General features: G+C 33.6%; 4 protein-coding genes across 6 annotated transcripts; 2 read left to right on the top strand and 2 right to left on the bottom strand.

Moving 5' to 3' along the window:
- Nucleotides 1-34396: 34396 nt before the first annotated feature.
- Nucleotides 34397-40797, top strand: LOC148285430 (phosphotriesterase-related protein). Its single transcript, XM_088225322.1, has 6 exons — nucleotides 34397-34537; nucleotides 35914-36165; nucleotides 36331-36588; nucleotides 37803-37967; nucleotides 38656-38873; nucleotides 39838-40797. The coding sequence occupies exons 1-6, from the start codon at nucleotides 34522-34524 to the stop codon at nucleotides 39967-39969; spliced, it is 1041 nt and encodes a 346-aa protein (XP_088081448.1). The 5' UTR covers nucleotides 34397-34521; the 3' UTR covers nucleotides 39970-40797.
- Nucleotides 40798-43164: 2367 nt separating this feature from the next.
- LOC148285429 (zinc finger CCCH domain-containing protein 15 homolog) lies at nucleotides 43165-50497 on the bottom strand. Its single transcript, XM_088225314.1, has 7 exons — nucleotides 50452-50497; nucleotides 50206-50323; nucleotides 49903-50110; nucleotides 48955-49199; nucleotides 47704-47970; nucleotides 45705-45932; nucleotides 43165-44393 (listed from the first exon to the last, which is right to left on the bottom strand). The coding sequence occupies exons 2-7, from the start codon at nucleotides 50275-50277 to the stop codon at nucleotides 44196-44198; spliced, it is 1218 nt and encodes a 405-aa protein (XP_088081440.1). The 5' UTR covers nucleotides 50278-50323; nucleotides 50452-50497; the 3' UTR covers nucleotides 43165-44195.
- Nucleotides 50498-54461: 3964 nt separating this feature from the next.
- On the bottom strand, nucleotides 54462-59269 carry LOC148285428 (E3 ubiquitin-protein ligase RFWD3-like). Of its 3 annotated transcripts, none has more exons than XM_088225282.1 (2): nucleotides 58977-59269; nucleotides 54462-56407 (listed from the first exon to the last, which is right to left on the bottom strand). In XM_088225282.1, exon 2 carries the CDS (start codon nucleotides 56357-56359, stop codon nucleotides 54581-54583), a length of 1779 nt encoding a protein of 592 aa, XP_088081408.1. In that variant the 5' UTR covers nucleotides 56360-56407; nucleotides 58977-59269; the 3' UTR covers nucleotides 54462-54580. The 3 variants fall into 3 exon arrangements, with proteins under 3 accessions (XP_088081408.1, XP_088081425.1, XP_088081415.1); XM_088225299.1 differs by having other exon boundaries at nucleotides 58886-59031; XM_088225289.1 differs by lacking the exon at nucleotides 58977-59269 and adding an exon at nucleotides 58809-58898.
- Nucleotides 59270-61216: 1947 nt separating this feature from the next.
- Nucleotides 61217-71239, top strand: LOC148285427 (putative 1-phosphatidylinositol 3-phosphate 5-kinase). Its single transcript, XM_088225262.1, has 5 exons — nucleotides 61217-61671; nucleotides 66616-66900; nucleotides 69056-69201; nucleotides 70475-70558; nucleotides 70886-71239. The coding sequence occupies exons 1-5, from the start codon at nucleotides 61399-61401 to the stop codon at nucleotides 71025-71027; spliced, it is 930 nt and encodes a 309-aa protein (XP_088081388.1). The 5' UTR covers nucleotides 61217-61398; the 3' UTR covers nucleotides 71028-71239.
- The last annotated feature ends 850 nt before the right edge of the window (nucleotides 71240-72089 follow it).

The raw sequence follows: 72089 nt of genomic DNA, 5'->3' as shown, positions 1-72089 counted from the left end.
GAATTTTGGAAAAAAAATTGATCGGAACCAGCATGAACACGATCACAATACTAGAGAAAAGAACAAAATTAGACCTCCATTTAGGAAAAAGGCAAAGTCACAAAATTCAATTTTATTTAAAGCAATTAAAAAGTATTACGAAATGGAAAAAAAATATTTATGAAGAAAAAAACATATCAAAATGTAAAATAATGGTCAAGACATATGTGATAAACAATTTATAAATTAAATATATTTGCAATGTTATTAACACACATAACAATATGTATGATATGTGTGCCCTACTTTAAGATTTAAATAAAATAATAAAAAAATGACATTTTGAATCTATGAATAATAAGTTTCATATTTTCGTTTAAAATTACCTTAAACCGCTTCAGTACTCATTAAAAAATGGGAAAAAAAGGGTTTTTTTTATGAACCAAATATATCAACTCAACATACTCGTAATACAAATTCTTCGTAAAAGCCATTTCGGGCCTAAAATGCGACTTAAAGTTGATACACTATGGTGCCATAGTGTGGGTCAAGAAATACATCGGGTATATTTAGGCATTTACAGGGCTTAAGACCTATCATTGGCAGTCTTACAAGTCATAAGTCATGTGATTTTAAATCGGCATGTTGGTTTTGTATGTTTGTGCAACAACAATGGTAAAGGTGTATAGGTAGTGGGTTTTGCGTATTAGTTTAATTGGTGTCCTGACGAAGAGACTGATACGTCTCGAAACCGGTAGACATAGAAAAGTCGGTTAGTAGTTATATACAAGTATTTCATAACATTTGGTATCTAAATATTAACTTGCTATACCATACAACTTAATTTAAATTTTATATCGTTCATGCAAAAGCCTTCTGGACGTTAATAGATAATAAATAAATAAATAAATATCCTTTAAAGATTATTGGGTGAGAACAGAGTTGGTTGGGATATTGGTAGGGAGTGGAATGTAATTATTGAAGAGGTCTAAAAGGAATTCAGGATAACAATCGTTTATTGGGCTTCGAAAAATGTGGTTTATATCATTCTCCTCAAATGATATTCACACATGGCAGAATCCTGGACATGGATTCTGACAATTCTGGACCATAGAAGTAAAAAAATATTAGAAATGTGCCTCTCGAGTTAAAAAAAAAGTTTTTTTATTATTTAATCAAGAAGTTAATTTTTTCAGCTAATATTTTTTTTTTTTTTTATTTTGAATGCAAACAGATGTACATGTCAAATGTTATGCTTAGAGACTAAATAAGGAAAATAATAATAATGTATGTCAGTTTATACCTTTTTATGAGTATTCTTTTCAGTGTACATTTTTTTTCAGTTTCATATACTTTGACAGTTTTGATTTTTTTAGTTCCATATTTTTTGGAAGATAATAAAAAAAAACACCGTTACGCCGTTTCCCCTAAGGGTAAGCAGAGAGGATAGAATGCCACATCACTCTATATTTGCATACAGATCTCGCTTCCTCTACATTCATACATCTTCTCATGCACGCGCACCGATTATTCCGACTTTTGACATGTCCATCTTCAAGTATTTGTTGGCTTTGGTCATGCCATGTCTTTCTCAGTCTTCCTCTATTTCTGCATCCATCTACATTCGCATTGTAAATATCCTTAGCCGTTCATTCGCAGTCCGTTCGCTCTACATGTCCAAACCGTAATAAGTTGCAAAACAGCAATTGAAGTTAAATTTACTAAAATAAAATTGCGTTATTGACAGAAAACAGATCAATATTGATTAATTGATACCATATTTAAATATAAGAATAACCACAAAGTGGTCCACAAAGCACTGCATAAGCATACCAAATGCAGCTTAGTTCGATCGTCTGTAATGGTGATCAGTCACTCTTCAAGTGCCAGTCCAGGAACATTGCAAACATGACGGCAATCGAACCCGGGACTTTAAGAATGGTAGGCGATAGCCTCAGCCGCTATTTACCTGAGAGCAGCCATCAACTCGAAAGCACTCGTCCAGGGTTCTAGTTCTAATTTACACACAGAACTGTATTCATCATCCACCAGATATAATAATACAGATTGAATAAAAAAATAAAGCCCTCAGTCTTGGGGGATGGTTTGTGGGCTACTGAAGAGATATTCCACAAACCACAACATATGACAGCAAAGCAATTATACGCTAAAACAATACTCAAATGAAATAATTCAATTAGATGAATCTCACCCGCATAAATAACGGTTTCAGCTCTTTAACTTCACAAACATCAACAGATGAAAGAATTGAAAAAATATTGATGTTCAAATATGGGCAGGATGGTGAATGTTACACAGTGTGTAAAGTGGTCACGTAAACCAGGTAATTACAGGTCATAAGCCCTGTAGATGCCTAGACTTCTAAATTACCTTCTATAAAATGTTATTCATCCGTGTTGTAATATGTTGATGTTAACAGATCCCCAGGGAGTTAAATCCAGTTCTTGTCTACAAAAATTTGGACAAACTCAAAATATTGTAAATAAATATGTGTCTGTTTTATTTAACATAATTAAATAAATAAATCCCATAGACATGCCTAAAAGAAAGCAATAAATAAAATTAATGGTACACATTTAACATCTCAAAAGAGGGTCGTCTCACTCGATTGCCCGTAACATGTGAATTCTGTGAAACATAAAAGATTTCTGTTTATCAAATTTCAATTTAGTCCGGACCAACAATGGCCAGGGGTCTGCGGGCGTGGCACCGCTTTACAGAACGGGCTGAGCCCGGATAATGGGAGCAAACTGTTCCCCGAAACGTTCCCTTGTGTCTCGCACGACAGTGGAATCCACCCAGACCCTTTTTTGCCGAATTCACGAGAAATTGGCCTCTCGTCCCGTTTAACTAATGATTAGCGCGTAAACAACGAAAGGGGGCGGCCATTCAATGATCATCAAAAGTTTTGCGTCCATCAATTCATGGTCAAAATACTGCTATTATGTAATAATAATAAAATGGTCAAACAAGCCAAAACCATTTTATTAACATTTATGTAATCGCGCATAATCATCGGATGGGGCCTTGATTATTTAGAAGATGTTCTAATTATATCGGCCATACGCTTTAGCGTACGTATTCTAATGGGAAGCTAAAATATATCTACAAAGTAAATTTTAGTTTTCTGTATAAAAAATAGAGTACGTTCAATTATTTTTTCTAAACATATTTAATTACCGGTTACCGACAAAGATACTTTGAATTTTCATTAAAATATACACGTTTTCGTACATAAACATCGATGTTAGTTTATACCATCTCGATATGTACCGATAAGGATAGCGTTCAGAATCGCGACCCAGTGCCTCGATTATGAACGCTATCTTCATCTGTATATATCGAGACGGTATACTTAACTTCTGTACTATCGGTATGTTCTACCTACTTGTCATATCGACATCATATGATCGAAACAAGCCAATGGAATGACCGCAAACAATTAGTCCGCGTTCCTTACGTCATTGACATTTCAAATAGTTCTCATTTATATTTTAAATAGGCTTCTGTAGTAAAAAGTGCTCACTTCAAAGCGATTATAAATTCCAATAAATCCCAATTCAAGCAAAAAATGCTCGCTTGAACATGAATTTTGCATGACTTTTGAAAATCACCTGGACGGTACGCTTAACGATCGTCTGTATGTATCTACCGATCGACTACAAAGCCGGCTCCTTTAACATCTCATTTCATACACTCGGAAAGATAGTAAAACAGATGGAAAAATATAATAACCAAATTTATTTTTTACACTGGTAACTCCCTTACGCCTAGATAATCTTATATGTTAATAGGACAGAACCTAGCGACATAATTTTCGCATCTATGCGTTCGTTTTTTTAAAGTGACAGTTATGTCGGAATTTAATTCGACTTCAAAATTTACTTATTTCTCTCTCGTATTTTTAATAGGCTTTTAAGAAAAAAAGTGCCAACCTCAAAACGATTTAAATTTTTAATAAATCATAATTAAAGGAAAAATCGACATTTTTAAAGCGTAGATAAACGTATCGAGGGGTTCTAGACCCGTCGGTATAAACCGATGTACTTACATCAAAACTGAGGTTATCGGTAGTGTACCTTTATAGTCGGTCGGGAGACTTTTATCTTCAACAATTATGTCATTTTAGAGCGTAGATACGTGTACCGTGACGTACGCTTCCCCGTAATTCATATCGATGTACCTACCCAAAACTTGAAGGTGGGGGGGTTGGTAGAATATCTTTATAATCGCTAGAGGGAATTTATCTTCCACTATACCGTCAAGGTGAAGGTAAGACGTCTTTATCTTCCCATCATAATCGAGGCCTGGGCCCCTGGGGGCCAGTCCAGAGCAGCGATCACAAACGCTATTTCAATCAGTACATGTCGAGACGGTATAAAATTAGTTCGAGATTTAAATGTATTTTATATAAATGTTTAATGTTATTAAATATTAGTATTTTACCACTTACTGACTTTTTATGTATACCGGCTTCGAGACGTACCCGTCTCTTCGTCAGGACACTAACTACTAAAGTGCGAATACTAAAATACACTTTCACCTTTAAGTATTTACCAAAAATACAAAAATTACATGCAGAGTTAAACGGGTTAACACCAACATGTCCAAACATGAACTAAAATTAGGTTAATATAATATAATTAAATGAAAAGGATGTTATTTTTACTAAAGCCGATAAAGGTTATTCAAATGTGATTCTAAATAAAAATGACTAAATATCAAAAGTAGAAAATTTCTTTAACGAAACTTTTACAATCCTTCCAAATAATCCTACTAACAAGGCGATATAAAAACGGCTATAAAATCAATTAAAATGTTTTTTGATTTTCTCTCGAATACGTCTCAAAAGTTAAAATATTTAACTAACATTTTTATTTTATATTAGTTGGAAAAAAATTCCATTTGGCAATAAGCACGACAATGCAAAATAATACGTTTACATAATATACTTGAAGAACTTGAATAAAAATAAATTTAAAAAATGTAAATTATAACATGGTTAACGTATTTATTCAACACACGTTGTATTGTACCAAGTTTTCATGTAATTTGAATTATTTAATTCCAAAAACACGTACGACGCATGCTCAGAGGAATTTCTCTTTTGTGGCCCCAAGAGTGTTCAATATTCTGGATGAACATATTAAGTTCTCCACAACGAAAGCCATTTTCAGGAGTGTATAAGTCTGGATTTTGTCTAAGGGAAGAGACCATTGCAGGAGACTGCTGCGAGATATTGCATATATTGATACACTGTTAAGCGTGTTATCCAGGTGCCTTTTGAAATATTTGTATGTCTATGTAATAATATATAATGTTTATTTTTGCTATTATTTAATTATGTACGTGATTCCACTTTCCATTATGTTGTATCCCAACTTAACACAGGGCCCTTGGCCTCATAGAGTTTGGGATGCGTTATTATTGTATTTATTTGTTTGTAATATGTCAGTATTTGTATGAATAAATAAAATAAATGAAACAAATGAAATAAATAAATCAAATAAGTCAATTGTATACTTTATATAAAAAAAAAAATTAAAAACTGTCATATTAAAGTTGGGTGAAAAATTCGGAAAAAAAAAACAATATTTAAGTAAACCAATCAAATTAAAAACATTTAAGTTTGTAAGTGAAAATTCTTGATGGAAGTTCATTGTAATTTATTATATAAATAAAACACGAGTGATACTTTAATCCACAAATTTGGAATATCCAGTGACCGGTTTCATCACTTTCGCGACATCTTCGAGACTAGTATCTTTATTAAAAAGTTAAATTTGTCGATAATGATCCTTAAGACAAACATAACTTTATTTAATTTACTTACATATAACTTTGAATTATGTATCCTCACCTCTGTTCTGTATAAATACATTTAACTTTTAAATGAAGATACCAGTCTCGAAGATGTCGCGAAAGCGATGAAACCGGTCACTGGATATTCCAAATTTGTGGATTAAAGTATCACTCGTGTTTTATTTATATAATAAACAATCAAATTAATAAATACTCTACAGACAGTAATATATTGCACCCCGCCAGAAATCGAACCCGGAGACTCCTTTTCCTTTTTTCCTTTTTCTGGATTATTTTCGAGAGTTATCGATTCGAATACACTCGTTCTATTTAGCACTCAGAACTGAGTTCTAAGAATAAACAAATATATAAACACATAATATAATCATTACAATCATCCTTAACCACAAGAGAGACCACACAAATTAAAACAGCGAACAGATATTATTTAAATTGTCAAAAGCCCACCCGGTAATAGCAGGCTCGCATGACGCGACATACGACACTGGTAATGCACATGACATGGTACGACAGTATGACACACGCTTTAATGTCACATTACAGTAACTTCCAAACTGCCACTTCTGTCTAATTAAAGTCATAATAATTATTATTTACAAATGAAATGTTACAATTGCCACGCGCAGACTCACTTTTACTAACTCACATATTATTATGTATGCAAAACATGGTAATTTTTTATTTGAAATAATTATTTTTAAGCTGTTAATTTGTGATTTTCCATCTTAAATTATCACACGGCCATCCTGTCCATAACTTCTGAACATAAGCCTCATACTCCTCCATTCGTTCCTGTCTCGCGTTTTCTGCATCATGTGGGGAGTCTCCCTCTACTTCTTTCGTCTTCACGGGGTCTCCACCCGACTACACTTTTAGTCCTTCTTTAGTCTTTTAATCCGGCAACGTGTCTCGCAAATAACCCTTTAAGCTTTGCCAATCTATGGACTACGTCCGTTACTCCCGACTCCCGACCTTTTCCGTATCCTAAAGAAAGCTTTTTATCAAGCATAGCTCTTTCATGTTTTCTGTGTGCTACCTGGAGCTTCCATATAGTCATGTGTAAAGTGGCCACTTGAACCAACCAATAGTGGAGCCAGGAGTGGAGCTGCAACCACCATACTTGATGTAAAAGGTAATTATTAGAGTTATATTCAAAAAGCCTTTCCGTTGTGAATCGGAACCATTATTTCGTAAAGCCAATATATTAATATATTTGGTCTCCATTCTACACGACTCGTGTCTGTCCAACACCGTTTTCTAAGAAAAGTGACATGGCTGCTCGGATTACAAAGGGGTAATTATTCCTGTTTTGAAATAGAGCAATCTCTAAATCTGTCTTCATTGGAGAAACGTAGAACTGAGATGGACCTTATATGCATTTCAAAATACTTAATGCTATAAGTGATGTCCCATCTCTGTTGCAATCAATTTCTTTTCATGTTCCCAACCATGTCATCAGAAGTCAAAATCTGCTATTTTTTAAATCTTCTAAGAGCAACTTTTGTTTTTATGCCCCGATGTCCAGAATGTGTAGATTAGTCATCCCACGACTTGGAATTCTTTGGGATAGATCTTCCAGCTTTTCGTAGATCTTTTTGCGACTAAAACAGTGTGGGATGAAGTTGGAATGGCATGGTTTAGATCAAAGTCTTATGTTTTTTGTTTTTATGAATATATTGTATAAAATTATTGTATTTCCCTTGTTTGTCTTTGCTACATACTTCTATGGAATTAAGAATAGTCCAGAAGGTACGTAGAATCATATTTGTATACATCGGATTGTGTCCAATAATTCCCCCACTGAGACACACCTTCGCCGCGCGCATACTTGAAGTCACCGAGTAATATTGCCAGATCGCGAAGAATATAACCATAACACAAATGTAAGGTAAAAAAAAACAATTTGTTAATTTTCCTAAAATTTTACTGTGCACTCGGAAACATTGATTGACACAACAGAGTAGATAAGTAAAGGGTCATTTAATAAGAGTAATTGAATTAATGAACTTTGAACATAAAATATAAAACAAATTTTAATTTACATAAACTGATATTTTTATATCATGTTAAATAATATTTTATGTTTTAAAGATAATGTCGGCCAAATGTCCACCACCGCGTTGTTTAATCCGAGGTTCAATTTTCATTATTTCTCTTATTATATGAGCAAAGTAGGGTAAAAAATGTTACTACTCTGGCAACACTAACGAAATTTCCATTTTGTTTCTTCGACAATCTGACAGATGGAAAAATAGTTCAATTTTAAGTAATGCATTTGTGACAAACACATTTATTTGATAATTACACATGGAATGTGATTGCATCCTGTTTCTTTAAGATCCTAGCAGTATTTCTACACTTTAAAAGGACACAACACGGCATGGTTAAATTCGAATAAGGAGTTGCGTACTGAGCGACGTCAACAAAGAAACTAATGGGTCAAAACGTAAACCTACTCATTTATGAGGAAAAATAATTAAATTTTTAAGTAATGCATTTGTGACAAGCACATTCATTTGATAATTAAACAGATTTTAATTATACTTTACGCCGCAAACTTTAGCATTCTCCATTGAGTTGGGGAAGCATAATTCGAGGGAAATCTCGCAATTCTTTTTTCAAAGTTTTTCTCAAATATCTCTGTAACTCCTTCAATGGAGATTTCTAAGTTTGCTTCCAATACTCTCAGATATCATTGATTTTCCTCTCGTAGCTTGTTAAAATGGGCGAGGAATGATTAGGTTATGTCGGTGGTCTGGTTAGGTTGGGTTAGGTTGGGTTAGGTTATTCAACTTTTCAGGGATTTTCGCGAATGTTCGAAAGTCGAAAGGCCAGCGAACGTGGACGGGTCGGGTCAGTGGAGCGTGAAGTAACGAGCTTTAGAATTATAGTAAGGAATATTCGCCTATTTGCTTAACTAAAGAGACGCAAACACGCTGGTGAAGAAAATTATTGCTATTTGAAAAACATCTAAAAAATAATTAGCATGCGATCATTTAAACGTCGCGTATGATATATGCTATTGCTTTTATAATTGACTCAAGAAACGAGTAAAGCCCTTTCAGATAAAGCCGACGATACCATCTAAAAGTTGCAGAAAACCGATTTTGAGAGCGAACACCTTTATCCACTCATGTCTTTAATTACCCTGAACATCAAATACATTTTAAGTTAGATGTAATACATTTTAGAGAAGGAAATATGCTAGCATGTCTAGACATTTACAGGGCTTATGAACTGTCATTGGCTGGTGTAAGTTACCACACACATTGTGTGACGTTTTCATTTTGCCTGTGTTTGAACATTCATTTTTTTTTATTCTTCCATCTGTTGGTTTTTGTGAAGTTAAAGAGCTGAAACCTTTATCAATATGCAGGGGGAAACGTTTATTTTTTAAAGAAATAACCGGCTAAGCATTTATTTAAGCGTGTCATCTGTTATCCAGGGGAAAGATAAGATATAGAAGAATGTTTTGATAAATGCACCTCATCTAGACCAACGAGGAAGATCAATTCTACGGGAAATTGGATACAAAAAATTTTCTTAAGTGCCGTAAAAATTATGCATTTTATTGTCGACGAAGTTTCTTGAAAATGTTTAAAAAAAAAAAAAAATTGATCTTAATAAAAACGAACTAATAATACTTTGAACGGCTTCACTAGTTCTTCCAAATCAACCAAGGATTTAGAGTCGCGAAAGATTTCTGGTTTACGGAAAGCCAACTGACCAATCAGCAGAACTCACCGAGAAGAAGACGAAGAGAATTTGAGACGTTACACGCGTAGTAATTTCATAAAAAAAAAAACTTTAAAACATCATAGCGCTGATAACTTCCTCATTGCGAGAAAGTATGTCATGTGTTTTTATATTGCAACTGGCGGAAATCGAACCCGCGATGCCAGTTTCACAGTTGACCATCTAACTAATGACCCGCGGCGCGGTGCCTCGCCGCCTGCAATCCTACAATGAGTGCGCTTTTACTGAATCAGGGCCCCGATTACAATGGAAAGTTAACATTTTTTTCCAATTATATCTACAAAGTAAAATTAAGTTTTCTGTATGAGAAGCAGAATATGCATACATGTTTTTCTTTTAAACGAGTTCGATTATAGGTTACCCATGAAGATACTTTAAATGTTCATGCAAATATACTCATTTTCGTACACAAATATCGATTTTTCTTCATAGACAGTCGAAGATAACTCTGTTAACTTCCCATTGTAATCGGGGTCCAGGTAATGAATACATAAAATCTAGTTACAAATTATAAAATCTTTATTCAATCACATTAAAATATGATACTGGCTAGAACATCCCAGTAGGAATCTAAGTGAAATAAATCACGAAAAAAGAGACTCTTTTAAATCTTTGTGATTGTCAGAATATTTCATGGTAGAATATAATATAAAGCTATATAATTTAATGATATCTAAAAAAATATTAAAATTAGCTTGTACTTACGGTTGCTATTGCCTATTAAATTAATTTTGAATTTGCGATTCTAATGCTAATTACGCCGTCACTAACAAACACACTCACAGCCCATCAGCTGGGCCTGTGGTCTCATCTTCTCTCTCACTCTCTCTCCCTCTATTTCCCTACTGAGCGCCGAACAGTACCAACGGCAGTGTCTCTCCCCGGCTCGCGGAGGTAAAACAACTCCTGCAAGAGCGCATGTGTGTTTACAGAGCCGCCTTCGGTTATTGTTATTTTTTAATAAAAACTTTTATCAATTTATGATAAGAATGAACAAATGTCTCAAAACGCTGTACGATCAATGACAATACTCAAATATGTAAAATATAAAAATAATTTCCCAAAAAAATTATGTTGAAAACTCATCGTAAATTCATCGTAGCTGCTCATTTAACTTACACTGTTCTCTATTAGATATTTTTAATACAAAATTTTATGACATAAAAAAACCTTTTTGAAACACTTGTGTTTATTTGTGTATAATTAATTTATGTGCTTTTTAGTGTGTTAATGTTTATCAATTATATGAACTACAAAAATCGAATATTTTATTCTCAGCGTGTAACATGTTCTATTTTTATATTTGTGAAAAATATTAACTGGATGTATGTACTATTTTTAATCGTCATCATCATTTTCTTTCCGCACCTAATGAACTAAACCTAGGAAACTGCGTTGGTACGCCAATCGGAGCTTACCTTGATCATTTTTTTCTTTGTTACGTGAAGATAGGATAGGATAGGATAGGATAGCTTCAGTTACCAGTCCAGGGACTTTGAAATATTCAGGTGTGAAACCACCCTTTTTAACAAATATTTCAAATCAAGCATGTCGGGAAACTATTTCTAGACTTCTTGTTTGGTAGGCAAACGCGCTGACTATTACACCACGATGTCGACTATTTTTAATAAGTACTTATTTATTTATAATTTTAGGTTTTTTTCATATAGAAAATAAAATAAAATACTACTTAAATATATTGAACCAAGTTGTAGTTCCGAGGTAGTGTCATGAACTCATAGATCAAAGGTCCAAAATTCAAACTCCGCTCTACCACAACTTGATGCTCATTTTTATCACCGTTATTTGCGACTTGGTGTGTAATAAGAACGGCTGGTTTATTTGAGAATAGGGAAATATCGTATTTTACAATTATAAATTAATAAGGGCCTATGAAATACGGTCGAGTAAAAAAAAAATTTTGTACTTAGTAGCGTAAAAAATATTTTTTTAATTCCCACAAAAACGGTTAATTGCATTGGCTACTTTAATTGGCTAACTATTACTTGCATTGGCTAATTATTAGTGGTATTTATCACGATTCGGTTAAATTTTAGTCGTTATTTGTGACCGATTGTATTTAAATAGAACGTCGCGTCGTCACGTATCTTGACGTCACAATTGTCAATGCCAATCAGTTTTGTTTTGAGTGCATATAAATCAGCCAAATATTATATTATTATTATTATAAAAAATTAAAAGTTTTATTTTTTATTAGATATCTCTCAATGAGGAAGTTCGTTTTTTTTAAATAGACTATCAGTGTGGCAATTTTGAAAATACTCCGCCCATGACGTCAATAGTTGCCGTCGGTGAGTTGTCCCGACTGGTGAATTGGGTTCCCGTAAACCGGAAATCTGTCACAACACATAACAACGCTACATGATTGGTTGATTCGGAAAAACTTATAAAGTAGTTTGAAGTAGTTCTTTTTTATTAAAATCGTTTACACTATTTTTTTAAATCATTTTATTGATACAATCAAATGCTCTAATTTTTACCGCGTATAAGAAAACATTTTTTAAATCCAATTTTTCATAGCACTAAACTTCCAAGTTACAAATACTAACAGAGTATTATTATTCCACAGAACATAACAATTTTACTTTTTGCTGAAAATTTTTACAACAAAAAAAATGCCCACAGTTTGCATATAATAGTGATCACAGGTGCAGATGAGGAAACTCCTATACACATTATATGTTAATGTGATGCTTTACATCATAAAAGAAGCCTCATCCTCGGGGGGCCACTGGTAAAACCTGAGGATGTTAAAGAGCTCGCCCCCTACCTAAAAGTCCGATACTTTACGGATCTGGGCTTGGGGGGGGGATACGAGATAGCTTTGAAATGTCTTTTCGGTGACGACGCTTTCAGCATTAAAAGTTCTAGCTCTATCATGGTTTTAGGTCTTGGCCACTACACTACAAGGGCACCAATCACTCCATAACATATATAAACCAATTTTTATTTATTTAAATTATCCAACAAGATTGATACAAATATTCATTTATTTAGATAGGTGCGTTGATTTTCACCGGCAGTGTTATCGATATGTATCTTTTTTGGATCCGTGTAAGTTGGACTTTTCGGCTACTATTGCAGCAGCCATCTACAGGGTAAACTGAGTATTTATTTATTTATTAAACACTTCATATAGATTTACATTTTATATACATATAAGGGCGAGCACATTGTCTTAAGGCAATTTCTTTCTACCTACCCAAACCGTTCAGTTTGAGAACATAAATAGTAGGACATATTCCAGGTATATTAACATAAATATACATTTTTTAAAAAACAAAAATTTACTAAAAATCTGCACTTTACTATGAAACGAGGAGGAGACTGGATAAGATAGGAGAGCGGAAAAACTAAAATATTCAGATATTAATATTTTAATCTTGATTTTAAAAAGTTTTTTTACAAAAGTTACAACGTTTACAAAAATTTACAAATATTTTATACCTCCCGGAGTGTCAGTGTTTTTTTATATTTATAAGTGTACTTTCACATCAATCACGGTTATAATTTATACCATTTTTATGAGAAATATAAAAACAAAATACGCATGAAAAGAAAAGAGAACAAAATGCAAAGGCCTTCAATAAATATAAATTATTCCTTGGCATATTCCTTAGCTTCCTTTTTAGTCCTTTTAGTTATTCATTTGAAAGGGTTGTTATTCATTTTTCTTGTCGGTATCTCCTGCCAGAGACATTTAACTTGAAGGTTTCAACTTCGGCGATATGATATTAATGCGATAATAATGATAAAAGTTAGTGTACGGCCAATCAAATCTTTTGAAAATTTCATAAAGTAGTTCAAACATCTAATGCGTTTACGGTAATAAATAAATTTTTTTATTTGCAAAAAATCACTTTGCAAAGAGTAATTTGGTGGGTTTTTAGAAAAAAACATATGTTTTTGCAACTTTAGGTTTTTATGTTTGAATTTATAAAAGTAAGTAAAAATTAAAGTGTTTTAGAATATATTGCGATGTTCATTCAATCCGAGGAAAAAAACATTTTCGGAGAATTATTGTTCCGCATTTCTATCCCAGTTTAGTGTTTATTTTCTTCATGTGCTTTTCTTTAATTTCAAATTTTCACGTTTTTTATTTTGGTGATTCCTTTTTTCTCATTTGAAAAAAAAAAACATTTTAAATTTTTATGTTTCACAACAAAAAGGATCATTAATATTTTGTTTTGTATGTCGAATGTAAAAATCAGAGTTTGAACGTGTCAATCACATATCACATCACAAGCGTAACTCGCATTCGGAATATTCCAAATTAAACTGTAAAATCTACAATGCCATATTTATTCTCCTTATTTAACTTTCGCAAGCAAAATTCTGTTCAATATTAGCACGGAGCCACGATTTATCCTTCGTCATACCATTTTTTTACTGAGGGACTATATTCCAAAAAATAATTTATTATACATATCCTTTTAAGGGGTTTATCTATCAAAGCAACTTAATCAATACGTGGTAGGTAGTAATATAATTATCTCTTCTTACAATTTTGTGTAGAAATCAGTTCAATAAATCGATCGAGCTATGATTAGTTCGTAAAATTTACCAATAATCAATTATTTAAACCGAAACACATAGCTTAGTTCGTCTACAAAACAGTAATAAACAAAACTAAAATTTTGTTAAATTGAAGCAATTAAGAAGATGTGAAACTATGAACCATATTATCAATTCGACAGGTTCTTGCAGGATGAAATTAGTTAGAAATATAACATTTATTTGAAGCCTTTCCATGACGAATGAATTTAGAAAAAAAACTTAACATTAAAAAAAGTATAAATGTTTTGAAACTAGTATATTACGAAGAATGCAAACAACTCGCATCATAATAATAATAATAATATAAGAAATTGGATAAAGTGACATTTTTAAACGAACAAATGATTGACGGGCATTCGTATCTTTAATCTAATTTTGGTATCTGCTAACTTTTTCAAGATATTCGTGGTTGTTTTAAGTGTATCCCACGCTTTATAATACTTAAAGAGGCTTTATATCAGCTCGCTTAAATACATACAGAACATATTTACATAAAAAAAATACTACAAAATGCCGTTGACCCTGACAGTTTATCGAGGTATCGCCATTGTTTAGACTATCATTCAATTAAACTTTTAAGTGTTTATAAAAACTTATCACGAAACGTTTATATTCATCAACCATATATTTCGCAACATTACCGTACCCATTTTATTTATTTTTAAATTAAAAGTTCATCGAAACAAAAGAAAACAGAAGACTCGTCGCATGAAAGTCATCAGCCCGTTGTTTTAGCATTTGAAATACCAGGAGCTCATGAAACGAAACGTTATGGGTTTTCAGATATTAGTTCGCTGCGATAATACGCCATCCGCCCCTGACCGCGCAACAAGTATTGTAAGATAAGGACAGAACACACAGCACGAGTGCGAACGAGACAACCGCAACCTAACATTTACGCTTAAAATAAGATAGAGCTATCGTAGTATAATACAACTTACTACGTAGTAAAAACTGGTCCATAAAAAACAAGGATGTAAGATGGTAAAATACTGCCGATAAATCAAAAGAGCGCATTATGTGCTCATTGTAAAGTGAAAACTGCTGAAGGCTTTTTATTTGTTTTACTATGTCTCTTTGGTGCGGTGTTTATCCGGTTGAATTTGTAACGCAATACCAGAAAGAAGGTAGTATCATATCGTTTTCTCAAAAGGGCGATTAAATTATATTAAAAAATAAACGACATCGTAATTTTAGTAAACCCTTTTGAAGTTGTTTTCCACTGAGGAAACTGTACGAGTAAGATCAGAAACATAACCTGTTCGTCTTTATGTCATCCTGGTAGATATTCTAACTCTCGGACCTGCTCGGTGTTTGTAACTTTGGCCCACAAATTGTGTTTACACATTCATTTCCGCGATTAATTTATTCTTCGACTCTGGTATTGAAAAATAAGAGTATTCGAACAATTTTAATTCAACAGTTTTTCTCTTCTGAAAAGTCTTCCTCGCCTCGAAATGCTTTTTTTCAATTTTTCTGTGTACTTAAAATTGATTCTTCCCAACCATGCGCTCATTTTAGACTTATTTCCAATCAGATTCCCGATTTTTATTCAAATATTTTTTTTCTTTTTTGTCGATTAAAAAAAAGTTGTTTTTCTTTTTATGCAACCTATTTTGTCCACTTTGACTAAAACACAAAAAATATTTTACTTTAAACTTTTTTTGCTTAAAACCGTCCATATGTGTCAATACTGAATGAGTTAAAGATTGAGGATCGACTGTCAATTATAAATATGTTTCAAGCGAATCCTACAACATTTTAGACACATCGCCAGGAGAGAACCAGACAGCTTCGAAAAGCTCGTTGTGTTGGACCTAGTGGACGATAGAAGATCCAGAGGTCGCTCACCTGCCCGATGGAACGACTTAAAGGTCTTCAGTGATTGATGCTCTTCGCTCGGCTCAGAACAAGACTACCAGGAGGCAGAACATAAGAAGGGTGATAGAGTCCAGCTGCCATCCTCAGTCATAAGGACTACGACGAGAGGAAAATAAAGAAACCAGCACTATTAGTAAAAAAAAAATGTGTAAAATGTGTAAATTAGTTAGGGCGGTATAATAAGATCAATGTTAAAATAAAAAGACCACCAAAAAAAATATATCTTGTGAAGGAACAAAAATGTGTTATTTTGATAGGTTTTAAGGTTTCTTTGTTTGATTGTGAATTTTGGGGACACTGTATAAATATAATAAAAAAATATTATGAATAACTTATATAGCACTGTTCTCATAACACTAATACGTTTCAAGTCCCTTAGACGCTTCTCAAATTGATCGTAGTATGCAGTATCGAATTCTAATTAAAAAATTTCATCATTTTTGTTTATCAAGTTGAGGTGATCATTTTATACTTCAGATGCAAAATGAGAAACAATTTGCACTGTAAAACCAAAATTTAAATCAATATTTTATGTCTACCTTCCCTAGATACGTGTTCTGATGGGAAGTAAAAAATTATCTTCAATTTTATCTACCAAGTAAAATTAAGTTTTCACTATGAAAAATATAATATGTTAACATTTTCTTTCTAAAAATGTTAAATTACCGGTTACCGACGAAGATACTTTGAATTTTCACACTTTCGTACATAAATATCAATATTAGTTTTCACTGTCTTAGAATACACCGATGAAGATAGCCGTTCATAATCGCGGCTCAGGGCTGGTGTTCTGAACGGAATTGCGCGCGAAGAGATCGCTCTGTTAGCGTGTATTTAGTACGTAAATAAGCGTTCAAAATGTATTTTCTACGCGCGCGTTTGCGTTCAGAATCTCGAACTACCCCGTGAATCAACCCGGGCCCTTAAACGTGGTAGGCAAATGCAAAAGCTGCTTCTCTAAAAGGGGGAATAATTGTCACCGCTCGATTTCCTTTTTCAGGATTTTTACCCGAGAAGTCGAAAACACTTGTTAAGAGTTCAAATTTTGGTCCTACACGCACAGATCTTTATCCGCCTGGAAACAACGAAAACACCCACCCCTTTCTTGAAACTGTTCATAAAGACTTGTGTCTTTCTTCAGTTTTGCATATTCACCATATTTTAAAAAAAACTATTTAATATTTCTTTACCGCGAAAAAAACAAAACAGAAACTTTAAAAGCTTTCGTTTTTCGTACCCCTCACTGCAGGGGTCAATTTGTGATCAATCAAATACACACGGTCAGTACAATCATCTTTTTCTAATTTTACAGCATGACAGTAAAAGAATACAGTGTTAGTTCCAAACTAAGACTGCGGCCAGATCCCGCTTCTGAAAGGAAAAAAAATGTAGTAATACAAACAAAACAAACAATGACACAAAACCCAAATACTTATAGGAAAATTTAGAAAAATTCGCCCGATAAAACATGTTCTCAAGCAACAGAAGAAAATCAATACGCGTTCCAAAGCACATAAGTTCGTCAAATTATGAAGACACTGACTGGCGAAGTCCTAACACAGATCCTGACATGATCCCTTTTGAACTTGGGCGAAATTACCTTTCGTCATAACACTGATCTCTCAGAAAAACCCTTATTGTCCTAAAACCAACAGTAATAACAAACCTGCGCACAGACCCTAACTATCCTAACAACCTCTCAGACCTTAGAGAAGACGAGACGGGTCCTAGAGCATAGTCAGCGCGCGGTTCTCTCGAGTTAGTCTACTATTTAGAAATGTAAATTACCACTTCCCTTCCATGGAGAAGAACGACACAGACGGACAAGAGTTCAGTTTAGACAACTGTCTAAAATCCACCTGGAAAGAATGTAAATACTTACCCAATGTTATATAATACATTTTCTCATTAAAAGTAAGGACGTATATATTTCATCAGCCAAACGACACGATTGTTTCGAGTAATTGACCATTTCTCGTTGTAAATAGCGCGCGGTGTACTACGTATGTACTTGTTCTAGGCTGGTCAGAGTTAGTCAACAGTCATCAGCCGTCAGTCATTAGTCAGTCTCATTACCGTGACCCGGTGTCAGTGAGTGATGCTCTAGTCATCCAGTCAATGACCCGATCCGAGACCGAACACGGAAACAAAGAAAATATACATACAACTACCGCAATACGCACATTGTATTATATTATACACTTGTCCGCGGCATACTGAAATGTTTCATAATTTGGGACTCTTCCGAGTCGAAGTGCATCCTTGAAAAAGAAGGTGCAAAAGCGATGTTGGTTATACTTATATCTTAAAGAATATACATAATAAATATCCATATTTATGATTATTTCTAACAGGGATGCTGGATTACAACACCATCGAATCTCGTCGTCATATTTGCGTGGGAAACATTTTTATAAGCTGATATCTACAAGTATACATTGTACCGGGTAAACCACGAGAGTCACGTTGAACGAAACGTTCAGGAAACAAGATTTTGAGAGTGTGCGATTTCCGAAAAATCATCGTATTTTAACCAAATGAGATAATTTCAATCTCTCCGGCGGATGTGTGGTAAAATCATGTACGATAGATGCACAAATGTAGAGATCCGTATATCCGAGATAAGCATTATCGACAAAATCAAGAATGGAGCTCTGCCCTGGTTTGGACATGTAGAGCGAATGGACAGCGAAAGAACGGTTAAGAATATTTATAATGCGAATGTTGATGGATGCAGAAATAGATAAAGACCAAGAAAGACACCAAACTGTAACGCGATTTAAAAAATCAAATAGTCACTTACGTTAGTTAGGTTAAATAATAATAATAGTAATAACCTGTTAGTAATACTTTACTGTAATAACTTTTATAACAATCATATAATTCAATTAAGCTAGCCAATTAAAAAAAAAAAAAAAACTTATTTTTCGTTCACATATAATTTATTTATTTATTTTGTTCATTAACGCCCAAAAGGCATTTACAAAAAATAAAAATGAAATACATTCTAACATACTAAATAATAAACAGAATATACAGAAAAAATGGAGAAATTCGTTAAAAAGGATATGATAAAAAGTTTTACAAAGTAAAAAAAAAAAACAATAACATCAAAGGTATGCAAGAAAAAACAGTGAGCATATAAACAAAAAATGCAAAGATTTAAGTTTATGAAATAAATTATGTAAAGCAAACAATAAATAAAGTGTTACGGTAAGCAAGAAAGACATTTTTAAGTTAAATTAATAAAAAAGCAAGCATATATTATCACGAAAAAATAAGAAATAAAAATATGTATCCATGAAATGCGTATTTGCCAATACTACAATGCAATTTGATATAATAGTAAAAAATAAAAAACAAGTATAAGGTAATAAAAATAAACAAGTAAGTATTTTTTTTAAATTTATGAAATTGAATTGTCAATAATGTTTGACAAGCAGCTACAAATAAACTATAAGATGGTAAAGAATTGGACAGAATGTCTGCAGCCGTGAATAATTGATGAACAATATTTAAAATAACAATCTGTGATTATTATACCAGTGCCATATGTATTTTTTGTGAACCATAATAATTAAAATAAAATAATGACGAATAGTTTTTTTTTAAACCGCTGAATTTCCTCATAATAATTTATAAATAATTTAAAACTATAAATATGTACGTCTCGTGCAAAATGTGCCCTCGGCTCTAAACAGCCCAGTGAGGAATAAAGTACTTATATGTATAAAGCATTAATGAAATGTGTAGTTTGAAACAATATTTATTTTGTGTGAAAAAAGTGATACTTATTAAAAATTATTATTATGTATTTTTAAAACACTGAACTTCATCATAATTTGAAATAAAAAGTAGTTATAATGATAATTTCTTGAAACGAAAATACATTTAAAGTTCTAACAACGTATCTAATAATGTATTAATTTGTTTTGCGACGTGTTGAGCTATTCTGTAATGTTTCTTTTATGTTTCCTCGGAGTAGCGTGGCACCGTGGCACCCGGGCTCGGGTCCCTCCACCGCGCATTGTGTGCGGACGCGGACGCGGCGACAATGGTCCCAAATGCCTATTTAATAAAGTGCGAGTCCATTCTCGGCATTGTCCGGCCCGGAGCGGGACCCGGTCCCCAGACACAAGTGCAAGTCAGCCGACACAAAGGGCGAGACGGATTTTTTCTGCGCCCGGGGACAAGGGCAAACCGCCCGCGCCCGCGCCCTGGGAAAATTTGCCTATTTCAATTTCGTGCATTTTTTATTTTGTTCTCACTATTTATTTTATTTATTTGGGAAAAAAACAACAGTTTTTACATATAATTCATAAGGAAGATAGTGGTACATTGGAGATTAAATTGTAAAAAACAGCCAATAATCATTTTCCACGCCTATTGATTTATTTATTTTATTTTATTTGGGAAACCAACAGTTCTACATACATATTTATAGTAAACAAACAGATATAGTGTATAAACTCGGAACCAATAACAGATTTCCACAAAGTATATAAAGTTAGTAAAGAAAATATGTTACATTAGATACAAATAAGTTTATACATATAAAAATGTTATTTTCATATACTCGTAAATATTTTTCAATAATCAAAGAATTCTTTTTTTATAGAACAGTAAGTTATTGTAAATTGGGTGGGATTAGGACAAGGACGCATAAAGAGAGGATAAGGAGGGGAAGGGAGATGTACACATTTATTATTATAATGTCTACTAAGTTACATAATGCATTTTTAGTGTAAATTTTAAATCTGACAGAGTGATGCTTGTGTAGTTTATGTCTTTAAATGTAACATTTTTAATATACGATGTTTTACTTATTGGTAGATGAAACAGGTGGTACCGTCTACAAATCCTGGCTGGCACATCTATTGTTATTAAACTAAGTAGTTCTGCACAGTCAACTATTCCTGTCATAATTTTGTGAAGCAGTAGTTGGTCCGCACACACTCTGCGGTATTGCGGAGAGGTGATTCCATGGTAGGTGGAGGCAGCGAGAGTTGATACATAAGAAATACCGGTTTTGTATTTTAGATACTTTATCAATTTGTTAATATTTTCTATTTTTGTTATATATATGGCATACTGGGGATTCCATATCTGAGATGCGTATTCCAGTGTTTACTCATTCGAATTATGAAACCTAACATGCTCAATGCTTGGGAGGTAATTTTATTGGTATGCGGTTCAAAAAGAATGTAAGTCAAATCAAGTATAGGTACACATTATTACAAAGTTAAGAAATGTTAGTAATTCATAAATCGCAAATAAAATATCTAAATATAATAAAGAATAATAATAAAGTAAATTTAAAAAAAATATCTATAATAATAAATAAGTACATTTATAAGTACAAACAAACAATCTCGTTGATTCCCTGTAAGGGTAATAATAATAATAATAAATTTCGACAATTTTTATAGGGCCGTTTTCGTGAGCAATCGCTTCAAGGGCGCTGTACATTACACTAATTAAAATAAATAAATAAGGTCTGTCTACAGGCTAACTCTTAATTAGTATTTACTTACAGGCAAATTTTACAAATCATGTAAAAGGCATTTTACAATCATGTAAGGGTAGGCAGAGGTAGGTTTCCGCTCACTCCATACTCCGATAACACCTTCCATAATGTTTCTCTGTCAACTCTATCAAATGCTTTTTTTCTGATCGACAAATGCATTTATAAATATATTTTTTGAATAAGAAAAGAACTCGTGTAATAATATGTATATTTAGAAGCTGTTTTTTTTCCCAAATTAATAAATAAATAAAAGTCAGGCCGCGTATCCTCTGAAGTAATATGCTGAAACCAGCTCAGTTCTAGTGATCAGCGGTGATCTTTTTCCTATCGGCAAGGTCTGTGTAGCTACCAAAGAGATTGAATCTTCTGTATATTATATTACAGTAGTTATATAATATAGTAGACACCAACTCCCGACCCGACGTCCCGACTACCGAGAACTCTCGCAGTTGGGTTTCATTTTGGGAATCTATTAAAATCTTTAATCGGATTTAACTGTACCGCGATTATAAGCTCTCAACTGACCGCAGAGATACACAACCATACATTTAAACCTAATCACATGCGAGAGAGATTTATTTAATGTTTGGGACTCCTGAAATCAGTAGTCTTACATGTAGTGTGGAGTCGGGCTGCCGATATTTCCGCAGTTTTTGTTTTGCAAAAGAGGGCAGGGGCCTTATGCTGGACTCGTTCGTCTTTAGAATCGTATGCGACTTTCGTAATTCGACGAGTGACAGCATTCTTGAACCACCCATACGAATGCAGTCGATTGAAAACCAATCGACTTTATCTCGAGTGTCCCGAAGCACTCGACACTGACAATCGAATGCGACATCGTAACTTTAGCTGTCAAACTTCTTTCTTGTAAAACGCTCGGCATTCATGTTTGAATGACGAGTAGGTACTTTTGTTGTATTTTAACTTAAAAATTACAACACTGATCAATGTTACGATGATGACATATCAATAAATATAACTGTACTTATTTTCAATCCATTATCAAATGAAGTTTCTCTAAAAACATAATTTTTAATTTATTTTATCGCTCGTTAATGTAAAAATAATTCGAGATACATATTATATAGTGTATTTTTGGAATCCATTAAATGAATATGAAATATTTCTAATAACATGCGGATGTGTGTTATGTCAAAGGCAAATAATAATTATCAATGTGTAGTGTCTCAATAAAACATTTTAAGTTATTTTTTTCATAATATTCCGTAAACAAAATATTCAACGGAAGAAGTGTGACAAGAAACAATAAAAGTTTACGTGTGGCAGGAAAGCCATAAATAAATACGGATTTGTTAGTGTTGCCACTTTCTCATTCGTCTTTGTAATTGAATTGTCGGAGGGTTTTCAAGAATAGCATTATGACAAAGCAATCGAGATGCCCAATCGACTATTGTCGAAATGTCGAGCGGGTGACAAAATGTCACATCTTTCCAGCATAAGACTCCAGTGAGAGGTATTTACAAATTACATTTTCGCGATTCTTTAAGAAATCTTTTTAAAGAAATAAACATTATGACAGTCAGTATATTTATGAGAATATTATGTATGTGCATAAAAATATATCTCTCTTTCAAAAAAATAACGACAAACATTATCACAATACTGGAAGTAAAGACAAATTGGTAATCCCGAAATCAAAGCAAGTAAGGTAAAAACATCGTTTGTGGGGCACTGCGTACGCTTCTACAATATAATACCCGACAATGTCCTAATTATGAAGGACAATATTTTTTTTAAATTGTAAAAGGCGTACTTCTTAAAAAGGCCTATTGTGGACTGAATGAGTACATGGAAGATAGCAGTATATGGAACTGAAAATATTATTTTATTTGCGTTAATTTATTTGATTATTTTTAGAATGTGTAGTTATCTGTTGAAACCTGACTATCTCTTTGTGTTGTTTTGTTTATTCATTTATATATTGACTTTCAATAAGCGTGTAAATTTTACCTACATTGAAGAAAAAAAAACATGTCATCTACGAGGCTTTGAAGCTCTAGGAAAATCCCAATTTATCCTCTTGGATAAAACAAAGATGGTGAGTCCAACAAGGAAAGACATTTTCATGAACAATTATAAATTCGATGCGGTTGATGAATACATATCTACGACACAAAGTCAAATTTGACAAAGGTAACCAGACTGCGAAGTTGCCAATAAGAATTGAACTAAGTTAGGCTACTTTCGGCAAGCTGAGCTATATTTTTAAATACAAACAAGGCCCAGTATGCTTTAAAAGGCAAGTCTGTGAATCGTGCATATTGCCAGTGACGACAGACGGGCTAGAAAAGTCTGTGACACAGAAAATTATCCAGATACTAAAATGCACGCAATGTTCCATGAAAAGACAGATGCTCGGTGTATGTCTAAGAGGCAGACTAAGAAATGAAGAAAGTCGTAGATATCATTGATCGTGCAGCAAAATAATAACCGAATATAACTCATTTCGCTTTTTACTATCTTTCATATTATTTTTTTACACTATAACAAGCCAGAAGACCCAATCACAGCCCAGAACACCCGGGCTTGATAAAAATATCATTTTTATGTGTTTTCACCTAGAATAAAACCCGGAGCCTTCCATGCATGAGTCAAGCATATTAGCCATTACACTAATGAGACATCAATTTTTCAAAACAAAAAACCGTCAAGGCGTTTCCCCGTAGGAGTAGTCAGAGAAGATAAAACGCCACTTAACTTTGTCTTACATAAACCTATCATACACAGTTTTACCACACATTCGCTTAAGATATCGCATTTCGACAACATTCAGACTACTTTCAGCCTACTTTCAGCCTACGTTCAGCCTACTTTCAGCCATGTTTTTCCAATGAGGAAGTTCAGTGTTTTTTTTTAAAATTATTTGTTAAAAGACTTGCCAATTTTTTTAAATAACTTTTACGTATCGTATTATCTGCGTTATGAATTCTTAAGTTTTGTGTTTCTGAAAATACTCCGCGTGTGACGTCTTAAGTTCTCTTCCGCCGATTAGTCAGTTGACGGTAAGTAAACCGGAAATCTTCCACAACTATCTTATCATTGGTTGATTCATATGAACTTATGACGTCCATCGTTCAAAGTAGTAGTTTGTTTTTATTAAAATATGTTTTAATATTTTTTTCGTACATTTATAAAAAACTGACATATATTTAAAAAAAAAACAAAAAAAACTTTGCTTTCTTACGATTTACCTAAATATTTCAATTTTGGTGGCCATTTTCAACGAGTTGTAAATAACTCACTACTAGAAAATGGAAATTAAATTGTGGTAGAGTGGGGTGCGAACCTCGGCCCTTTGACCCATGAGTCCACGACACTAGCCACGGGACCACAACCCGATTCAAAATATTTTAATTCGTATATTTTTTTCGTACATTTTCAAGAAACTTTGCCGTATAATTGAATGCTCTAATTTTTACTCCATTTTGAACTGCTATTTTGCCTTCAGTGACAAACATTATTTGCCGATTTTTCAATATTAAAACAAAATATGAACCTGGCATTGTGTGGCCACATGAGTGATCACCAAAACCAGCCAACGACAGGCCTCTGCAAATTCATTTTCCCTGATCAATTGATTATATTTTATTTTCCTTTAGGACGTAAAGTTTGTCTATACCTGAAGAGTAAAGCGCGTCTTTACTCGACTACAGAATAATAAAACTGTACCCACAGATCGTATTTCTCAGAAACGTGGCTACTCCAATCTGTTGACAATAAATCCATTTGTGTCGCCCCAAGATCTGATTCCACCGGGTTGTTGAGCGTATGGCTACCTCAAAATTAATTTAGCCACTATAGGTATTAATTTTATCTGTATCCAGACGGATGAAGAATACAGTTCCTAACTTAAACTTGTCAATGACAGGTCATAAGCCCTAGACAATGATATTCCCTTCTCAATTTTTTTCCCTCTCTGTCGTTATAAATTTAGATCATAATAACTCGCTAGGGAATCAAATCTACACAAACATTTGAACATAATTAAAAACATTGTTGAAATAACTTGTATACTTCTCCTGAAAATAGCTTTCGTTTTGGAAAACTTTAAATGTTCATCCAGGACATTGAACACTCTTGGGGCCACAAAAGAGAAATTTCTCAGAGCGGAAGTTATACATGTTTTTGGTATTAAATAATTAAAATTACATTTAATTAACGATATTGGTAAAATAATTTTTTTTTTGTTATTTTATTTATTTACAATTTTAAAAAACCCGTTAGGGTTACATTAGAAATTTTATATTGTCTAGTCATTTTATGTCTCGTCTAGTCTAGTTAGTTCAGTCATCATGTGCTTTTTTAGATTGATTTTAAATTTGTCTCCAGTAAAAGTTTTCAAGTAGTAAGGTAGGTCGTTGTAGTGTTTAAGTCCATTATGTAGTATTTTTGACTGACCTGTGTTTGTCTTTACTTTTTCAATATGATAGTGTTGTTGTCTGGTGTTATATTTGTGTATGTCAGCATTTTTGGCTAGTATTATGTCGTCGTCTTGTATATTTTCCAGTGTTATTTCGCGCACAGTTGAAATTTTTAGCGGCGTAAAATATTTACTTTTTGCTGATGACCTCAAACTTTATAGAGTTGTTAATAATACTGATGATTGCAATACCCTGCAGATAAATCTCAACAAAATTCACGAGTGGTGCAATAAAAATGATCTGTTTCTCAATATAAATAAATGTCAGATTATTTCCTTTTCTAAAAGTTAGAAACCTTTTATTTTTAAATATTTGTTAAACCACGCAAAAATTGAAAAAGTTGATTTCATTAGAGATCTTGGCGTAATTTTTTATGATAAACTCAAATTTATCAGACTTCAAATGAGGCGCTAAGTATGTTGGGATTTATTTGCAGGGTTACTAGCAAATTTAAAAATATCACAAAAATCAAGTCACTTTATTGCTCCCTGGTTAGAAGTCGTATAGAATATATTTCTCCAGTCTGGTCGCTGGTCGCCCCATTATCGTGTACATTCTGATTCACTAGAGCGCGTCCAGAAGAAATTTCTGAAATATATTAATTTTAAACTATATATTCAAACAAACAAAACAAACAAACCATCACGCCGTTTCCCCGTAAGGGTAGGCAGAGAGGATAGAACGCCACAACACTCTATCTTTGCATACAGATCTCGCTTCCTCTACATTCATACATCTTCTCATGCACGCGCGCCGATTATTCCGACTTTTGACATGTCCATCTTTAAGTATTTGTTGGATTTGGTCATGCCATGTCTTTCTCGGTCTTCCTCTATTTCTGCATCCATCAACATTCGCATTGTAAATATTCTTAGCCGTTCTCTCGCTGTCCATTCGTTCTACATGTCCAAACCAGCGCAGAGCTCCTTTCTTGATTTTGTCGATAATGCTTGTCTCAGCCTTACATAATGTACATAATATATTCCAGCTGCTTTATTTAATTATAATCAATTGTTATCTTTAGCAAATCTTTTAAAAATTTCCGATGGAAGAATCCTAACTGACCTAATATTACTTTATAAAGTGATCAATTCATTCATTGGCTGTCCAGATTTGCTGGAGTTAGTGTGTTTTCGTGTACATATGTTCGACATACCCGCCACAGATTTCCTTTTTTGTTCTGCAAGTTCTAGGACCAACTATCACGAGCACTCGCCTATCTCTAGGCTCCACAGAAATGGTAATCAGTATGAGAACAAGGCTGATATATTTGGTTGTGGACTTGATAGTTATAAAACGAGTCTGATTTCTTTTTTTCTCTCGCAATATAATTCTTAAACTTTTCTTTTTTGCTTTTTCAAATTTATGTATATGTTTAAATATATTTACGTATAGACAAACAAACAAACTCAACACAACTTTGGTTCAATGGAGTTGGGATTTATGTCTCAATAAATGTAACATAAGTATATTGTGATTAAAATGAATAAATAAATAAAAAATAAACAAACACATGTATTTTCAGATTTATATAATATTTATAAATTTACAACAGAGATGAAGAACATTAAAGAGAAGGCATCTACGGGGCTTATGACCTGTCAATGGCTGGTTTAAGTGGCCACTTTACACACTGTGTAACATTCACCATTCTGCCTATATTTAAACATCTATATTCCTTCAATTCTTTCATATGTTGATGTTTGTGAAGTTAAAGAGCTGAAACATTTATTTATGCGGGTGAGATTCATCTAATTGAATTATTTCACCTGCATGCTAGGCAACGCCTGAAAATATTATTTTTTCAATTTCTATACTTCTTCATGGACCTGGTAATTTATCAGTTATCAGGGAGTTGTATAATTTATAGTTGAATAATTTATCAATTTATCAGGGAGTTGAATCCAGTTAATGTCTACAAAAATTTGGACAAACTCAAAATATTGTTGATATATATAAATATATATAAAAAAATAAATTGGCATAACCCTGCAATAATAAATACACAGGTACATATATAAAAATATTTACATAATATCCATTTGGCAATTCTCGACCTGAGTACGGCCCATTGTTTTGCTGCGAACTGTAGCTAACTTAATACCCAATAGTCATAGAATGGTTTTCCTACATTTGGGCTCCTCTATAGCTTGGCGCATTATTACTCTGAGGTATTTACCTACTTGTTACTATTGCTATAGTTATTCAACTCTATAATTTTTTGCTATGTATTTATTTATATACATATGTAATTATTTTTTATATTTATGTTCAATAAAGGTAATTTACGCCGTTTATGTAAAAATAAATGAATAATGTCGACTAATGTTAACATTATGGGTATTTGATATTACAAAGATTCTATTATTGGTAAAATGTTGATAAAATAGTGATCAGTTTTTTGTATAGAGATAACTAAGTCTTGTATTATATGCAGACTCGTGTGACATCATAGCTAAATGCATACATAACATACTGCCTTCGAAGTACTGCCTACTGCCGGTACTGTCTACAGACATAACATTATGTTTTGGGCTTGAAACCGGTCATTGACACAAAGGCGATATTTGTAAAGACGTCAGGAAGATTTTGGTCATTCGATAGATTATAATAGATTATAGGAAATGTTCATCCTTTTATGTATTGTGATACCAAAAGACATGTTAGATTAAAATCCGATACTCAGTCTGAAGTCAGGAATGTGGTGTTGGTTGCTCCTCACACCAGATACTCCCCAACTGTAAAGCCAACGAGCTATTATCACTGTAACAATACGTTGTACTTCCAAATGTTTGTAGATTCCACCCGAGGGGAGTTATCGAGATTTAAATTCATTGCAACAGACAAGAAAAATTTTTTTTAGAGGAATATAAAAGTTTATAAATTTACAGAGTTTATTAATTTATTTATATTTTTATTTTCGGCTACGAGATATACAAAGCGCGTTTGCCTACCATGCGAGAGGTCTCGGGTTCGATTCCCGACTTGGCTGGTATAAAATATATATTTAAAAGGGTGTTTTCACACCAGAATATTTCATAGTCCCTGGTCTGGTACCTGAAGCGTAAGACTGATCATCTTACCTTCATGTAACAAAAATGATCAAGATACGCTGCGATTGGTGTACCAATGCAGTGCCCTATGCACCAATAGGTGCGTAAAGGAAATGATGATGATACATACGATGTCACTAGTCCATATGAATCAATCAAAGATTAGAGAGCTGTGAAAGATTTCTGGTGTCCTTACCGTCAACGGACCAATCAGCAGAACTGACCGAGAAGAAGCGGAAGAGAACTTAGACGTCACACGCGAAGTTATTTGAGATATACAAAACGTAATAAAAAATCATAGCGTTGATAATAAGATACATAAATATATTTTTTAAATAATTTGCCTAAGTTTGTAGGGTTCATAGTCCATAATCGATGACACACACGAGTTAAAACATTTCATCTGAAATAGTGTGATGACCGAAGAAAGCATTGTCATCATTTTCTATAGAATCCAATACAACATATAATTCAACTCTAACAGTATTGCACATAAAATCAGGAGCATCGTTCTGCAGTACATTCACATAGTCACTGCCATAAAGAAATGAACTACAAATGAACGTAGCCTATAAAGAGACCACAGAACGCAGTCAACGCCAGTCAGCCCAACAAGTTCAGTTCAGTCAGTCAGCCTAGCTCGCGACGAAGTCACTCAGTTCCAGCATGTAGTTCAAAGGCAGTCTCTTCAACCCATCATCCGCAATAAATACGCATTCAAATAACAACCTCGTGTCTTCTGTCAATCTCTAACTGGGGTAGGAGCTCCAACCAACACACAACGACCTAATGCCTACAAGTTTAGTATTCTATTATCAAATAAAAATAATAAAAACAACCTCTGAACTTCCTCATTATCTACTACTACTACTACTATCACGCCATTTCCCCGTAAGGGTAAGCAGAGAGAATGGACCGCCACACACGTCTATCTTGGCATACATTCCTAGCTTCTTCCACATTCATACTTCTTGTCATACATGCCCTTCGGTTCTGTCTGCTTTTGACATGACCAGACTTAAGATTTTGGTTTATCTGATCATGCCACGTCTTCCTTGGGCATCCTCGTCTCACGTTACCGTTCATTTTCGCCATATATACTTGTTTTAGGTACCATTCTTTCGTCGTCCATTTGTTCTACGTGACCAAACCATCTCAGAGACCCTTTCTTAATCTTATCAATTATACTTGCCTCAGATTTACACTCTCGCCTGATTTGTCCCTGTCGTACATTAATTTCTCACACATTCGTATTCGATCGCATTTCAACCGCGTTACTCGGTTTTTATCCTTCCTCTTCCAGTTCCATGTTTCACTTCCATACATAAGTGTTGGGACTAAAACTCCGTTGTGCACTGCCAGTTGAGCTTCGATAGACATATTTTTATTAGCAATTACTATGCTCAGTGCTCCGTTCATTTTGATGCCCGCATTCACTCTCCTTTCAACATCTTTTTGTACTCTTTCATCTCTTGAAAACATGCTTCCCAGATACACAAATCCCTCTACTTGTTCGAGACATTCGTTGTTTACATTTCTCATTATCAGCTCCGCATTTCCTCTAAATATTGCGTAGGTGCCCACTAATGATTTTTGTCTATTGCTAATGATTACGAGCAACCTTGGGTTCCAAATTCAAAATGTATTGTATAGAAGTTTAGGCGCCAACGCACCACAATCAGGTATAGTTTTTTGTTACTCCTACTACGATCGTATTTACTACGTGTTTTTTTCTCACAGCCACAACAATTGCGACTCCACTACCACACCACTACATGCGCGCACACACACACACGCATACAAGCACGAACCTACACCTCCTTCCCGGTAATTTATGAGTAAATAACTCGCCCAACAAAGCGACGCGAAGCTGAGATGAACGATTGTGTCCGACACTTCGAAGATGGCTTTCTGACGTGGTGACCTATTCTGCTAAAATACATTTTATTTTACATTGCTACTCAAATATTGGAAAATAATTCATGAAATCATGTCAAATCATTCCCCTTTCCGCACCCATAGAGCTTGGATAATTTAAATAGCGCCATTTTTGCCAAAATTGCCTCAAGCGCGCTGTACAATGAATAACTATCCAACACTTGCAGCTACACAGCGCACGGCCAGTTGGGATTCTAGCTCCTCGTTTCCAATTACGATCAATTTAAATTATAACAGATAGGAGCTTGATTACATCACGTCTTGCAGCTACAGAGCGCATGGACGGTAAGAAATATATCCCCCATTTACACATATTTAAAATTGGCAAAAAAAAATTTGGAATATTAATAGTAAAAAGAAGTGAGATTACAACACGTCTTGCAGCTACTAAGCGCATGGACGGTTGGAATTTTAGACCCAATTTACAAAATTTGGGTGTTTTATAGTTGATAACATTTACACATGGAAGCTAGATTACCAATCGTCATGCAGCTACAAAGCGCATGGACGAGTGGAATTCTAGCAAGTTATAGAGATATCAATAAATGTAAAAACAATAAACATAAACATGGAGCGTAGTAGATAGTCAGATGTGTTAAAGGCTAATTTTGAGATTAGAGTTGGGCTATAGACGTCCAGTCAATACACCATACTGCCATACTGGTGGACATACCCGCCACAGATCCCTTTTTGTTCTGCAAGTTCTAAGAACGACTATCACATGCACTCGCCTATCCCTTGGCTCCACAGATATGGTAATCAGTATGAAGACAAGGCTGATATATTTGGTTCTGGACTTGATAGATTAAAACAAGTCTGTTTTTTTTTTCTCGCAGTATAATTCTTAAATTTTTCTCCATGTTTAAAAATGATTTTCTTTTTTGCTTTTTCATATTTATGCATACATTTCGTTAATATTTTGGTTAATCATGTGTATTTACTTATTTCTATTGTTATAATTATGCCATTTTATCATTTTTTTATTGTTATTATTATGAACAACTTATATAGCGCCATTTTCGTAATATAATACCTCAAGGGCGTATTATTATGTATTTTATGTATATACAATATGTACACATGTATATTTCTTCTTCATATTAATATTCCATGTATATTAGGGGAGTAAAAGCAACCTTAGAAATCTCCATTGAAGGATTGACCGAGATATTTGCGAAAAACTTTGAAAAATGAATTTTAAGATTTCTAATTATGCTTCACCAACTCAAAGGAGAATGCTAAGTTTTCAGTGTGAAGTCGGTATAATTCAAATCTGTTTTTACGAGATTTAGAGACGGTTTAGAATTACGCTATTATTTAAGTAGGAAGGTTTTTATGTAAAACATAGTTTATTTTAGCATCAATAACTAATTTTCCGTTTTTGGTGGAGATTTCTATTCTCATACCATCATATCGTCGTTGCACATCAAATATGGGCCATGTGACTCGGAGCACATTCTGAGAAAATCATCAAAATGCCACTTTTTGGCATAAAGTAATTAATATTTTAAATAAATATATTACTTTATTGAAAAACACCGTATTTGTCCCACTTCTTCCATACACAGAAGTGTTATTTTTGGTTTAGTTTTTTTTTAAATCGTTTTTATCGATTTTCTCATAATGTGCTCCGAGTCACATGGCCCATATTTGATGTGCAACGACGATATGTTAAAGGCAATGTATGCCGTTTATGTACAAATAAATGAATAAATAAATTTACCATATTACAAATAATTATTGTTTCTAAATGTAGAATAGGCCTTCCCTGGTTGACTTTCCAGCGATAACAATGCTCATATCTCGTCTCGTATGACAGGGGCGAGGTAAGAAGTAAGAACCCCAGAGTGCCGGAGCGGCCTTCCTCGGTAGGTAGGTAGTGTAGGTACCGAATACCAGATACTACGAAGAGCAGAAAGGACTCGATGGCGCCACCCCGTAAATTTCCCCATTCGTTCTACTGGAGTGTTCGCGGAAGGAACATTCGAGACACGAGGGAGAAGAAAGAAGCACTTAACTGAGGATTATACGATGCCCACAACCGCAACACTTCATAATGTCATTAAATACATATAACTTGTACTCGGAGCAATAGCACTGAGTCCGGCGCAACGACCAAACCTAATCCTGCGTAGGATAATGGACAATTATTTTCTTAAAGTAGGTAAACGTTGATTTCCGATCATAATCATAATTTAAACAAACAAACCCACAATAGCCGTGCCCGGGAGGAATAACGAATACAATTCTGTGTGAAATTTCAAAAATTGAAAGGAGGCTGAGTGCCGGGAACAGGGTGAACCGGTGTTTCAATTTATTTTTTATTGTTATTAAATTTGACGTGTAGGTAATGTCCCCTCCAAGCGCGGGAGTTCGTCTATTATTTGGAAAGGAACTGCAAATGTAAATCATGTAAAGGGGAGTCCAATTTTTGCCGTTTTGATGTTGAATGAAGAAATTATCGCAATAAGTTATTTTATACGTGAATAAAACCACTTTCGTCATAAAAATGCTTTTTCTAAAGTCCACTCATTATGTACCTAGTCGTTTTAGAAGTAGGTAGTTTTAGTATGTACATTTGTATATACTAATATTATCAACAAATTCATTATTTTACATTGAAAGTTATAGGGTGAAATTATTTTAATTGGTTCAAAAGTTATCATGTTTTGGAAATCGCACAATCACTCCCGTGTTTATGTTTTAAAGTACAGAAATATTTTAGGTAAATTTAGGAATTGATTGTAACAATTCAATATTTTACTACTATCATTAAAAATATATTAAACAATTTTTGACACTCACCTATACCGCGTATACACAGACTAGGAAACGAATGTACCTCTCATATCGACATTTTTAACTCTAGTCTCTGTGATTTCAAATAATCTCTTTATAAATATGTTATGATGTTCTATAGTAACGATTAACGAATTATTTGCAAAAGCTACTTATGCTAATGATCTGGTGTTTATTCATTTTATATTTTGTTACATCTTTTGTATGCTGACATACAAATGTATATATATATAAATATATATTTCTTGTTATTTTTCTTTTGATACCCATGTTTTAATATTGTTTTTTAGTTTTGAATTTTTGTAAATCTAACTAACTCATTATATTGTAATTTGCCTCTGTGCCGTATGATAAATAAATAAATAACCCAATATATAAATTATTATTTGCTTTAAAAGTTCATCAAAATTTCCATTAATTAACTCTCTTGTTACTCTGTTTGCAACTTATTTTGAATGCGGTTATAAATGAATAAAAGAGGGGGAACTTAGGTAGGTAAACATTGTATTGTGCGTCCTTTTTTGCAAATCGACAATTTTCTATTCTCGTATAAGTCAGTAAGTGTAAAATGTGCGTAATATTGTTATATCACGTCGCTTTGTTGGGGTTTAATTTTATCTATCTTGTTTATCTCTCGTAAAGTCGTCAGTTACTGTTGTGAGTAGCGAGTTGTGAGCAGTTGTAGTCAGCGGGTTGTTTCGTCGGCGACAAATTCCTGAATAATATGAGCGTGCAAACCGGTACGTCTTCAACTCCTTTCCTATTAATAAAAATAAATACGAATCCTTGGGCAGACTCGAATCCTATCCCACAAACGAATGAGTGCATCATGGGGTCCCCGATTCAAATAATAAACACGGGACAAAAATCCATTGGAATGACGAAGACATAGTGATTTCTGGCGCTCATTTAATTAAATCAGAGCGTATTTTTAAAAACTTTAATTTTAACCTAATGGTTACGTTTACGTGGTACATTTTTTATTCGTCAGTAATTTTCTTGGTTATGTTGACTTAGATAAACTTGATAATTTGTAGGCGTACAAACACGGCGTAATAAAGTTGATACCACTGCCATCTGTCGATGAAATAATCGGAATTTTCGATGTTGGGAAAATGGTGTGCGCCTATGATACATTTCGGATGGGATTCCAATCGGTTTTTTGTTGTTGTTTTAAATGTAAAATCTAAAATAGACCCAAAGTAATAATTCTCTAGAGAAGCCCTTAAGCTCTATTTCATCGAACAAAAGCGTTCCAAATTTTTGGTTTGGTTTAAGTTTAGTTCTGAGTTTTACAACGTATGTGTATTTACAAAACTTCCACATTTCCTCATTTAAGTGGTTTTTTATCTCGCTTCAATGTCTTGCCAATCTTTAAAAATATGATATTTTATGTGTTATATTCCTACAGTAACAGCAGCACTAGAGTTCATCTTGCCATAATTAATTTCCTTTTCATTTCAGATTTAATGGTGCCCAACACTTTAAAAACAGCAATAATGAAATAGAACCTCCTGACCTTTTCATGACCAATCACAAAACAAGCCAATTGCTATAATTTGAATGTTGCCAGCATTAAAAATCATTGAGATTGAAATTTGCCTATTTCCTTGAATTATCAGTTGCGTATTTCGGTTAAATATAAAAATTTAGTTAAATTTGCAATAATAATTGTATTTGTGTGTAAATTTTGTAAATCTCTATAAGAGCGTCCATTGCAGGGAAAACACATTCCCTCTACATACCTCATACTAAAAAACAATGTTTTTTGTTAATAAACTATATAGTTACTGTTTAAAAAATTTAATTTTACAAATATTGTCATTTTTCCTCATGACTATATTGTAAACACGAACGGTAGCGAAAACTGTATTTGCTCGTATTAAATTCAATTACAAAAATCTATTTCCATAATGGTATTTTTATAAATTTAATAAGATCAATTTAGATTTTCAGTATCGTTATTTTGAAAAATTACTTAACTCTGACACCCTTCATACAAGTCAACAAAAGATTAATTCCATTCCAAGATCGCACATTATTTTTTTATTTTCCTGTGTAGTCAGATCATCTCTAAAGCCTATCTTGATGTAAAATCCCACATAAATTCTTTCAGTTCTTGGACCAGTGAGTCCCCTGGCCTTGGGCAGAACCCTGACCCACGAGCATCTGTCTCTGGATTTCCAGCACTTCTACCGGGCCCCTCCCGCCCACCTTCTGCCTCGGCTGGAAGGAGACATCACCCTGCAGAATGTGGGATTTGTCCGACAGCTGCCGTACTCCTCCAAGACTAATCTGACCTTCCACGGAAGCGACACTAACGCAGCTGTCTTAAACGATGTCAAAGCTTACAAAAAATTTGGAGGAGGTAATACTTTTGTAATAGATAAGTGTTTTTGCCTCGTTGTAAAGTGGTTGGCACATTGACCCAACATTCTTCTATGTAACAATCTAATTTTTTCAAGTTTATCCTGACCAAGAAATATCAAATTTCTTATTTCAAAGATGCATTGATGAAAATACATGTCTTCAGGAACAATTGTGGAAAACACAACTTGTGGTTTGGGCTTGGACCTCAAATTATTGAAGGATGTATCCACTGCCACCGGAGTTCACATTGTGTCGGGAACTGGCTTCTACATTGCTGACATGCAAACCCCCTCCACTTTGAGCATGACTACTGAAGACATCTACGGCCACATGTTGGGAGAGCTTACCCACGGCTACAAGGACAACGGCAGCATCAGAGCTGGCTTTATGGGAGAGATTGCCAGCGTTTGGCCCATACATGGTTTGTGTATTTTTAAAGGTTTTGTAGATATATTCTGAAATTTATTGTGACTAAAAATGAAATTTTGGCATTTTCAACATCACAAAAAACCAAGTGATGGTGGAGGCAGTTGGATGTTTTCATGCTAATAAGCATAATGTATTTTACAGGTTCTAAATATTAAAGAAAGATAAATTAAACTATACGAGGTACTCGTATATCCAAAAAGTAAGTTTCATTTAACAAGTTAAAGAAAACAGTATATGTATATGTTTATTTATTTATTTATACTGTTACATTGTTTGTATTCTTTTTTTATATGTATTAAAAAAAAATCTTTAGGCCTTAAACTATTTTCTATATAACTCCTACCATTTTATTGGCATATATTTTTATGCCGCACACTTTATAAAAGGGGACGCCAACTTTGTTCATCGTTGTGCGCATTATCGCATGGTCCTCCTTCAATCTCTCAATGACTTAAAACTATGTAATCCAAATAAACAATCAGTAAATTCAAACAACTATTAACAAATAAAAATGAACAACATAATATAATATTATTAATATTTAAAGCATTAACTTTGTGGTCAAACATTTCAATAAATGTTATTAAATATTTGTTTATCCCTCCCTCCATCCCCTCTACTTTTTCATTGATTCTCAAACAACAGAATATTTTCATTATTTAATCCATGCATGTTTGTCCTAATCAGTGCATGTGTTTATTAAAAACATGTCGTGTTGGTTTTATATTTTTGTGCAACAACTATGGTGAAGGTGTAAAGTGGGTTTTGCATGTTGGTTTAATTGGTGTCCTGGCGAAGAGACGGATACGTCTCGAAACCGGTAGACATAGAAAAGTCGGTAAGTGGTTATATACAAATATTTCATAACATTTATTAACATAATATAAATCATTAAATTAAACAAAATAAGAAACCACGAATCTACTTCCAAGCTATATTGTCCTACAAATACTATGCAATTTGAGGGAGACAAATTATTTAATTTTTGCAGCATAGTTTCTCAAGTTGAGCCTATGGAAATCTATGTTCCTTTTGAACTAATAAATATTTTCTTATTCTTTAATTATTTTTTTAACATACTGAAAAACATCTTTTAGTTAATATATTGGCACTATGTATTTATACTTAAACAACTCCATCACTTTCGTTGGTGTATATTTAAATGAATGTAATCGATGTGATTGTGATACTGATTTCTGATTATAGAGTTTGAGAAAAGAGTTATCCAAGCAGCGGGCTCCCTACAGGAGCAGTTAGGCTGTGGAGTGAGCTTCCACCCACACCGCCATCCGGCTGCCCCAGGGGAGATCCTGCGACTCTATGCTGAAGCTGGCGGAAGGATGAACAAAGCTGTCATGTCACATCTCGACAGTGAGACGATATTACTTAACCAACTTCCAATTACACCAAGCAGAGTCCAATATAATGTAAATTAGTACAAAAATCCAAGAATTAAAAACCCTAGTTACAATACTTAACACCAAAATTCTTTCTAGTAAACGTTTATTGTATTATTATTTTTATTACTGTAATATTTTATTACTCGGCCCGATATCTATTTTATTGTCGGCCTCGTGGTGCAGTGGTCAGCGAGTTTGCCTACCATGCAACATGGTTGTCATGAAACGTTTATATAAAAAATTGTTTTTACACTGAAACATGTCGTAGTCGCCTGGACTAGCACCTGCGTAAGACTGATCATTTTACTTTCATCTTACAAAAATGATCAAGATAGGCTGAAATTGGTTTACCAATGCAGAACCCTATGTACCATTAGGTGCGGAAAGGGGAATGATGATGATGAATATTTTATTAATGAAATAAAAGCATTGATCTTCTAAAGCACTAATTTTCTTAAGTCATATTTTGGTATAAAAGGCATAAACAAATTATTAATTTTACAAATTATGGAAAACATAATATTATACGAGTTAATTCTCCATTTTAAATATGTGTATTTTAAAATGTGTTGTCTTTTTACAGCACCGTTTCCAGAGTGATTTAAGTATTTTAAGAGTCAACTGTTAAAATACTTTATTCCCATATCCATATGCCTTAGGAACCCTCCTAGATGAAGAATCTGTGCTGGAGTTTAGCAAGTTGGGAAGTTACTGCCAGTGGGACCTATTCGGGGTGGAGGTGTCCCACTACCAGCTGCACCCTCCCAGTGACATGCCCTCCGACGCGCGGCGCGTGGCTCTCATACGGAGCCTGCTGAGCGAAGGGAAAGCCGACCGGATCCTGATGTCGCACGACATACACACCAAGCACAGACTGGTGAGTCCGCCTTGGAGTTTATTACCCTAGGCGACTACTGCCAGTTGGGCCTATTCATAAATACCCGACATGTTATCAATTTCGGGACAGATCACTAGGAAATACGTCTCCCGTTAGGGATGTTACAGAATCTCCACCACAAAATCACCCCCGAGTAGCGTGCTTATTACTGGGGTGAATTCGACACGTCTGTTATTTATGAATTTATCGCGGGGGATTCCGAAACATCCAGAATGGGAAACATATTTCTGATTGATACCGAAACATCCCGAAAGGATAACGCGTCGGGTACACATTTACCAATATGCGGCATATTTGAACTGCCTAACTCCTTAAATCAGCATTTCCCAACTATCTCTTCCGTACCCTGTGATTAGACTGATCTATAATTTCAGCAACCGACTGTTTTTAATGGAGCTAAATTATTTTATAACGCATCATCATCAGTGGCGCTACAGCCCGTTGGGGGCCCTGGCCTCCTCCAGAATCTGTCTCTATTCCTTCCTGCATCCTGCGGCTCTTCTCCAATTTGTCAGGCCGATCGCTCTTATATCACTCTCCACATCATCCAGGCATATTCATTTTCGTCTGCCTTCCGGGGTATGAAGAATATTAATGAGGGTACGATTATCGTTCATTCCGGACACATGGCTCAACCATCATAATTTTATTTTCATGAATTGCACAATGTTGCGTTTGCCATACATTGCCTCTAATTCATGATTAAATCGTCTCCTCCACACTCCATTTTGGTTAACAGCACCAAATATCTTCCTGAATATTTTTCATTCAAATATATTATTAATACCATATTTTCATCTCCTTTGGTCATAACCCAGCATTCGGCACCATATGGAATAACCGATCTGAGGAGAGTTTACTAAGTAATGGTTTAGTTTTTCTAGAGAGCAAATTGGTTCTATTCTGGAGTTATTTTGTAACTATTTAATATAAAATATTTTAGATTGACTTTGGCGGCCACGGCTATTCTCACATCATTAACAACATTTTACCCAAGATGAGAGACCGGGGAGTTAGAGAAGAGGATATTCAGCAAATCTCGATCACCAATCCTGCCACGTGGTTACAGTTCTAGCAAGTCGGCCATTGCAAGGAGGAACTTTAGCCCTACGGGAAATTGGAGACAAAAAATGTATATATATATATATATATATATATTTTAATAAAAACAAACTACTTTCAACGAATTCACTAGTTCATATAAATCAACCAATGATAAGAGAGCTGTGAAAGATATCCAGTTTTCTTACCATCAACGGACCAATCAGCAGAATAATACAATATATTATAAAAAAATATTTCCGACTTATTTTAATAGTCTATTAACAAAAAAAAAAGTATATTGAAAAAACCACTGAACATTGGATTTTTTTTTAATAAGATTTTTAGCATACACCGAATTTTTAAGTTAAAAGTAGATACATAATAATTGAGGGAAACAGAAAACACGGGATAAGTTTTAAACTGTCCGTTTTATAAGGAAGCTTTTTCTGTACGCAGTAAATACAGAAGGGATTATTTAAAAATTACTATTTCAGTTTCAAAACTTAAATATAATATACATATGTATCGTCGGTGATACTGCAATACCGCGTAACCTGTTTTTTTTACAAAAATGTTTTACTGCAATTAATACATTATAAGGACTAAAAGCCGCTAGTTTTAAAATATTGCTATTTTTACTCTAAATAACAAAAGTTTTTCTGATAAGTCTGCGGTATTTTCAGCTGATTAAAACCATAAGTAATATTATAACAGAATACTTTTTAAGTTCCCCTGCCTAAAAATTATATTAATAGTTACGCAATATTGCAGTGCCATCAATGATATTTAATATTTTTTAAATGTTAATATATTTTTTATTCAATCGTTTTATGGGGCGGGAAATAAATAATCAACACCATATGTTTTTTCATTAAAATATATTCCAAGCATGAATACATTCCTTTTCATCATCAATTTATTTACAAAATTATTTGTATTTAATGTTTCATGTTGTCTCTTTGTACATTTTAAATGGATGCGAATATCTCTTACGATCGCTCATTTCACTGGGGGGCATCACCAAATATTTTAGAAATAGTTAACAATAAAGTGATAAATATCGGCCATACAGTTCGGCCGAAGGAGAGGTTCGCGGAAACTAAATATGTTACATATGATAAAAAAAATACGTACAGTTTTATTCCACTTTATTATTTACTAGCGACCTACATCGTCAGACTGGTGTCTGGCGTCGGTCACGACGAAACCCGGTAAAACTAAACACGTATTTTTATTATTATATTAAAAATGTGGTTCCACCAAGAAATGTCAGTAGAAAAATTGAATTAACTAAATATGTACTACCAAACATGAATTACCTTATAAATGTAAGATGCATATTTTTAATACAAAAATATTTAACACCCGCTTTAACTATTGTTCTGTGTTCATAAGATTTCTTCTACCGCAAGTTATTACTTTTTCAAGTGTATACTGGAACCTCTTTTTACACAGGGGATATGTTCCACACAGTACCGTGTAGAACGAGGTTCCAGTGTATAATCAATTCTTGACACTTAAATGTTAGACAAAGATAAATAATCAGGATCAATCAAAATCACTTTATACGATAACCTATTGTCCGCCATTTCGACGTTTAACCGCAAACTGATAAACACATTATTGTATCTGTATAAAACCATTAACAAAACACCATTAATTATTTATATGTATCCTGAGTCGCTATTTCAAACCATATATTGAAGTATTACCGTTGAAACTTTATCTTTGTATCGATCGTACGCCTTTTAGCTGGACGTGACTGAACGTTCGCACCGGTTTTAATTAAACTAAAAATACAGATTTTCGAACTGACAATATTTTAATTGGCATATACAGTAAAACCTTGTTTGTACGTTCCTCAATTTTACATTTTCCCGCTTTTTACGCCGAAATGTTTGGGTCCCATATTTTTCCATACATTCTCATTTCTTTAAATATCCCCCAAATAACGTTTCTCATAACCCAGGTTTTACGTTGAAAAATTTTCAAAACTCATTCGATCTGTCAAAAGACACCGAGCTGCGCGCCGCCGCGTGAATGGACAATAAAATCGGGGTAAATAAAAAAAATGTGTAAATTATTGTCTCACTAAATTCAAAGTCTGCGCAGTGTAATTGGCCATTTAGTTTAAGTATCTAATTTTGACATTTTACTAAATTGTGACATGCAGTCGACGCATGTTTAGGAAGAATAAAGTCTTCACATCAATAAATTACGATGCAGAAAATTTAGAAATTGGGCAATAGAAATATTATTTGAAGCCATAAACATATATGGAAAGAAGATAGTTTAAACGGTTATCATAAAAGTGTAAAACAGTTTTGCCGCGATGTAAATGACAGTTGAAACTCTGTGGTGCCATACTAAAAAAAGTGATACCATATAAATAAAATTTCCCAATATTTACAGAAAAAATCATTGTATGCATTTTATGAAAATTCAAAGTTTTATTTTCATGTTTTTAATTTTAAGTACCTACATAAAATTATTTAAAGATGAATTTTTAAAAATTCAATAAAAAAAACACATAGTATTTATTGAAAAAATACAAAATATTTTTAATGAAATCATAGGTAAATATCAATAATCCCCGATTATGACCGTTTTTACAATTTTTCTGCAGTTTTTCATTTCCTCACTTTAGTGTTTTTCTCAGTTTAACACTTTTTTTGCTGCTCCCTTGAAAAACGTAAAACGGGGGTTTTTAAAACAGGATAAAGTGTAACAAATGTCGGAACAAAATATTGATCCAAACATGTAATGGGATGATATTGGCATCATAATTTGATCAAAACTAAAAGAAGTGTGTCAGTTCAGAATCCGTGAAAAGATATATGATAATTATGTATGTGTATCACTTGCAATCTTTAATAATAATAAAGACTGTAAGCCCGCAACCTAGTACATTCAATTTTTCAATTTCATAACAATTTCAAAAATAAATATCACACATCAATGTATTCCAAAACTTAAAAATTATACTAAATATAAACCAACAGGCTCCTGTAACTTCTCCACTAACAGAATCATACATAAACTAATCATTTATTTTCAGCAAATTAAAAATATCTAAATATTTTTATATACATACATATCTATAATATTATTTTTCTGCAGGTGTTCAGTGTTCTGTGGACAGAATCGTTGTGTCTGTGCCGAATGCAATTTGAACCTTATCGATGTGATTAAACGCTGTGTACAATACATAGGTATTTCGAACTTATTTATTTATTTTTTACTTTAAAAACGTGATAAGTTGGAGGAGTAAATAAAGGCAATATGAAATGTGCTCTATTGAAACACAATCGATATTTTAAACGCAGCATTCTCTAATTTACCGAATAAGGGGAAATGACGGTGTTGAAAGCGAAAACGCCACTGTCCACGATCCCTGTTTCTGGGAATACCAACCAAACCAGTAGCGAAAAGACTATTTCTTTTATGTTCAATATGCACGTTGAACTTAAAACAAATAGTCTTTACTTAACCCCCTCAAATAATATCCAATTGACATATTTCCATTTGACAGTAAATGATTTAGCTGTAATTCACATATTCCAAGTAACAAACTACATTTTCGTAATATCTTAATTCCATCATTGACGCATCTTAAATTTCCACTTTCACACGGGTGAATATTTGTTTTTTATCCAAAATTAATACCCGATTAAATATAAGAATGTATCTTGTCTAAATACCATCATAAATTTAATGTCAAATAAATGTTGCACTTAAAGCTAATAAAGCCACTTTTATCCACACTACAGATACTAAGGTCAAAGTTGCATTTGAATTTATGAAAAACAGATAAAAACAACATCTAAATATTTCTGAAACATCAATTTAATAATTTTGATAAAAATATCAATAAAATTCCTCGGTTACGTTTTACGTTGATTAATTTAAACAACGAGCGTTTTCGCCCGAGTAGGCATCTTCAGGACTGGTGTAAAAGTAAAATTCAGCCGAGGAATTTTCTTGATATTTTTATCAAAATCATTAACTATGGAGTTTTATCAAGAAATATCTACAAAAAAAATCAATATTATCAATATGATACCTTAAAAGCGTAATGAATAGTTCCAAGGGCTTGAGCGAAGAATTTTCACACGAGTGCCGATGCATTTTATTTTCTAGATTTCTCCGACATTTCACTTTTCCGGAGAAACCGCTCTCGTCCCTTGAAATAATGTATTTATGAGTATGTACGCATATTGCGGAGGAAGTCGGGCGGAGTCTGGTGGACCACCGGTCTCACTGATCCAAGTCGAGGTTCTGCAGTTCTTCGTCGAGGTCATCATCCACGAAGAGGTTCTCGTTGATGGGGCCCGTGTCGGTGTCGGGGCTCCCGGGGCTCGGGTCGGAGAGATGCGAGGGATGCTCGGGAGCCCCGTTAGTGAGGGAGGAGTCAGCTAACCGATTCTCCTTAGCCAGAGTGCCCGTTCCGTCCACCTGGTATATGGAAGAAAAGCAGTACTGTTAATATGGATGAATTAAACAGTGCCATTTTCATATTATACCTCAAGAGTGCTTTACAAAGTGATTCTATGAATATTAATTTATAATTTGAAGTAATTTTTTTTATCTATATAATTTATATTAAAGTAAAACAACTTATTTTGTCATCGCACGCTACGGATTCATGCAAATGGTTAAAGAACAGGTGGATTTTAAGTTTTTTTCCAAATTCCAATCATAGTTTTGCACTTCTGCTGGGAGAGCATTCCATGCCAGAGGGTCTGTGACGGCAAATACGTATTTACCGAATTTGGTTCCCCGGTTATGCACAGGAGTAATAACTCTTCCTATCGCCGTAGATGTAGCCGATCTAAGTGTAAGACATCTGAAAGCTAGTTCATCTAGAATTCATAGTTCTTTTAGATATTCCAAAGCAGAGTTGTGCAGTGACTTAAACATAAGCCAACAGAATTTTTATTCCACCCTCTGTAAAAATCGTAGCCAGTGAATTCCCGACATTACGATGTAATACTGACTGTAGGTGAATCATTTTATCCGCAGTAGACCTGCGTAGATACCTTTGCAATAATCGACCCAAGACACTACGAAAGCAGTAGCATGTGCGAATTAAAATAAAACTATGTTTAAAATTTGGTAAGGAATCTAAAATAAAACATTTTTATTGGATTTAATTCTACTTTTATTTTTGAAAAATATATGTGACGCGTTTCGTCTTGTTAGGACATTGCCAAACTGACTTAAATATTTACAAAGTTTCCTTATATGCTAACAAAAATTGCTGTTTAGTGATATAAGTGTACTCTACATTGGTGTTTTATCGAATTATAAATTAAAATATAAAAAAAGTTAATATTTATACTACATATATAACTTTCACGTATTATGAACAAGACAATGTTACATGTAGATATATATACCCCCCCCCCCCATAAACAATTAGCACTATTATACACTAATGTCATTAAACAGCAATTATTGTTAGTATATAAGGATACTTCACAAATATTTAAGTCAGTTTGATAATGTCCTAACAAGACGAAACGCGTCACATATATATATTTTTTAAAAAAGTAGAATTAAATCCAATAATTGTTTATTTTGGATTCCTTACCAATTTTTTTAATGGAATTTTACCAATTATCTGCATACACAATAAATAGAGCTTGTTGATTAAAAAATAATTGTGAAAAAAATCCAAACAATAATTTAACAATATGCATAATCCCCTGTGTAAAAAGTGGTTTCGGTGTACATTATTGCACATTCCGTCTCCGCTCCACTAACCTCAGTAGCCTCCAGCGTGATGAGGTCCAGCTCCAGCTCCTTGTACTGGTCCTCGTCCTCGTCCTGCTGCAGGCGTGTGGAGTCCAGGGTCTGGCCGCCCTCCTCGTCATCCCCGTCGTCTCGCGCCAAGTCGGGGTTGAAGCTAAACATCTCCCTCCCGGACAGCCCCACATTGCGCCCGGCGCGAAACTCGGATCTCTTCTGGTCTTCGTCTTTCGCCATTGTATCCTGGAAATGGAAAATATTCCGTCAAAGGGCTGCAGTTTCACGACATAACTGTAACTCGAGATTAAGGGGAGGCACTACGCTAGTGACCACATTTCATGTGAGTTAGGTATTTTATCCCATGTACAAATACACATTTTTCTTAAGTACATGTTTTAACAATACCTCAAGCGACGCGACATCTGTCTCATCGACTCCAATGTCAATCTCAAACAAAATTTTTATATACTAAGTTTGCATTTTACTGTAAATAATTATTCACTCGGTTCATTCTATAAAAATTTATATGAAAATCGCTTACGGAAAAATCAATTAAAATTAATAAAATAAATGGTAGAACGAGCGCATTTCTTTTATTGGCCTTATAATGTTCCTCGTTTTATTTATTATATTTTGTATAAGGAAAAAAATGTAAAGTTAAAATCCTTATGAGACTTTCAACTGTGCACCTACAGCAAAAGCATTTGTTAGCGGTTTGTGCCCATATTCAGGTATGATTATCTGTGTATGTATATTTATTTATTTATTTAATTTTACAATACGCCCAAGGGGCATTTACAAAAATATACAGTTAAGTACAAACATAGTGCGTAAAAATTTAAAAGATAAACAATACATTTAGAAACAATAAGAAGCATACTGCCATGCAAAATAAAAAGTGAAACTTTACATAGTAAAAAGAAAAAATAATTTTATATAGATATAATAAAAGTAATTGAATTAAAAAGCAAATTGTAAGTAACTTGTAAAGAATTCAAACAAAAAAATAAATACATTTTCATATATTTATAAGTGTAAAAATAAATATACAGGTAACTACAAACAAAGAAAGTAATAATTGTATAAATACACAACACATTAAAAGAAATAAAAAAAGATTTTATATACATGTAGAAACAATAAAAAGCAAACTGCAATGCAAAATAAAAAGCGAAACTTTGCATAAAAAAAAAAGATTAAAAATATGAATATAAGAACAATGTTAAAATTAAAAAACAAATTGTAAATAACTTGTTAAGAATTCTAATATATATATACACACATATATACACATACATATATACGTATAAAAAAAATGTTATTAACAAATTAATCTTAAAAACAAGTAATGAAAATTAGTTAACAGTAAGTATATGTGTGAAAATAATATAATATACGGTACACAAAAATATTTGATAAATTAATATCAGAAAGAGATAAGATAATAATAATACACATCAAAAACAGAGAAAGAATTGTATGAAAAAGAAAGTTTTATTACGACATTAATAATTTGCTTCAAACAGTGCATTTAAGAACGTTTTAAAATTAATAATTGTCGTATTAAAAATGTCTATATTACATATAGAATTAATTTGATGCGCTATTCATTCGGGTTGCTTAGGGATCACTCGGAAATACGACACCTTCGGAATGTTTCAGAACCACTCGGTTAATTAGCACTGTTCAATTTCATACCGCCATAAACTTGCCACTGGATAGCACCTGCTAACGTCACTCAACATAAACATTCTCGTTTTCACAGTAGTATCTCGGCTACGCCACAAATGCCTTATAAAATAATTTAGTTTGTTGAATAACACACTATGTATCTCCATCCGACATTTCTGCTATTTACGAAGCCACTTCGGATGGATTCCGAAACATCCCAAATGAATAACACATCGGGTAAAACACAGATAAAACATACATACATACAAATTCACAAATCGAAAAGATACCTGCAAACATAGGCAGAGTGGTAATTATTGTTACACAGCAAATGAATACAAACCTTCTTGTCCTGCAGCTTTTTCTTCTTCCACGCAATAAACGTCTCCAGAGTTATCTTGGTTTGTTTGGGACCGAGTGCCGCGCGCTCCCTCTCGATGAGGTCCACCAGAGAGATCTCGTTCTTCTTGTCTTCCAGCTTCTTCTTGTCCTTCTTGAGCACGAAGCCGGGAGGGAGCGCGTGGCGGTAGATGCACTTCCCTCCCAGAGGACACTCCCAGAACCAACCGTACTTGGACTTCTCAACAGCCTCCAAGAAGAACTTGCAAATCTGCAATTATGGATTACTAAGCCAGTTTTCATTTTTTTTTATTTTCCCATCAATTTGAGAATCGTATTTAGCTGAAAATGACATCTTTTTACATGATAGTTATCATCATGATCACTCCAATCGTAGGGTATAAAATGAAAAACTGGTTGACTGAAATGAGATGGTTAACTAGTCTTGGCAATTTATTAAAGTCTGAAACTAACCTGCTGGAAAGGAAGTTTTTCTTGGGATTGAGGACGATAAATTGTTTAAAAAATATATGTACTTATGATTTTCTTGTTGTATTACTGTAGAATGTTTTATTATTTAATTTTGTTTTTTAAATTTATTCTTGAATTGTTTAAACTTTCTACCGAATATGTTGCATAATTTTTAGGTTAGGTTAGGTTAGGTTTTTTATAAATCTTGGGTATAAAGAAATTTATGTTTTTAAATATATATATATTAAGCCAAATATGTTAGTACTATAAATTTTTGTAAAAGGCAGATTTGCCATTTATGTTAATAAAATAAAATAAAATATGTATATTGTAAAGAAGGTTATGGGTAAATTTATTTAAAATAAAACACTACTAGTTTCAGGTATTCTGAATCACCCATCATCAGGTGTAAATATAAACTTTATATTTACATGTTTATATTTACATCTGATGATGGATAATTTAGAATACCTAAAACTAGTAGTGATATTATATTAAACTCGTATGTAGTTAAAAAATTACGAAGTGTTTTATTTTAAATAAATTAAAAATGTTTTCCACAAAGTAAACGCTGAAACAATAAATAATATAATGGTTTTGGATAAGCTCGTTTAGGATTTCAATTTTTTTTTATTTAAGATTTCAGATCTAAGATCACATTAGACATTTGCCCAACTATCCGTATAGAATGAACAGTTCAATTATCGAGAATATTGCTTCCGTTAGAATGATGCCATGTGATGTTTCCGATATCTAACCCGTAAGTAGTGGTGTTGAGTCTTACAATATCTGTAGTGGGCACATTCTTGTTCATGCCCTGCTTCTTGTCGATGACCTCCTGCAGCTTCTGCTGGTCCCAGCCGTCCATGGTGTCGGCCTCCGCCTCGTCTCCGTCGCGCATGTCCACGTACAGCGAGCGCTTCTCCGCCCGCCGCTCGATGGTGAGGTCGTGGGAGAACTTGCAGCGGTCCCCCTTGGTGCACAGCCCCTGCTTGAAGTACACGCACACAACGGACTTGGGGTCCGTGCCTGGAACCACGTTAACCAGCATATCATGCCCGATCACACCAAATCACACACAGAGCAAAAGGCACAGTGTATCTTGATCATCAGTCACATGAAAGTATGTGTGATCAGTCTTCGGTCGAGGACAATAATATATTGCAGATTAGAATCGCCTTTAACCCTTCTCTTGGCAATGTATCTTATAGCAGTGTTTTTTAACCTGTAGATTGCGATCTCCGGGGAGATCGCAAAGCAAAATACAAGCTTTGCTGGGCAGTATTCAAATTCCTTCATGAAATGGCTCCAAGATACCTATCGGACCTATGTATTGGGGAAAACAGAAGACTTGTTGGAATCCGGCGCTGCCCGAACATTAGATTCGAAGATCGTGCCGTTACCGACCCCTCTGCCTGGAACCAATTGGATTCAAACTTGCGAATTATCGACAATCCCAGTCAGTTCAGATCTCATCTAAAATCTCACTTCTTTAGTTTATCAATATAATAATATTATGTCGATAAATACATAATACCGTGTACACAGTAATAGAATAAAACAACGTGTAAAAGTGTGTCTGCTATTAGAATCACGGCACCTACTATCGTCTGGCATCAGCCGAACCGGGGATTGGTTTTGTTTGTTTACTGTATTCTTCATCCGATTGGACACAGGAATGGGTTGATTATATGAAATTATTATTACAAAGATAATACATGATTTTTCGTACCTTTTTCAACTTTTTGAACAAGTACGGGTTTGGAGAGCAAAGCCAATTCTTTCTGCTCCTTCAGTTTCCTCTCTTTCTCCGCTTTCTTGGCCAGAGCATCTGCATTACTGAGCGGGTGGACCCCGCCGCTCTTCACTTGTTTCTCTACTTGCTGAATGAACTTCTGCTGCTTGGCGCCTTTCTTATTCTTCAACCCGAAGGTCTTGTCCTGAAAAATCCGAGGAACCATATTAATTCTTCAGAACTCAACCGACGTCAGCGAAACACAAACACACAGACGCGGATCCGTAAGTACAAACAAACCTCGATCACTTTTTCCTTTTTCTTCAATTCTGTTTTCTTACTGGGACCTCCGGGTGCTTTCTTAGGTGGCATGTTGAATGTGGTGAAGTGTCACTTTTTCAAAAAAGAAACACGCAAACTGGAAGAGTTCAAAGCGCTATATTAAATTAAATTATTTTCGAGAGAGACGAAATATTAAAATTTGTATCTAAGAAATCAAGAACTTAAAATAATGCACAATTCTATTTCGAAATATCAAAAACTTACGCCGTCAAATCTGACCAACTCCGAAATTTTAAGGTTATAAATTATTGCTAGCCAGAAAAAATATATCTGGGTAGAATCAAAAAGTTGCCATGTTGGTTATTTACTCAAAATTTCGCTCTCAAAATTACTTTTTTATTTTTTTTGTATTATTTTCTAATTTTAATTCATTTGATTAAATCTTAAATTAAAGATATCATTTTTTAAAAAGAATAACCCGCTAAGCTTTTATTTCAAAGGCTTGTCAGCAGGCAGGAAATAGAGGATATGGATGGAAGCAATGAAAAATACAATACAACACCCAGACCAATTGAGAAAAAATATTTCTTGGATTTCTTTCTTGCAACTGTCGGGAATCGAACCCGCGACGCCAGTCTTACAGTTAGCCGTCTAACTAACTGCGCCACGGCGCCTGTCTTTTAATATTAGATAACTTTTAATATGCTTCCCCGTGTCAATTTATGAAGATAGAATTTTTTTTTTCTCTTTTGTACTATCTATTTAGAAAAAAAATGTAAGCAGAAGCATTTGATATAATCGTGCCTAAAATTAAAGAATTAATGTTACGCTCATTTGCATATCAAATCACAGTATTGAAAACTGTCCTTTTTTAAAGTTAATTTTCTATAAATTATTTTTGAAATTCTGGACCTAATTTTTATACTGTTATTTTTTCATTTAATTATTTCTTTCTTTAACTTTTCTTTTTTATTGAATTGTTATATTTCTTTTGTAAATATTTTCAGTATTTTTTAAGTCTTAACGAAAGTGAGTTTGTTTGTGTTTCTTTCACGTCTCAACGGAGCGACCGATCGAGATATTATTTTGCACAAGAGTAGCCGAGCAAGACCGACAAAACACCCACATTCACTTTTAATTTTTTTTTCTCCAAATCTGTTATGATATAATTTCGTTGATTTCTCAAGGATTAACTTCAATACTCACATCTGCAAAAAATTGAACTTTACTACTTCAAACATAGTGATTAAAATTCATTCTTGAGACCCACATCTGAAGCCATTTTTTACAAATTATTTCAATTGATGTTTGTTTTTAAACAGCAATCAAATAATTGGGAAAAAATTCACCAACAGCAATGAGGAAATTCTCAGGCATCAAACAACTTAGATTTAAAAAGTAAATAAAAATATTTCATATATAATGAATACAAAAAAGAATAATCAACAGTGTTTTGAGTATGTCCAAATGTTTGAAGACGGGCTGGATTTCCTTCCTAGGCAGTAATTTAGATCTAAATTTGTAGCAACAAAGAGGGAAAACGGAAATAATGTAACAGTGTGTAAAGTGGCAACAGAAACCAGCCAATGACAGATCATAAGCCCTGTAAATGCCTAGACTTCCATATTCCCTTCTCAAAAATGTTTTCCCTCTATGTAGCGGTAAATTTAGAACAAAAAATAATAATTTACAAATTGCTATTTTATTTTAATTGTTGATTTGGGATGAGTTATCTCACAATTAGTCTAATGTTAGCTGCCAGCTTGTTCCAGAAAAAATATGATATAGATTACAAAATAAAACAATATTTCAAAAATAAGTGAGCTTTATTAAAAAAATATATGCCTCTTACTGATAATTTACAATACAATCAATGCTATATATAAATGTATCATCAGTCAGCGAAGGAAGAACACATTGACACTATAATGACACCTTAATTTAGATACTTAAATTATAATTTTACAGGAGATAATAAAACATTATAAATTTTAAAAAGATATTTGATCTTTATTTTATTTTATTTTTATCTTTAAATTTATTTTTATCCAAACAAATGTAAACTCATGTACTACTGACCACCGTACTTACGCCGTATAACAAGGAATATGCATCTTCTTTAAGATGTGTTATTTGAAAAGCGTGTTTTATCTCTTTTCCGTCCACAATGTCTTCATTCAAATAACAGATAACAGAGATAGATGCTATTTTGTTCAGTGATAAATATTCAATCATAATCTCAAATACAGAAAAAAATTACTTACGTTGTATTCAAATTCAGGCAACGATAAGTAATTTGTAAAAATCAAAGTGCTTGTACTGAAATCAACTTTGTAAAATAAGATTTTTCTCTTTATCCGAAGAATGGGCAGATTTATATTATAAGTGATACAAATAATTTCAGTTTTAAGTTAATAATAATATAAACAATTTTATTATAAACAATTAGTATTGATTTGAATAATGCTTAAAAGGTAGCTGTCATTCTTAAATTTAAATATTGTCAGGCTGTGAAGTTTTTTTTTATTGAAAAGAAATATTTGCGTTTTTATGATTTACCCAAATATTTCATTTTGAGGGCCATTTTCAACGAGTTGTAAATAACTCAATATCTCGATTTGAACCACGGACCTTTGAGCCTTGAGTCCGAGACACTAGCCACGGGACCACAACCCGATTGGAAGTTGTTATCCACATGTAATCATCGTGTAATCAAATATACATAACAAAAATAATAGGGTCCTTTCATGTTTTTTTATTATTTTTATAAGCAAAAAGTTACAATGGTAACTGTATCAATATTTTTTTCATGTGACATCAGATAAATTCTCTACAAAGGTTTAAAATATGCATATTTTGTATCCGAAAATGAGACATTTCGCACCCTATGGAACAAAAGGCACGAATGTCATTTTTGCGACTTACTTGTATGCAATATTTATTAGAAGCGCAGTCGACGGGCATGACGTGACTCCAACTGTCAGCCGTTTTGAACATGCTCTTTTTCTTATTGAAAAATCATAAATGAATACATTGATAGTTAAATTTATTGTAACAGAGAGGGAAAACATTTTTGAGCATTTGGACATGCTCAAACATTGTTGAATTAACTACCTGGTAAAAGAAGAAGTATAACAATTGAAAAATTGTTTTCAAGCGTTGCCTAGTAGGTGATTTGGTTCAGCCGGATGAATCTCACCCATATAATAAAGGTTTCAGCTCCTTTTATTTATTTATTTATTAATTACATTATACATAAATTTGTTAAGGACAGAGACACAGTTTAAAGCGACACAATCAGGAACGACCCATGTCTGTGAACTTGCTCCGACTCGCTAGAAAATCCGTGTTGAGTCGGGGCATTTGTAGTGCATTCATAACCATACATTCACACACATATATACATATATATTCGCACATACATATTTATATTATATTTTATACATACATATACATATATTACTTCACAAAAGTCAACAGATGGAAGAGTTGAGGAAATGTGGATGTTCAAACATGGGCAGAATGGTGAATGTTACATAGTGTGTAAAGTGGCCACTTAAACCAGCCAATGACAGGTCATAAGCCCTGTAAATGCCTAGACTTCCACATTCCCTTCTTAATAATATTTTCCCTCTCTGTTGCAATAAATTTAAATATGAACAACTCCCTAGGGAGGAAATCCAGCCAGTCTGCAGGCATTTGGACATACTCAAACATTGTTGGACATTGATAGTTCATGAGAATCGTAAAAATCCGCTCTAAATACATATAGCATTTGTAACCTTATTCCTGACTTGTGAAAATAACCCTGTTATAACTTAATGGTTCGCTAAGCGAGGAATTCATAAAGAAAAAGTATTGTTTTTTTTTTTAAAAGTAATAACCCGTTAAGCCTCTACTTTAGAGTCTCGTCAGCAGGTGGGAAAGAGAGGATGTGGAAGGAAGTAATGAAAAATACACCACAACACCCAGACCAATTGAGGGAAAAATCATTCTTGGATTTATAGCTTGCAACTGGCGGGAATCGAACCCGCGACGCCAGTTTCGCAGATACCCATCTAACCAACTGCGCCAAGACGCCTGAAATAAATAAATATATAAGAAATTAAATAACTACAGATTGGATACAACTTACTCCTGAGTTGAGTCTTGGAATATTCATTTAACAGTGTGATCTTGCTTTAGTTAAAATGGAATTCTTAAAACTCTTTTATTAAGAGCGGATTTTCAGTCCTTACAAAACACTTATGTATATATTTAAGAAAACGATATCCTGTGATGGCTGAAATTTAATAAAAAATAACACAATACATCATATTTATTTACAATCTTCACGCATTAGCATTATTCTACAAAAATAACTGTCCTTAATCATATTATTACTTATCGATGATTAGTCCTGACCGAAGACAGCTTCGTAGATCCGCACTTTTGATGGTGATAATGTCACGAGATGGCTTAAATCTCCACATTCTTTTTTTAGAGGCAAAATATCAACAACATTATCACTGGCACCTAGGAAACTAACTCGCTTTTCACTGGCAACGGACCACACGCAGACTGCTTTTTCCGACTCACTGTGCGCCGCTACGAATTCATCATCACCTATTGAAAAAATCGCCGAACGCGCCATTAAGGACTGCACATTCGAAGCTTCAAATCTTCTTTTAATGACAAAATTAAAATTATCTTGTAAATCTATCTTGCACACGGTGTGTCGACTGCGCTGATAGCCAGAAGACGGCCGACAAGAGACTAATATATCTTCCGTCACCGGATTGTGCCTCACGCATAATAGTGATCCGTCGATTGACATTTGTCTGGACTCGTACCCACTGCCTCGATTACAATGTGCGCGGAATGAATTCAAATGGCACGCAAGAACACCGTTGGAAATGTTAGTCAATGACACAACTGGTGACATATCAGATTCTGGAGAGATACTCGTGATGCACGTTCTAGTTTGTCTGATGTCGTATTTGAAGACGAGACCTCCAACGCCGCCGACATAAAGCCGATTGGAGTTACATTCTTCCCAACAGCAAGACCACAGAGGAATATCCGCCGTAATAGTTGTCGTTATCATTTCATTTGTACCTTGCACGAGTTTAACGGTTTTATCTAAGCCCACCGTCATTAATAGGTCGTTAGAGGCAGAATAAGAAGCATCTCTGATTAATTTAGGATGCAAATGAACCATTTTCCCGAGCTTCCAGTCGACGCAACTAATCTTTCGCATAGCATATCCGGGAAACAAACTGTTTACGCTCATCTGCGAGACATACAAGTCTCTACTGCGGCTGTTGTACGCGAGAACGCGGCACGAAGCATCTTTCGATGGCATCATCTCGATATTAGCGCGCAATGCCAATTTCCAAGACTTGGGAAGTGCCGGCGCCGGTTCATTGCAAACCTTTTTTAACTGAGAAATTTCACGCTCTAAGTTTGTGATTTTGTTAAAAAACAACTGTTGGCTCAAAATAGATTTCTGCAACTCCATTTCCAGTCGGTTTTTTTCTGTTTTTGTATTTTCTAACTGCGTTCGAAGGTCTTCAACTTCTGTATTATCAGCCATCGCTATTTTCTTGGCATATATGAAACGCAGATCTTTGCTGGTCGCGCGGCATTTACACGTGGGACATGAACGATTCGTTTTATTCATTTGTTTAAGCCAACGATCGATGCAGGAATGGCCGAAGAGGTGGCCACACTTGAGAGAGACGATTCTATGAGGCCCGGACACTGTCCAAGTATCTAGACATATAGAACAAGTCTGACCGTCGGAATCATCACCTAGAGACTGATCAAGTTTTGCCATCTTTGCTGGAGGTTCATTTTCACTGAGCGGATCATCGGAGTTGTCTTCACCATTAACAGCAATAGGATCATCATTAACGACTAAAATAGGTGCACTCGGAATATTTTCATCTTCTGAAACCAAATCTACTAGATGCGCAGGAGCTTGGGCCAAATTATTTTCTTCCTCCGCACTAATATCCATGTTGATTTCAGGAATAATCCTCGGGCCTCCATCAACCTGCGGTATGTCCGCCGCTGCAGGTTCACCTGATAGTTCAGGACTAGCCATGAGGACTTCATCGGGACCATGCGGGGGATCTTCATCGTTCTGCTCTCGATCGCCCCCCGCAACATCATCATCAGGGTGGTACATTTTGTAGTAATTTTTGTTCCATTAAAGATTCTCGGGATCCATAAAAACCTATAAAATAAGTTCATATTGTTGTAAATAGTCATTTTTTAAATATTAATAATAATTCTATAAATTCAAACATAAATAAAAGCCCCGGGGGTGTTTTATAGAAGAGTGAAATACTAAACTATTTATTTGGTTTTGATGAACTAAAACTGATTTCTTTGTATATGACTGCATACAATACAATACGATGACTCCCTCGGAAGTAATAATTATTATAAAGCTTATATTTCAATGACAGTCATACAAACTACACACATTTCTTGCTACTACATCAAGTTTACCAACTATATCCTTAATTCTAATGAATATCTTAAAAATTTGTTAATCCGCTGTCCTGAAAGTTGTTGTTTTTAACATAAGATAGTTTATGTAACTGGCATAGGTTTGTTTTTTTTTATTTATTTCTCACAGAACATGGAATCATAACATAACCTCTTCTACAAAATTAAAGACCTCATACCGAAAAAGGAAAAAATCACGAAGTACGAAGCTTATGCTAAAAGCAAATTGAGCTACATGATCACCTTCCGGGTAACCGGTAACAAGACAGACATTCTTAGGTCTCCCAACAAACATACCAGTCTTGATTTATTTTACTAACATATATGGCAAATTTGCCTTTTACAAAAATTTATAATATTAACATTTTTGTATTATTAATATTCAAAGCATTAACTTTGTGGTCCAACATTTTAATATTATGTTAATAAAATTTGTATAAAACCACTCACCGACTTATCTGTCTACCGGTTTCGAGACGTAACCCGTCTCTTCGTCAGGACAACAACACTACACCAACCCTCGGTGGTGGCGTAGTGAAGCATGTGTCTAACCTGCATGTCGATTTTATATTTTTTCAAATCTACTATGGTGAAGGTGTGTAGTGATATTTGCATGTTGGTGTAGTGTTGTTGTCCTGACGAAGAGACGGGTTACGTCTCGAAACCGGTAGACAGATAAGTCGGTGAGTGGTTTTATACAAATTTTATTAACATTTTTGGTTTAATTTTTTTTTTTCAAAACATAAATTACATTTTACCCAAGATTTATAAACAAAAATTAAACCTAAAAATTATACACTATTTATGAATAAATGTAAAAATTAAATTAAATAATAAAATATTTTAAAGTAATATAACAAGAAAATCATAAAGTACTGTTTTATACAGCTGGGCAAAGTAAAAAAAATTGTATATATCATGAAATGTTTAAATAAATCAATATAATTACCATTTACCATCTTCGAACAAGTTCAAAGGGTTGGTTCTATAGGAACAATACCATATACTATATAAATATATCTGATACGTGGGATTAACTATTTCTTTAATAACAAGTTGTCTTCTTTCATACGATCACTGAATCAAATTCAATTATAAACACCTATCGCCCGTTTCTACTCCCACCAAGTCTGCTATATACCATTGTGTCTTTCTACTTTCTTTTGAAATAATTTTCTATGAACAAATATGTCCTTAAAAATGCCCATTGGGCGCATATATAAATAAATAAATAACAAGGATACAAAGACAACAAAATATAATAATCAAACTAACGTACAACTTACCCTACGACTGAACTGTATAAAAAAACACACCAGTTTGACATAACCAAAAATGCTGACATACGCAAATATAATACCAGACAACGACAAACGCAGGACAGTTAAAAATACTATATAATGAACTTTACTACAATGACTTACCTTACCACTTGAAAAATACACTGAAGACAAATTTAAAAACAACATGAAAAAGCACATAATGACTACACTAACCGGACGAGACATAACATGACTAGACCTTATAATATATCTTATATAATCCTAATGGGTTTCTAGAAATAAAAAAATATAACTAAAACTCCCGGGCTCGAGAAAAATCAGATTTCATTTTTGTAATCTCATCAGAAATCGAACCCAGAAACCTGCGTATGAGGCGAGCATCTCGGCCATTACGCGGTGGGGTACACCTTTTTGTATTTCGTTGATATTTAAATACAATCAGAAACATGTGTTAAAACAATGAAAATACTACTTATTGGGTACTGTAAACATACAAAATGCTAAAAATGGCTCGAAATAATAAAGCAAGCGGAAAATATTTCAAATCACATTCACAAAGATCTCGGAGAGAGAATAAGAATAATAAAGCAATATGAGGAAGAAGTAAATAATTGATTTTTAATTGCCATTTGGCAACTGTAAAAATGTGCAGAAAGTTGAATTTTTTTTTATTTTAATTGATATATAAAAAAGAAACTGGGCTAAATTATGGTAATCAAATTTTAAAAAAACTAGTTATGAGATTGATTCCCTATTGTTTACAGGTAAAAATATATATGAGAAATCAGAAGTAAAATAAAATCACAATGATTAATTAAACGGAAATAAAACATTACTTACAAAAAATACTCGTGAGTTAAATCGCGAAAATTTTACAGTGTTATGTTTGCATGTACTTGCTTTGTTTATTTACTTACCTCTGAAAATACTGACGAATTTAAATGGTACATTTTCTTATGCTTATAATAACATAATATAGTAATAATGATTAATCAAATAGACTCTTACTTTTTACAAACAGTGATAAGTTGTTATCGTTGTAATTTGAAGTATATTAACAGCTGACTCACTCAAAATTTTACAATCTATCGAAGGATTGAAACATAACCATAGCATTGGAGACCTTTTGTCTCAAATTTCAAAGATATCAACAAATAACAGATATTAAAAAACTCAAATGTAGAACTAAATCTCAACCGAAACTGATAATTTTTTTTAAAAAGCTAATTAAGATCGTATCGGAGAATAACAATGAGCAGATGCAGTCGACATTTTGGACAATTTTAGATTTTAGCACTGTCAAAAAGACAGTTGGATTTATTTTGAATGAGGTATTTTTAGAATTTGAAATATTAAAGTAGGTACTTTGAAAAATCACTTAGGCGGAGCGTTTGTAAAATAAATGGCGGCATATTCAGAGTAAATATTTTATATAGAAGTAATAAAAAATAACAATGAGAGTAAATGAGTATATGAGTACATGCAGGCTCATCTACATCAAAAAATAAATACAAACTTAAACTAGGATTAGAAAATTTCTACATTTTTACATCATAATAAATAAATAAATTAGGCCTAAGAGTATAAACAAATGAAACAGCAGCCTCCAATAACGAGCGTCTTGAGGATGCGACGATGGACCTGGCTTCATCATGTGCTGCGGATTCCTCAAGAGAGCCTTAACTTAAGCTGTCTCTTCTTCACACCTACAAGTTTACACGTCTTATTTATTTATTTTATTAGATAATTCAACAAAGATACATGCTAGAAAACATACAATTTAAAAGCATTCGTCGAAATAAATTTAACGTGCATATATATCTTCAATTATAGAATTACACAAAATAGATTTATACGTTAAATTGTAATAGATATTTTTAAATATTTTTGTTTATACAGGATACAATGCAACAAAAATAAGTTGTACGTGTGTACTTATTGAATAAGATTTATTCCTAAGAGATTATTCGCAAAAGCTGAGAGAGTATTACGAAAAATGACAATTTTATTGTTTTGGCAGTATATATTATATTCCCGACACATGTGGGCCATAGGTGTGTGGTATGTAGCATTATTTGAAAACAAAGGCAGTTTAAATATTTCCCGATGTCTGAGTGTTCTCAATCCTGCATTTATTTAAAAGGTTAGTATCTACTTTGTAGTTTAATATTTTATACAGAAATTTTATATCGAAAACAACGCGGCGTTTTATCAGAGAATTAAAATGAAAAAGAGTTAGAAGTTGCTCGTAATTTAAATTTGAACGTTAGTTAGAAATTTGGAACTTATACAAAAGGTACTTTAAGAACTTTTTTTGAACAGATTATATTGAATTTATATGGTTTTGATATTGCGGACTCCATACGCATGAGGCATACTCAAGATTACTGCGAATCATACTCATATATAGACATATGACCGCTTCCGGTTTTTTAAAGGGTTTGGTTACTCTCTTTAGGTACCCCAGTAGCTTAAGTGACTTACGAGTTATGTAATCTATATGATGTTTAATATTTAATTTTGTGTCAAAATAAACCCCGAGATCCTTAATAATGTTAACTCTACTTAATATTTTATCACCAAGAGAGTAGTAAAAAAATATTGGGTTAATTTTACGAGTAAAACTGATAGAGTAGCACTTTTTAATGTTCAATTGCATATCGTTTTTATGGCACCAACTCAATAAAGTTTGCAAATCAGTCTGCAGTTTAACACAATCCTCCACTCTATCAGTTGTATTAAATATTTTCAGGTCATCAGCGTACAAGAGAGACATACATTTTAATTTATTTGACAGGTCGTTAATAACAATTAGAAATAACAATGGACCTAGGTGAGACCCCTGGGGAACTCCAGAAGTTGGAGAAAAGGGCAGTGACTCATAACCTCTAACCATTACAACTTGACACCTATTGAAAGATCTTTTCTCCGGCTTTACTCGGCGGAACCAAGGGACGTGGTATTGACATGGGAGGAGGTGAATTTGCTGGCAAGCGATATAATCTCCTGCGGAGACGTTTAGTGATGTTCACATGCTCCACTTAGAAGTGGATGCGGAAAAAAAGAAGAATATACTCACACTATATAGACTCATCTTGATTATTGAAAATACCTACAAAAATAATTAGACAAAAAAATTACCAAACTTGACGTACACCATAGACCAATTATGGACACCTGCAGCATTGAAGTGGCCAGGGTATGTCTAACTTCTGGTAACATTATAATTGCTGTCAACTGTCAATTTTGCTGTCATTGTGTCATTACTGTCATTACACGGACGAAACGTCAAACTTTTCTTATGTCAAACTCTGTAATAAACGGCTTTGTGCAGTATTTAAAAATAACTTAATTATGGCAGCCATAAAACCTTTTTGAAATAATATTAATCAAGATCGTCCGTGCAATTTAATTCCATTTTGTTCTTAAAATGGAAAGACGTAGTGAATTCGTCTCGCAAATCACGAACTTTCCACCCCTCTCTCCGGAGGAGAATGACTCCGGGGTAGCCGTTTTGTTCTCGAAGATATTCAACTTTTCGCGCCCCGCCGTGGCGGAGCCGAGCCCCGGGCCCGATCGCCCGGCGACGGCCGAACCGTCCGAGGGGGATGTGCCCCCGGACGCGGACCCCGAGGAGGGCGAAGGGCCGAGCCTGCAGAATGTACTGAGGAGAATAAGTAGCCTTGTTGCATTAAAAAGCTCGGTGTGTATCATTAACAATAACATTACTTACCTTAAGTCGAACTGCCATTTCTAAAATGCACTAATTACAAGATCTCATTTACAATTTTATTTGCATTTGACTCACAATTTGCGCGTAGGTACTCTCCGTCCCGTTAAGCAACTAATTTGACAATGACTTCTTGCACTCGTTGATTCAAATGAAATAATTTATTGTATCCTTTATTTCTTTCCTTCCTTATTCTTATTTCCTCTTTATGCATTTTGATGTTTTGTTTATTATTTAAATAAACTGTTATTTTGTTTCATTATTCATAGCTTTAATCACTTTATGGACCATCTTCCAATTGTTATTCTCTATTAATTTTAATGATTCTATTAGTTTGAATGGTCTGTTATTTTTTATAGTATTGATTATGTTTATTTTCCTTTTTTATTGTTATTCTTAATTTTACTATTGTAAAACTTTATACATATACATTTTGTACACATACAAGGACAGGCATATTGCCTTAAGGCAATTTCTTCCTACTTACCCAAACTATTCAGTTTGAGAATATAAGAAGTATACGGACATATTCTAGGTATTAACACTCATAAACTGAATCTCATAATTTTATATAAAAGTAAACTAAAAATCTATGTTATTAATATGAGGAGAGGAGGGGAGGGGAAGGAAAAAAGAAGGTGAATGGATAAACTCAAATATTCAGATAGTGACAATTCAATCTTGATTTAAAGTAAATAAAGAAAAGCTACTTAAGTATTAAAAGGGTTCTCTCGTAACTAGACCGAAGAGTTAGTCCATGTTTTACTTTGAGAATATTGTCTGGTTGAGAAATGAAAATCTCATACTATACATAATTATGCCACCAAATAACGCTCAGCATGAACAAAAATGTGTTATGGTTGTTTTAAGCTTCCTTTTTTGTAATTTTTAATAATTAGCTTACTTCATAATTTCAACAACACTTTATGCGCGCTTAAATCATTCATATGTATTAACGCTTTGTTTAAAATCGTCAAGTATAATATCTTAACCAATAAATATTAACTGAATTTGGTAATGTTTCCAAAATAAAACACGTTAATTGGATTTAACTCTACTTTATTTTTTTAAATATACAAGAGGGTATATTGTGACGCGTTTCGTCTTGTTAGGACATTTTTAAACGTTTGAAGTGTTTCTTCATATTTCAAATATTTGAGAATTTCCTAACAAGACAAAACACGTCACAATATACCCTCTTGTATATTTAAAAAAATAAAGTAGAATTAAAATCCGATAAACCGTGTTTTATGCATTACCAAATTTAATATGGAATTCTACCAATTGTCTGCATACTCAATAAATAAATATTAACTGGTTTCAGGACACAACCTGTACTTTTATCAAAGAGATAGTCAATTGACAGTGAGATATTGTGGTAATTTTAAACAAGGTATTCATATCGTCAGGATCGTAGAACAACGATGGATGTCGGCAAATTTGCAAAATGCTCTATTGAACATACAAGAACTTGGGCAGCGATGTGTGAAAAATGCGACATTGACTTTCTTTTATATTTGATATTGAAAAAGTTATATAAAGGCTTTTTTCCAGGTTTGAAAAAAAAATGTATGTAACTAACCCAAGTATCAAATGGTATACTTTTTTACTCATCAAGTTGTGACATAAAGTGTAAAAAAAAATATTTACCGCCACGTAAAGTTGAAGAAAATCACGTACGTCATTGCTCTACAATCCCGATGATATAAATGAATTAGGGGTTAATTAATAATTCATAACCAAAGTATGTTGTGTAATTTTATTTTCAAATGTGTTCTGATAATCTGTAGCAACCAATATAAATCTTTTGCATGACAGTCTAACACTTTAACCACTTTATGAAGGCAGAGAATTGAATGTCGAGATTCGTACTAAGCATTATTGACAAAATCAAGAAAGGAGTTCTGCGTTGGTTTGGATATGTAGAGCCAATAGACAGCGAAAGAACACCTAAAAATATTTACGATGCTAATTTTTATGGATGCAGAAATTAAGGAAGACTTGAAGATGGACATGTCAGAAGTCGGAATAATTAGCATGTGTGCATGAGATGTATACTGATCTCGTAAGCAAAAAGACAGCTATTTTCAAATGTAATATTTTAAGAAATGACACTTTTTAGTATTTATCAACTTTATGCAAATAAAAAAAAAAACTGTAAATAATCATTAGTAAAAACACAGTATGTCAATTGTTTCTAAGCATAAAACCAGCTTATGTTATATCTACACTGCGTTTTTGCTTATGAATCTATAGATACAGTGTTATTGCTTAAAAAAGCATTTATTTATTTTATAAACTTATTGCATAAATAAGTATACATATTTAGTACCAGAGAATCTATTAAAACTAGTGGATTAGAAAATGAATATGGAGCGTCCTCTGGTTAGGATAGAATTATATATAAATTTGTTGCATCAGAGAGAAAAAATATTTTTGAGAAGGGAATATGGTAGTCTAGGTATTGTCATAAGCCCTGTAAAAGCTTAGACATCCATATTCCCTTCACAAAAATGCTTTCCATCTCTGTTGCAAAAAAATCCAGTTAAAGTCTACCAAAAAACTAAGGCAGCCACTGCAGTTTTACTATCAAAACATCCAAAACACACGCTGCATTGACTGTACCAATTTAGTGCCCTATGGACCACTGGGTGCGGAAAGGGGAATGATGATGCTGAAATAGTTGTATATCACCCTTAGTGACTTTCTATTTCTACTGGTTTCGTCAGGACATTTTTTACACAAACATGAAAATCCCACTATACACCTTCACCATATTAGTAATTGCACAAAAATATAAAACCTAACAAAATCCCGCTATACACCTTCACCATATTAGTAATTGCACAAAAATATAAAACCTAACACTCATTTTGAGACAGAACATGGTGACTTAAAGGTTAAGGATTACCTATGTAATTATACATACATAACATTAAAATAATACAACTAATCAAGTATTAAAATAGCCAAACAACAATAAGATGGATGGCCAAAGCATCGACCGCGGTGGACCTCGCATCTAATTCTAGTAGCCTGTTGCTTTTTTGTATCGACTTTCCTGCGAATATACATTTTCTGTGATGAATGCAATCAAATCAAAACATCGCTCCCATTTGACAGATTACTATTTGGCAGCATGTTTACGATTAGCTGTAAGTAGCTATGAACCAAATTTTAATAAGCTTGCTAAAAGTATGCAATGTCATGTTTCTAGCACGCCCCCTGATGCTATATATAGATATATATATATTTTTATATCAAAAACATTATTCATGTTGTGGTATGACATTTTACACTTACTTTTTTTTTTTTTTTTTTTTTTAAATCAAAATACAATTCCATATTCACTTTGCCCAGCTAACAAGGGTACATACCCCGTTCCAAGCTAGGCAATTACATTTTAATATATTATAATACTTAACAAATTAATATAGAGCACAGACAAACAAAATATAAACTTATTCGGATACACATTTTGATTCATATACATACAGACATACACATATATACACACATGTAAATATAAATATACACATATATATACATGTACATACACACACACGTACATACACCCATGCGCATACACATACATACATTCATTAAAACATAGACAATTTATTTATGCGAAACTTCATGGTTGTCATCTATAAATATATATTTTTTAAATTATTCATTATTTTTTATATTTTATTTTTGACATCCAGTAAGGTTCTCCAATCCGTGGCATGCATCAACTTTTCTGACTCCCTACGACCAATGTCATGAAAGAGCGAGGTCAACACCTTCCGCAACTTGACAACACTCCCGTCTTTCCACGATTCTGGCAAAAGGTTATGGACCTTTTTGCCTACGTTATAGTGTTGTCTCGATGCCAGAACAGATACTTATTTATAAATTTGTTTAAATCACTTTTGTATATTAAAATTTATTTGTTTAAATTACCCAAATTTCTATATTGGAAGAACATCATCTAAATTTAAAATTAGAATCAAAGAACATAATATAAAGGATGTCTCATCAAAAATAACTTCTCGGAACTCGTGAATCATCTTATATCTCAAAACCATGATAAATAATCAATTGAATTTAACTTTGAGTCTTCTTTTAAAAATATTCCCGTTATGATTTATATTATTTTTTTGTTTTTTGAAAGAAAAAAAAATATCGGAGTTCTTATTAATTACTCAGATATTTAAATTTTCAGACCATTTCCTAAAAGTCGTAAATAAGTTGTGCTGGAAAAATGGTAATCGAGTTGTGGTAGAGTCGGATTTGAACCTCGAACCTTTGGCCCGTGACTCCACAATACTATCACGGGACCATAACCCGGTTATGAATCCTCTCTCTCTCTCCTTTCATTCTTCTGTTTCTCTCATACAATATTTTATAATATAAAAAGCAACGCGAGTAATTCTAAGTTAGTTTTAGTTCTGGTGATGAGGAAGTTACCTCGAGACCGGTCGATGTATAACTTTTAAGTTAAAGTGGTTAATTCAAATTTATAAATAAATAACTACATAAATAGTCAATATTTATGAATTTTAAAGCTAATAATAAGCATATTACTGGCATCAATAATACTAAAATAAAAACACACCTTGTTTTATTTACATACTATTTTTATATTTGTGTGAAGTCATCATTAATTATTGTTATTATCTATGTTTATTTTGAATTTAAACTTATTTTTGGATTTATATTACTACTTTCAATGTAAGTGTTAGACCCTTAGAGTATATATATATATATATATATACTCTATAGTCGCCGGTTGTGGTTTAAACTTAGCCAGCCGTGACAACAAACATTTACACGTAAAAAAATACAACATAGTGACAAAATAAACATGATGATGCGTTGTTTATTTCAACCCTCACCTTTTCCATTATTATACATCGGTTTTTCGTATTCCAGGGAGCGGCGCGCTATGCGGACACGGAGCACGCGCGCTACTGGATGCCTGACCACGTATCGCGCGAGTGCTACGAGTGCGGCGCGCGCTTTTCCGCCTTCCGGCGCCGCCACCACTGCCGCGTGTGCGGGCAGATCTTCTGCGCGCGCTGCTGCTCGCACCGCGTACCGGGCCACCTGTTCGGCTGCGCGGGCGGCCTGCGTGTGTGCACTCACTGCGCGCGCGTGCTGCTCGGCTCGCTGCACGCCGCTCAGGGAGACCTGCACCTGCTGCAGAATAATTTGAAGGTGAAGCAAAGAATCAACCAGCTACGGGATGCTCGACTTCGAAGCCACAGTCTCAGGCTGGAGAAAACCAGATTCAACCTAAACCTGGGGAAGCATTTCCCGAGCAATAGGATAGTTGATAGTTGGAATAAGCTGCCACAGGAGCTGGTCTCAATAATTTAAAAAATGCGCTAGATTTATTTTGTTTAAGTTAAAATCTGCCAACAACTAACTTTTGTTAAAATAGATTTATCAGCTTTATTATTAAAATTTAAACCATTAACATTGTGGTCAAACATTTTACTAAATGTTATTAAATATTTGTAAATAACCACTAACCGACTTTTATATTGGAAGAACATCTATTAAGAACGTCAAGAAATTTTTATATTCGTGTTAAAGAACATGTGAGGTGTCTTCAGAATAACAATTTCTTCGGATTCGCAAATCACTTAATCAATTTTAATCATGACTTTAATAAAGATGCAGGAGTTTAAATTTTACATACAAATAAAAAAGGGCCAAAAGTAATTTTTTATAGAAATAAAAGACAAGTGATACTTTAATCCACAAATTTGGAATATCCAGTGACCGGTTTCATCGTATTCGTGACATCTCCGAGACTGGTATCTTTATTAAGAAATTCAATGTATTTATACAAAACAGAGGTAAGGATAGAGAATTCAAAATTATATGATAGTAAATTAAATTTAATTATTTTTAAGGATCATTAACAAAGTGTTTCAAGTTAACTAATGAGTTGACAGAAATCAAACTCACGAAGGATGGGACAGTTAAAAATAATAAATATCTACAATACTTAAACTCATTAGAAATATCATTATATCAACTCATTAGTTAACCTGCAACACTTGGTTAATGATCCTTAAGACAAAAATAATTTAATTTGATTTACTATCGTATTATTTTGAATTCTATATCTTTACCTCTGTTTTGTATAAATACACTGAATTTCTTAATAAAGATACCAGTTTCGAAGATGTTGAGAAAGCGATGAAACTGGTCACTGGATATTCTAAATTTGGGGATTAAAGTATCACTCGTCTTTTATATCTATAATAAATTACAATGAACTTCCATAAAAATTTTTCACTTATAAACATAAATTTTTTGTTTAAAAGTAAATATGGAAATAAATTATTATGAAAATAAAACTTTGTTATTAGTGTTACACAATTTTATTCTTTTACAAGAACACAACTATAGTTTCGGGAGAGCACTCCTCCCATCGACGGGGGGTTTTATATCACCCAATTGGAGGAGTGCTCTCCTAAAACTATAGTTGTGTTCTTGTAAAAGAATAAAATTGTGTAACACTAATAACAAAGTTTTATTTTTATTTTACGAAGTGAATGCCGATTCAATTAAAAATATTAATATGGAAATATTTCACATTAGGAAAGCTTTAAAAAATAACCTTCCTTTGATCAATAATCAAACAACCTTTCAATATGGCCCCTTATACGGTGTTCCATTGTAATGGTCATCCTATACCTATTCAACTCACGTCCCTCCCTTCATCCCCTCCCTCTTTTTTAACTATTTCTCCCACAATATAAAATATTTTCATAACTTAATCAGTACATGTAACGGTTGTTTATTAAAATGCATGTCGTGTTGGTTTTATATTTTTGAGCCACAACTATAGTGAAGGTGTATAGTAGGTTTTGCATGTTGGTTTAATTGGTGTCCTGACAAAGAGACGGGTACATCTCGAAACCGGGACACATAGAAAAGTCGGTAAGTGGTTATACACAAATACTTTAGTAAAAAGTTAGTATATTAGCTTTAGGCTGCTCGCTTAAAATCCTTCTTCTTCTTTTCCACATCCACTTCTAAGTGGAGCATGTGAACATCGCTAAATGCGTCAAAAAGACCCTATCGCTAGCCAGCTTTCTCGCCTCCTCTCATGGCAATCCCGCATCCCTTAGTTCCCTTAGTTAATTATGTACCGATATTGTCGATGATAAAAATGATTTGGTACATGAAACCTCAATAAACAGTATTTTGAGAATATCTAAATCTTTGGATTTTACCCTCAACATATTTTATCCATATAATTTTATCGGTTTTTTGAAAAGAGAATAATCAATGTCAGTTAGAGGACTCGAGATCTTGGCAGGTCCGAGTGATTACTTTATATTTTTAATTTCAGGAAACTTTGCTAAAAGAATCCAGTGAATCGGGCTTCCTCCAAGAAGCACCGAGTGGCGCAACAAACGCTGGAGGAAGGACTCTGCCCCACAGTCTTCACGACATCTTCATACAGCTCTGTAAATCTCTGCCGCTACAACAACAAAGGTAAATTGAGTACTCAACAAAGAAAACTTTTCAAACATTTCTACAATTTTATATTACAGACTTTTTATAGAGAAAGCTAAAATAAAATATTGATAGCTTGTTTTATTTCTCTATTTAAAACTCAAACTCACAGCTGACAAGCTTTATAATACTTAAATCTTTGAACTTGCGTACTGCTCTCAATTTGAAACAATTTTTTAAAATAAGGCAAAAAAACGTTACTGACAGTCTGCAATTCTTCTAGAATAACTCGATCAATCTATCAACAATGTTTCGAGTATGGTCAAATCCTCGTACACAGAAAATATTACTACATTACCTCTCTTAAGATTTTTATCCCATATTATAATATGTTGCTATTAAAATATTATATTATTTCTGTTTTTTTTATGCTTGCCTTCCTCAGAATCTTTGGTGTAGTTTCGGTGTGAGATTCTGAGTTACTATCTATTCACCTGGGGTAATTTGGTTCTGTAATTCGAGATCATGGTTTTTTGGTTATGGAGGTTTTTGGCATTTAATCACCACAATTGCCAGGCGGGTTGATGATTATAGTTTCGGCTCCCCTAATATAGGGGGCAGATGCTGTTTGTAGCCGCTCACTTTGGGTCAGACACTACGTACCTGACGGTCTAAGGGAGGGCCGTACAAAGATGACTGATATTGCAGAAAAGGTGGCAAGACAAATATGCCAGTGGGCTGGTCATGTGGCGAGACAAGAAGTTGATAGGTGGACCCTCAGAATATTAAATCGGAAACCCTACAAAATAAAAGGAAAGTAGGAAAACCACAGTGGAGATGGACTGACGACATCGTCGAACTCGTGGGACATGGATGGAAACAGAGTGCCCATGACAGAAAAACAGGGAAAAATTTAGGAGAGGCCTATATCCAGCAGTAGAGAGAAACTTAAAAGTGGTATAAATATGGTATACAATACTAATAAATTTACGAAACAAATTAGTTACAGAATAAGGCCACAGAAATCGAGGAAGACATCGCATCACTAAATTCAACAAATACTTGAAGATAGACATGTCAAAAGTCATAATAAACGTCGTGCATGGATGAGAAAATTTAAGATTGCAGATGAAGAGAGGTCTGTTTCCAAAGACAGAGTGATATGGCATTCTTTCCTCTTTGCCTACCCTTACGGGGCGGCACGATGGATAGTTTTGTTTTTTTATTTGTATTTGCCTAAACATATATGAAGTAAATTGAAGAGTTTTTAGAACGGGAAGTAATATTGACGTTAATCTCCACTATCCAACAGGTATCGCCTGATTCGGTACCCCGGAGTCTGGAGAGGTGGAGACATCCTCCAGTGGCTACAGGAGCAGCACTTTGTCTCATCCAGGTACATATTTCAATTCCCCTGTTATTTTAATAAACAACGGATGAGGCTTAAGTCTACAAAATTGGTAATAGCAATGAAACTATATCAGCGTACTGACTAGCGACCGGATTATGTGCATTAGCATCTTTTTGCTATTTTTACAGGTCATAGCATAGTTTACTGAAAACCTGCTAATGGGACATATTTGCGCTATTTTTAGAGATCTTAATAGTTGTAGCCGACCTGAACAATGAAACACATGGCATGTAATCCGGTCTATAATAATGACTATTTATATCACTGATATTTCAATACTAAATATTTGTTCTACGATATAATTGACTACAGCAATGAGGCTACAGCCGTGTGCCAGTCCCTGCTGAGTGAGGGTCTCCTGGAGTGTGTCACGGAGCAAGCCTCGTTCACTGACTACACTCTGTACAAACCTGTGAACCCGCCTTCGCAAGCTTCTAGTGATCCGGGTAATTAGTAATATATTTCTTTACTTATTTGAATTGTTTTACAAATATCTATGAAATTTTTCACTACTAACATTGGCAGAGAAAATAAATATGAATATTATTTAGAGATAGAAAGAGAATGGATGAGTTGTTTTAAAGGAAATACTCAATGTGAATAATGAAAACTAGCAATCTAGTTCAGTGATATTTCAACTAAATACAGAGGAGATGTTTTCATGTACACCGCAAGACAAATAAATTTACGAGTTCTCAAAAAAAACTAAAATTGACATATAATGAATTATTCTTGATATTTAATTAGTTTTTTTTATATTGTTTGACATATGTGATGACTACTCGTTATTTCAAGGTTAAAATAAAAAATCTTACTCATGAATTGTACTTAGAAATTGCCATTATATATCAGGTATCAGATTACCCGAACCTTAGAGACCCATAACGGTTCATTTATGGTCGAGTGTTTGTGATGGAATAATAAAAGACATGTTATTTTTTAATTCATATTTAAGAAGTAGGTTCTTATCGCTTTATTTTAAATTAAAGTATTTTACATTTAAACATATTTATAACATTTAAAAATATTTAGTACTTAGTGAATTCACCTTTATTTTTTATAACATGTAAAATTCTATTATTTAGAGAAGCGTAAAGCGAATCTAAAATTTCTGATGTTATTTCTTCTTCCCAAACTTGAATTAAGTTTTTTTTAAATTCCTCAATGTTTTTTGATTTTTTTTTCCCGACTTTTTTTTTCATAATCGCCCATAAATTTTCTATCGGGTTCAAATCAGGGCTATTCCCGGGCCACGTCAACGATTTTAAGCCAATTTTCTCCTTGAATTCATTGATATATAAAAAAACAATAAATTATTTATCATGTGGTCACAAAATGCATTTAAAAATATATATATTTGTACTCACAGTGCGGGCTCTATGGCACGGCGCAGAATCGTCCTGAAAAATTGGGTCCGCGGTATACTGCGTAATGTCCTCGATTGTTGGAATAATATGTTTTTTTAACACTTTTTTGTACTGAATGGCATTCATCGTACCCTGTACAAAATTTAGAG

The sequence above is a fragment of the Micrasema longulum genome, unplaced genomic scaffold (genome assembly GCF_059751315.1).
Source record: "Micrasema longulum isolate JH-2025_06_02 unplaced genomic scaffold, ASM5975131v1 h1tg000036l, whole genome shotgun sequence".
NCBI classification, from domain to species: Eukaryota; Metazoa; Arthropoda; class Insecta; order Trichoptera; family Brachycentridae; genus Micrasema; species Micrasema longulum.
Note: the sequence above shows the minus strand (reverse complement) of the source record. Positions and strands in the feature narration are given on the sequence as shown.

Excerpts from the sequence above, each read along its gene's own strand:
- LOC148285430 (XM_088225322.1), top strand. Across the intron at positions 36,166-36,330 it reads TTACAAAAAATTTGGAGGAG|GAACAATTGTGGAAAACACA; the intron begins GTAATACTTTTG and ends ACATGTCTTCAG. Across the intron at positions 36,589-37,802 it reads CAGCGTTTGGCCCATACATG|AGTTTGAGAAAAGAGTTATC; the intron begins GTTTGTGTATTT and ends TTCTGATTATAG.
- LOC148285428 (XM_088225282.1), bottom strand. The coding sequence starts at position 56,359 with ATGTACCACCCTGATGATGATGTTGCGGGGGGCGATCGAGAGCAGAAC.
- LOC148285429 (XM_088225314.1), bottom strand. The coding sequence starts at position 50,277 with ATGCCACCTAAGAAAGCACCCGGAGGTCCCAGTAAGAAAACAGAATTG. Across the intron at positions 50,111-50,205 it reads AAAAGGAAAAAGTGATCGAG|GACAAGACCTTCGGGTTGAA; the intron begins GTTTGTTTGTAC and ends CGGATTTTTCAG. Across the intron at positions 49,200-49,902 it reads TGTTCAAAAAGTTGAAAAAG|GCACGGACCCCAAGTCCGTT; the intron begins GTACGAAAAATC and ends ACGTGGTTCCAG.
- LOC148285427 (XM_088225262.1), top strand. The coding sequence starts at position 61,399 with ATGGAAAGACGTAGTGAATTCGTCTCGCAAATCACGAACTTTCCACCC. Across the intron at positions 61,672-66,615 it reads TTGTTGCATTAAAAAGCTCG|GGAGCGGCGCGCTATGCGGA; the intron begins GTGTGTATCATT and ends TTCGTATTCCAG. Across the intron at positions 66,901-69,055 it reads TGCTGCAGAATAATTTGAAG|GAAACTTTGCTAAAAGAATC; the intron begins GTGAAGCAAAGA and ends TTTTAATTTCAG.